The sequence below is a fragment of the Tenrec ecaudatus genome, chromosome X, assembly GCF_050624435.1.
Source record: "Tenrec ecaudatus isolate mTenEca1 chromosome X, mTenEca1.hap1, whole genome shotgun sequence".
NCBI lineage: Eukaryota > Metazoa > Chordata > Mammalia > Afrosoricida > Tenrecidae > Tenrec > Tenrec ecaudatus.
In genome coordinates, this window is record NC_134548.1 from 37,339,535 (window position 1) to 37,411,623 (window position 72,089).

At 39.3% G+C, this 72,089-nt stretch overlaps 1 protein-coding gene across 1 annotated transcript; it reads right to left on the reverse strand.

Moving 5' to 3' along the window:
* Positions 1-22,465: 22,465 nt before the first annotated feature.
* On the reverse strand, positions 22,466-59,297 carry TMEM47 (transmembrane protein 47). Its single transcript, XM_075538755.1, has 3 exons — positions 58,870-59,297; positions 38,134-38,274; positions 22,466-25,887 (listed from the first exon to the last, which is right to left on the reverse strand). Exons 1-3 carry the CDS (start codon positions 59,093-59,095, stop codon positions 25,709-25,711), a joined length of 546 nt encoding a protein of 181 aa, XP_075394870.1. The 5' UTR covers positions 59,096-59,297; the 3' UTR covers positions 22,466-25,708.
* Between the last annotated feature and the right edge of the window lie 12,792 nt (positions 59,298-72,089).

Sequence of the window (72,089 nt, forward strand, 5' to 3'; positions counted from 1 at the left end):
ATCAGTTCCCCTTTTCCAACCCACTCACTCTCCACTCTCCCAGCATTGCCCCTCACACCCCTGGTCCTAAAGGTATCGTCCACCCTGGATTCCCTGTGCCTCCAGCTCCCATATGCACCAGTGTACAAGCTCTGCCCTATCCAGTCCTGCAAGGTAGAATTTGGATCATGGTAGCTGGGGGGAGGAAGCATCCTGGCTCTGGGGGAAACTGTGTTCTTCATCGGTACTACATCGCACCCTGACTGACCCATCTCCTCTCATAAACCCCTCTATGAGGGGATCTCCAGTGGTCGACATTTGGGCCTCGGGTCTCCACTCTGCACTTCCCCCTTCATTCACTACGGTATACACACACACACACACACACACACACACACACACACACACACACACACACACCTGGTCCCTTTGGCTCCTCATGATCGCACCGGCTGGTGTGCTTCTTCCATGTGGGCTTTATTGCTTCTAAGCTAGATGGCCTCTTGTTCACCTTCAAGCCTTTAAGACCCCAGACACTATCTCTTTTGATAGCCGGGCACCATCAGCTTTCTTCGCCACATTTGCTTATGCACCCGTTTGTCTTCGGCGATCGTATCATGGAGGTGTGCAGCCAATGATATGATTTTTTGTTCTTTGATGCCTGATAACTGATCCCTTTGGGACCACGCGATCACACAAGTTGGTGTGTTCTTCCATGTGGGCTTTGTTCCTTCTGAGCTAGATGGCCGCTTGTTTATCTTCAAGTCTTTAAGACCCCAGTCACTATCTCTTTTGATAGCCGGGCACCATCAGCTTTCTTCACCACATTTACTTGCTCACCCACTTTGGCTTCAGCAGTTGTGTCAGGAGAGTGAGCATCATAGAGTGCAATTTTAATAAAAGAAAGTATTCATGCATTGAGGGAATGTTTGAGTAGAGGCCCAAGGTCCTTCCGCCACCTTAATACTAAATCTATAAATATAGACACATAGATCTATTTCCCCATCCTCATATATATATTTGCATGTACATGTCTTTGTCTAGACCTCCATAAATGCCCCTTGACTCCCAGCTCCTTCCTCCATCTCTCTTGACTTTTCTCCTGCCCCACTGCCATGGTCCGTCCCCACCTGGGCTACAGCTGTACCTCTTCTCTACGCAACCTTAGAGAAATCACACTTTCAAAGAAGACAAAAAAAGTGAAATTGAAAAGAAAAAAAAAGAGAAACAATAGGCAGAATACAAAAGAGCATTCAGTACTGCAAAGCAGAAAACTGTAACTTAACAATCTGTCCTAAACCTATTGATTCATAAATGTTGTCCCCAAAGAGTTCTTGCTCTTATTTTAATCATTTTCTTCTGACCCTGGTGAATCTGACTGCTATGCGTTAGAATCCACTGAGTGGCAGTGGTTTTGGTTTTAGAGTTTAATGTGACCTGGGTGTAGCATGCATGGTCAAGCACTCATTACTAAACGAAAGGTTGGTGAGTTGAACTCTCTCAGAGGCATCTTGGAAGACAGGTCTGGCTATCTGATTTTGATAATTGTTGTCTAAGTTGCTCTGTGCTTCTAATTTTTTTAAAAGGAAATTTAGGAGGTAAAAGAGAGAGAGGGTATACAGAAGAATTGGGAAGAAAGAGAGAAAGAGAATGTACAGAAGAGTTTGGCTTCTGTGTGTTTTTAGATTTTTTAGCACTCACTTTTCACATGAACCTATGAACTTTTCAATCAGCCACTCACTCACTGAACACTTATTGAGTGAAATGAGCACTTTTCATTAAGTGTTACTACACAAACTCTGCTTAGGACAAACTGGCTCTACTAGATGTAGATTTGGGTAGCAGCACTGTTTTCGTTTTTTCCATGAGAGCAACGCAATAACATCTATCCCACCATTTTAAAAAAATCATTGTATTGGGAGCTCATACAATTCTTACCACAATTCATACATACATACATACATACATACATTGTGTCAAGCACATTTGTACATTTTTTGTCACCATCATTCTCAAAATATTTGCTTTCTATTTCAGCCCTTGATATGAGCTCCTCATTTTGCCCTCTCCCTCCCTGATTCCCCTTCCCTCATGAACCCTTGATAATTTATAAATTATTATTATTTTGTTATATCTTCTAACACTGTCCAATGTCTCCCTTCACCTGCTTCTCTGTTGTCCATCCCCCAGAGAGGAGGTTATATGTAGATCCTTGTAATCAGTTCCCCCTTTCTACCCCACCTTCCCTCCACCCTCCCGGTACTGCCACTCTCACCACTGGTCCTGAAGGAATCATCCACCCTGGAGTCCCTGCCTTTCCAGTTCCTATCTGTATCGGCGAACATCCTCTGGTCTAGCCAGATTTGTAAGGTAGAATTGGGATCATGATAGTTGAGGGAGGAAGCATTTAAGAACTACAGGAAAGTTGTGTGTTTCAGCCCCACCATCATTTTTATGTGAAGCTTTGTGGCACATAGTCTCTCACTTAATCAGATAATGTTGTCACTTACTGCCAAGGAGTTGATTCTGATTCATAGTGAACCTATAGGGCAGCATGGAACTACTTCTGTAGGTTCCCAACACCGTGCATCTTTTTTGTTGTTGTTTGTATTCATACATGTTCATATACATTCCAAATAAATAAGTTTAAACATGTTTCTATGATCAGTGGATGACTGCAGACATCTTCTCCAAGTCACATTGTCTTACTCTCCTTATTTAGGTACCTTCCAGAAATGAAGGTCCAATCAAAACAGTCATCCAAGAGAAGCTGCTGGGCCAGTGAAATTTAAGTCAAAGAGGTCCTATCAGAATATTATAGTGACTGTTTGGGGGAACTCAAAAGAATAGTCTTGATAGATTTTCTCAAAGAGCACAAGATGATCACAGAGGCCTATTAGGAAGAAGGTTTAAGAAAACTGAAAACTGAATTGGTGAGGAAAAGCCCAGGAAAGTTTCACTGAGGAATTCTTTTTCTATCATGACAACGAACCAGCACATTCTTTGAGGGTAGCAAAGCCTAATTTTCAAGAATATTTTTCTTAATTTTCTATTTGACTTAAGGTATGTAAGATGAAATTACCTGAAACAGTAGTGCAGTAGAATGGATTAGCAGTACTTGTCAGGAAAAAAAGTGTAAATTGGAAACGTGAAAATGGTAACATTGCAATTTCAAGAAAGTAATAATTTGAAACTGTAAAGCTTTAGTGGGATAGAAAGCCTTTTATTCCTCCCATGGTGGATGGTTTCGAACTGCTAAACTTACAGTACGCAGCCCACCTTGTAGTGTACTATGCCATCGGGGATCCCAAGTTGGTGATATAGTTTCATGTAATTCCTGCTGAATTTTTACCTTATTCACCTGGACCCATTGTCTTAGGCTGTGAAGGGTTTTGAATCCTGAGCCCATGATCCCCCAATACTTATGATTCTTAAAATATCATTTTAAAAACTTTTCAATAGGCAAGATGACTAAAGCAAGCAAACAAACAAACACACCAGAATGAAATAAAACAGAAAAAAAAACTCTTCAAAAAGAGTGACACTCTGTTACATGGCTATTGGGCATACAAATTTAGATCATCACTTTTGAAAAAAGCTTGGAAAGATACATTAAGGTGAGCATCTGAGTAACCCTATGACTGATCAAGTACACTCTCAATTATAAATATCCACCAGAATTGTGTGCTGAATTTTGTTTTATTTCAAAAGAATTGTACAAGAATAATCTGTACAAAAATAATCAATTATTGTTTAGTCCAAATTGAAAGCTGTATGCCCAGCCATAGAAGTATGGGTAATAAAATGTGGCATCTTCATATCATGAAATATGAAACAGTGGTGAGAATAAAGACACTACATTTATAGAAATACGTATGAATATATTTCAAGAATATAATATTCGAAAAAATAAGCCAGACAAAAGAAATGTGATATGAGTCCGTCTTCCTAAAGTTCAGAAAACATAAATAAAACTTTTACATATATATAAAATTAAGAAATAGAAACGACTTTATCTCTCCATGTGAGGGTAGAAAAAATGTAGTGGTGAGTCAAGCATAAGAGACAGCAGAGTTTCTAGAAATTTCAATTTCTTGACCTTGGTTATGTTTATATGGATGTTCATCCTGTGATAAATCACAGCTCTATTTATGCATTTGTATACTCCAGACTTCGTGCATGCATTTACCTCATTTTAACTCATGAGATAAAGTGTTTGAAACCAACAAACAAGCAAACAAATAGAATGTGGCTTTGTGCTTCCGTTGTGAGACCAGAAAGTCAAGAGGAATAGAAGGAGAAACTGTCCAGAAATTAAAGCCAAGACCAGGAGAGTGGACCCTCTACATTGTGGAGGAGACACTAATAGTGCTGTTGTTGAGTATGATGGGTGATTGGGGAAAAGGAACCACATAGTGGAAGTGATGCTGAACATTGAGTGCAGGGAACCTAGTGTGGCAGTGAGTAAGACTTTAGGCTTCTGGGTAGACACTACAAATTCATCTCTACCCAACTTTTGGTGAGCCACACCATGAACTAAGCACCATGATGATTATGGAAGTTGACCTTGCAGGCTGCATGGCATAAAACAAGGGCTACAACAGAAGGACTTAACATAGAAGTCCCACTGAATAAACTTAACTCTGCCTCGAAGCTGCCTGCACCTGTGGAATGAGGTCTGAGGTACTTGGATGGTAGAGAAAGCAAAGAGTGGCAACCCCAGGAATGCGGAAGTCGGTGTCCATTGGAAAGAGACCCAGTATCACTGCAATGTCCATCTTGCTGACACAACAGGTTGTGATCCATTGAGTGGGGTTCTACACTTGGAAGAATTGATCCAGGAAGCACCCCCCCCCTACATCAATCCCCATACTTAGGGTCAACAGAGTCCAATTGATTGAGAGATCAAACTGTATAGGACAAAAACTCGTGGGTTGTGGCTCAAGGTGGAATTGTACCTGCATAGACTCCTTATACCGACAGTGTTTGGAGTGCGGGGTTATTGGGAAAATTGATAGTGAAAATAGTGCAATGGACTTATATCCCGGGGAGTGTGATTGACAATGCTGTACTTCTTTACTTATGGGTTTTAGTTTTCCTTCTTATAGCTTGCTTTTTTTTCTTATTCTTTCGTGTATGTGTGTGTGTGTGTGTGTGTGTGTGTGTGTGTGTGTGTCTGTTTATGTGTGCTCTGTTTGTTTGGTTGCTAATTGGCATATGGCTACTATTGATGTACTTGATCTTATAGAGTTGTTATTTTGTCATATTACAACCACCAAAATAAGCCTGAGATGTGCAAACCCCATGACCATGCAGATGGAGTCTGGAGTCCTAGTTAACTGTATCCCCAATTCTAGAACAGTTACTTCTAGTAACTTGGCCCTGCTCGATACTTACCTTCATGAAAGGATCACTGAAGATAAGGGTGATATAGCAAAGTGTGGTGAAGAAAGTAGATGGTGCCTGATTATCAATTGGAATAGTGTCTGGGGCCTTAAAGGCTTGTATTCAAACAAGCAGCCATGTAAGCGAGGAGTGAACTAAGTGCACACAGAAGAAGCACACCAGCTTGTATGATCCAAACATGACAATCACAAAATTTGAATATGGCAAAGGGAAAAGTATCAGAGTTAAAATTATGGACACCAAATTTGTAGACGGATATGGAGGACAGTGTGAGCCTAAAACCCATCTGTAGAGTATCCATTAAGACTGCGCCACTGACAGATATACTCTGGCCACAGGCAAGAGTCTCAAGCAGCAGAGACCAATGTAATTTTGATTATGCTGGATCGAACTTCATACTTAGTCAGTTGACCTCTCCGTAGAGCCAGCCTGAATTGGATCTGGGTGCAAGAGTCTCTTAGTTGTTCCATGACAGGCATTTCTTCCCTGGCTTTTAAAATGTTGAAGGGAGTATTTTCTTTCTTACTCAGTATTTGCATTTTTGTCCTCTTCTTCTTATTATTTTATCCTTACCACCTTATTTTGATTTAGTTTTAATTCTTTTATTGTTTCTGTTGGGTTCCCCAGTTTATAAAGCACAGGAGGAGTAGATGCACAGTGATAATAACTGATACAAGGGTTGATAGGGGATGTAGTGGTTGGGGGCGGGTGATAGGGATGGAAAGGGGATTCAGGAATAAAAAATGAAGGTGGGAGGGGGGAGGGAGCACTAGAACTGATTGTGATTGCACAACTCATCTTAAAGGTGATTTAACCACGGAGGGGATGGGAATGTTCTAAAATTGATGTGGTCATGATTGCACAATTCCCTTTGCTATGATTGAACAATTGAACTATTGAATTGTATGACATGTATACTATGTGCCAATAAATTTTTTAAAATGCCAAAATATGTAATTAGCTCAAGTGTTCATCAACAAATGAGTGGATATATAAATGTTGGCATGCACATACAATGGAATATTATTCATCCACAAAAAGAAATAAAATTTTAGTAAATTGATAAAAAAAAGTCATGTATGGGAGCAGACCCGTGAGATCATGCTCTCATATTCTTCAGGCATGTAGACAACACTGCTATCAAGTATCATAGCCTTTTGGACATCTTATTGTGAATTAGGTAAAGATTTACAGAGCAGATCATCAATCTTACATTCAACAATTTTGTTTCAACTAATCCGTTGCGATCCTCTTAAAGAACCAGCATTTATTCCATGGGCTCCCAGTGTTTTCTGTTACCATTTGCTTTTTTCCTACCCTTCTGAAATTTGATCTAAAATAGTTTATTATTCTATTGCAGAGGTGAGTTCAAATAACAGGCCTGAAGACCAAGGGCCATAGTCTTAGTGACTCCACTTGTCTCTATCCACCTTTAAACATAGTAGCATAATTTTAATGGTTGCTTTTAGGAATATGTAATAGAAATAGTTCAGGAGAATGCCTTAAAATCTTACCTGATACATCTTCACCATTATTAATTCACGAGGATGTAAAATGTTAGTCTGAAAATTGTTAGACTGGAAACATTTCTTTAAAAATTAAAGACACTGACAATTTGTTGGAAAAACATATAAGACAGTTGATTTATCTTAAGCCTCACATACTTAAATCATAACAAAGAGCGAATTGTGAGGTGCAAATCCTTAACAAATATCACAAAACCTTATTTCATTAATCCTAAAATACATTTCCCCTTCAATTCCAGTGAAATCACAAAGGATCTCAGAATCAAATACATCCTCAATCTCTTGTAAGTCTGGATTGAAGGCAGGATTTTCCAGAGTAGATTTTTGTTCGCTTTTTCTGGCTAAGTTCAAGCACTGCCCATCTTGTGACCATTTTAAATCAAATTGTCTGCTTAGTTTTTTGGACCATTCTGGTAGTGTGACTTCATACTTAAACTTGCATGAGCACTGACTTGTTATTCAAAGTCTCTGCCTAGTGACAAGGTTGAGATACTCAGGTTCCCTTGTTATCCCTGATTCCATGACTACTTAGTCATACACGGAGGCATTAGCCTTGGGTGTCCCACGTTTTTTCAGGGGCTTCTGTTAGATCACCGTTCCACTCAGTCTTGGTATGTTTTTGTCTCACATATTGGCATATAATACCTTATAATTGGAGTATTATACATGTATACAAATGACAAGTCACAGGTAATTAAAGCTTTTTTTCCATAAAAGAAAATATTTTTCCTGAAATTGAAATTGAAACCCTAGTTTGAAGGGAAAATCTGTCTTTCATTTAGATTAACCCATATTAAATTTATTCAAAATCTTTCTGCTAGCTCCAGTCTATTCTGACTACAACTCCTGGAAATCCCCAATTCATGGTGACCACCCTGCACAACAGGGATGTCTGCTTGTAGATCAGACCTTGTAATACAGACATCTTTCATTTTTAGAAGTAGCTCCATATCTTTCTTCCCAGTATGTAAAACTTGCTACATACTTGATATTGTTAATAAAGCATCAGATTCAATAAAATAAATGAACATTTGGCGGCTTACAAAGGAAAGTAAGTGAACAGTAATCCAAAGAAAACAACAACAACAGCAAAAACCACCAATCAAACCCACAAGTTTCATATTGATTCAGATTCATAGCAACCTTATAAGAGTTTCTGAGATTGTAAATCTTTATGAGAGCAGGTAGTCTCACCTTTCTCCTCAGGAGAGGAGGGTGGGTTTGAACTGCTGAGTTTGCAGTTAGCAATCAAATGCTTACCCAACTGTGCCACCAAGAAGTAATGTTAAATTCTGCTGGTGATTGTCCTGGGATCAAGGTGAGAAGAGCAAAAGCAAGTCCCATATTCTAGGCTTGCTGTCCTGTCTCATTCTTTTAATTTCTACCTTTATCCAGAGTTAGTTATACATATTTTACCGGTTCTACGGTCCTGTTCCTCAGAAGATCCCCTCTTCCTGTTCTTTCTGTGTCTTAGATGCTGCTATCAGGCAATTCCAGAATAAAACTGTTCAAAACCATGAAATACTGAAGTGCATCTCAGCGTCATCCTGTATATTTGTGTACTAAGAAAAGTGGAGGAAGTAGGACGTGTTTGCATTAAACTCTTTGTGATTCTCTTCTCAGCCTCAGTTTGCTCTTATTGACTTGAATCTAGTAGGAGAAACCACTACCATCCTCTTTAGACATTTTTTTACACTTCCCCTCTAGTTGAAATCAAGGTTCCAGTTGGCATTGAGCTAATTCCAATGTAAACTGATCCCATATGCACCTGAGTTGATTTTTGCTCTATAGGGATTTCAATGGCTAATCTTTGGGAGGTAGATCACTCAGTTTTCTTCTGAGGCATGTCTGGGTGGATTCAACACCCCCATTTAGCAACCAAGTGCCTCGATCATTTGTACAACCCAAGATCTCCATGAAGTAAGGGTCACCGATTACAGTTCTTTGAGGTATCATATGTTGTAGTCCTCTCTCCCTTATCCAAGTGCAAATGTATGAGAATGCCCTATAAACCAAATTCATTTTTAGCCCCTCAACTTCCTACTTTCTAATAAAAAACAAAAACCCTCACACACTAGTGAATGTAGCTATGTATCATTCCACAATATAAAGCAGAATTATTAACTTCAAAAACAATTTCCCAACTTGAATTACAAGGCCTTGGGAATCACAATTAGATTCTTAGAAATGTCTTATTGCCTTGCAGACTAATAGATCGATATTAAAGATGCAATAAAACTTAGTGATGATTGGAGAACTGGAAAACAAACATGAAGCACACTTATTAGTAAGAAAGAAACATCTGTATACGTCTGTGTCTGTGTGTGCACATGTGCACGCATGTGTCAAATGCAAAGGTCAAAATCTGGACACAGGAGCAAGAACAGTTTCTGGGTTGGTCTTCATTATTAAAATGTTCTGGTCCAGCCAGGATTAGATGTTATGGAAGAGTGCTTAGGAGGTGAATGAGAATCCAATCTATAATTCTTGCTCCAAAAGATTCAATTCTCAACCTGGGCAGGTAATAAAAGAAGCCTCTGGACCATGTACGGGATTCTCCAGGCATAGCTAGGTGCATTGGCCATTTTATGTATTAATGCCAATCTCAAATAAATCACTTTTCTGGTCTGCTGGGGAAGGAAAGAGGATATTTCTGTCAATAAGTGAATGGAGGATTACTGACTTGCTGACCTTTCCTGACTGTGATAAAAGATGACTTTTTTCCTTTCAGCAATACTTCAAAAATGGAAATTGCTCTTTTAAACGAACGATGTGAGAATGAAGTAAGGAGCTAGCTATTATTCCATAAATAGATGGTGGCAGAGGGCAGCCCTTGGGAAAGGGAGAAATTCTCATTAGGGCTGTTTTTCTGAGAGCTGTCAGTATGCATACCTTTGCATTTAAAGACAGCAGAGAAAGGAGGAAACAAGTCCTGACCAGATGTATTTTTAAGACTCTATTCTTATTCATGCAGAATTTAAATATAGTGTGTAAAAAGCAGTGCTCTTAAATGCCTCATGCTCTGTTTGTTATGTGGACTTTTCTGTCATTTTTCCTGATGAAGGAGCCAGGAATGCAAACCCACGGTGCCCTGCATTGTTAGATCCAAATAAGTTCAGAAAAGAACAAGTCATGGGCTTTCCCTTGACCCAGGGAATGTGACGGTCGCCTTATATTTCAAAAACAAATGACTTTATAAATTATCAAGGGGGAAGGGGGAGCGGGGAGGGAGGAGAAAAATGAGGAGCTGATACCAAGGGCTCAAGTAGATGCAGGTATTTTGAGAATGATGATGACAGCATATGTATGAATGTGCTGGACACAAATGAGTTGTATGAGCCCCTAATAAAATGATTAAAAAATTTTTAAATAAGAAAAAAAAATGACTTTTGCTGCTCACGTTACAAGAAACAGGATTGCACTAATGGGTTGGGCTTCTTGTTACGTGTGTCCAAGGGTCTTTTCAGGGTCTGAGAAATTTAAAGAAATGAAAAATACATCAAGTGAACTATTCAGAGATAGCACAAAATTGAAGTAACAACAACAAAAAAATGATCCAAAGGATGACCCAGAGGCTAGCCCCTCCCCATTATCTTTGAAATCTTTTATCAACTGAGCCTGGAGGAACCCCTCCTTCAGGGAGACCACTTGTTAGAATCACTCTTTTTCTGATGTCCTGCATTCTCAGAAAGCAGAAATTAATATTAGAGCAATTGATAATGCTGGTCACGAGGCCATTTGTTTGAAGAACGAGAGACATGGTTCTGTCATACAGATTTATAGAAAAATGTCCATCAAAATGGAAATTCATATTAATCAATAAGACTTAGGGTCTTTGGGTTTTTAGGGTTTGTTGTGGAATCCAATAGGAAGAAAAAAACACTCAAAATGGATGGTTTTAGTCTCGGGGGTGAAAGGTGTAGAGACAACAGGGAATTTGCCTACCTATACTTTACACTAAGAAATAAGAAATGTATCCTGGCATATCATTTATATAGCTAAATATTTGGTTTAAATGCAAGAAAGATCGGGCTTTCCTTTCAGAGGGGTTCATGTATGTCTTAGGTACACCTGAAGTTGAAAGATGCCTTGTACTAATGGACTTTCTTGAACAAAGTCCTGTTTTTGTTTTCTCAAAGAAATGAGCAGATTTGCCTTTAGGAGGATACACGTGGTTTGCTTCCTATCTCCTCTTGAGCCCTAGAAATCCGTGGAACTTGAGTTGAGTTGTCTGTGCTTGTGGATAACTGCTTTTTCATGTGTGCAGTCACTAGGTCAGTCAAAGATGATCCAGGAAAAACTGCCCTCATTAGGTTAGGTTGACTTGCTTAATTACTCATGCAGGACATATATTCAGGAGTTTGTTGAGGACTCTTTTCCCCTTTAAATTAAGATGTCCCTTCTCATGTGCTTAATTCTAGTTGAATTTGAGTCACCTGAGTCCAAAGCAGCACCAGAAACCCATTACTATTCAGTCTACTTCAATTCCTGGTGACGCTATGTATTGCAGATCCACCAGACTTTCTCACGTGTACACTTTAGAGATGCCGCTCACCAGTTTTCTTCCATGGTGTCACTGAGTGGGTTTACACCACCCAGCTTTAGATTTGTTGTCAAGCACAAACCATTTGTGCCACTCAGGGACTCAAGTGAAGGCAAAAGAAACTCTAGCTGACAGTGCAATGTAAGTGAAGTATTGCTCTGAACTCCTAAAGAGAAGGCATAATCACAAAGAAGCAGGTGATGCAACAGAGCTAGTGTTCTTGGAGAATGTACATGTATGTAAATGGCTTTCTTTGGGATTATGGAACACCACACTGGCTAACATAGATTGTCAATACATCGGTTATGTTGTGTGAAGAAGGAACTACCATGAACATTTTCAGATATTACAAGACAACTTTCACACCTTCTGAAGTTATTGATCTTTCTCCCTTAGCATATGACTTTGATCCTTAAAATATATACACATATTAAAGAATAACAATCAATCTATGAAACACCTCATAACATAGATGAACCTTGGAGGATATATTGCTGAGTGTAATTAGTCAGTCACAAAAGAACCGATCTTACATGTAAAAAGTCGAGGAAAGGTTTTCACACCAAAAGAAAGATTCTTTGTTGGGTACCAGGGGTGGTAGGACAACAGACGGTAAGTTAGTGGGTGAAAGAGAAAACAATATGGATCAGAGAGGGGGCGGCAGGGGAAGGAACTCTGAGGAGCACAAAAATGAAAGGCAACAGAGGTAAATAGAGTTAATATGCATAATCGTGTGATCACGGTGATCAACCCGGGTGGCAATGTGAGAAGCATTGGGGTGCTAACCTCAAGGTCATTCAAGTCCACCAGCTGCTCCATGGGAGAAAGATGAGGCTGTCTGCTCCCTCCCTCCACATCCAAAGGCTTGGAAACCTTATATAAGGTCACAATGAGTCAGAATTGAATCAATGACAGTGGATTTGACAAAGGATATTTTGCTTCAAATATATCCATGAATGTGTTGGAGAATCCAGGAATCATTTTATATAAAAACTTTTTAGATATAACCAAACATCTTGAGGTGGTTTCTTCCTGTCCAGAGGAAATAAAAATGATGAAAATTGAAAAAGCATGGAAATGATTAGTGAAATTCCAGTGGACTAATGGATCGCATGAACTTCAGTCTCCATAACCCGAGACTAAAAGAACTATGTGGTGTCTTACTATCCCTGCCAATTGCTCTGAAAAGAATCACATTAGAGGGTCCAGAATATAGTAGGAGAAAATCGCAAAATCATAAACAAACCAGGTTTTTGTGGTCCTTAGGTACTCTTTCTGAATCTGGCCTGAACTTCTGGGAGTTCCCTGTCGATGTACTGCTGCAACTGCTCTTGGATGATCTTCAGGTAAATGTTACTTCATGCAATACCAATGATACTATTCTATAATTTGAGCCAACCTCAGATGGATCTGGGTTCAAAGCAAATAATACCAGAAAGTTGTTTACTTGTGTTTCATTGCCTATGAAAGGCATTCGACTATGTGGATGATAATAAACTGTGTATTACCTTGAAAAGAATGAGACTTCCAGAACACTTCATTGTGCTCAGGTGAGGCTTGTACATGGATCAAGAGGCAGTTGTGTGAACTGAAAAGAGGATACTGCATGGTTTAAAATCAGGAAAGGTGTGCAACAGCATTGAACCTCTCACCATACTTGTTGAATCTGTATTCTGAGCAAATAATCATAAAACCTGGCTTATGTGAAGAAGGGTGTGACATCAGAATTGGAAAAAGACATAGGCTTCCTGGGATATGCAGATGACAGAACATTTCTTGCTGAAAGTGAGAAGGCCTTGAAGCACTTGCAGATGAAGATCAAGGATTGTAGCCTTCAGTATGGATTACAACTCAGTGTGAGGAAGACCAGAATCCTCATAACTTGGCCAATAGTAACATCATGATAAATGGACAAATGGTTGAAGTTGTCTCAGATTTTGTCTTGCTTGCTTGCATTCACAATGAATGTTCATGGAAACAGAAGTCATGAGATCAAAAGAAGTATTGCATTATCTAAATAAAATTCACAAGAACTTTTGAGTACCGAAGAACAAGGAAGCTACTTAGAGGACTAAGGTTTCCCTCACCAAAGCCATGGTATTCTCTGTTGCATCATATGCATGTGAAAGTTGGTCAAAGAATAAGGAAGAACAGAGAAAAATCAATACATTTGAATAATGCTGCTGGAGAAGAATATTCAAAGTACCGTGGACTGCTTGCACAGACTGATCTGTATTGGAAGAAGTAAGGTCAGAGTGTTCCTTAAAGGCAAGGGCAACAAGGCTTTGTCTACATAATTTGGACATACTGTCAGGAGATGCCGGTCCCTGGAGAAGGACATCACGTTTGGTAACATGGAAAGGTGTTGACAAAGGAGTAAGCCCTCAATGAGATGGATTGACATAGTGGCTGTATCAATGGGCTTGGGCAAAGGAACAATTGTGAAGATGGTGCAGGACTGGGCAGTGTTTTATTCTGTTGTGCATAGGGTCACTATGAGTTCAACCCAACTCAATGGTACACAATAACAAGTCACTCATTAGCTCTGGAAATGAAACCCCCTCATGGCTCAATTTTCATTAAGAGAATAGTCAGGTTTACAGGTGAATAACAGTGGGGTGGCATGCACCGTTTGGAATCATCAAGCATTTGAGAGCAAAAGGCAAACACTTACCAAAAAGCAAAATTTGGAAGGTTAGGAAAGAAAGAATGTAAATAGGAAACACAGAGAGGGAGGGAGATAATATTTCATTATGGGGACTGCATTCAATAATACTACACAAAATGTCTATGGATTGTTGAATGTAAAACAGGTGCTCTGTACACATTCATCCAATTCAAAGAAAAAATTAAATAGACACATGCAGAGGGGATAGTTAATGTTAAAATGTCTTCACATTTTATTATTTTACTGTGAATGAATGAGACAACCGAGAGTAATTTTCGTAGTCCATGGTTGGCTGGAAAGTGTGGAGAACCATCTTTGTGTACATCCCAATTGTTTTACTTTGTGCGTGTGAGAGATGTAGCACAATCTGAATTTTGAATTGGTCTTGTAAAAGCTCTCTTGGTTCCAACTAAAACTAGCATAATCAAAACAGGAAATTATTAGGACAGAGGGGAAATTCATGGAAAATGAGGCAGTTTGGTCTTAACTAGGAACTGAGACCACCCAATCTCATTTCCCCTGGGTCCTACTTGGTTCCTCTTCACTACTACTCTCTTCGTATCTATTTCACTCTTTTTTTTTTCCTTTCAGTGGCTGACAAGTGGGCTTGGATCTCCACTCTGCACTTTCCCCTTCATTCACTCTGGTAAGATTTTTTTTTTTGTTCTGATGATGCCTTATACCTGATCCCTTCGACAACCTCGTGATCGCACGGGCTGGTGTGCTTCTTCCATGTGGGCTTTTTGCTTCTGAGCTAGATGGCCGCTTGTTTACCTTCAAGCCTTTAAGACCCCAGACGCGATCTCATTTGATAGCTGAGCACCATCAGCTTTCTTTGCCACATTTGCTTATGCACCCATTTGTCTTCAGCGATTGTATCCTGGAGGGGTGCACCCAATTATATGATTTTTTGTTCTTTGATGCTTTAAAACTGATCCCTTCAGAACCATGTGATTACACAGGCTGGTGTGTTCTTCCATGTGGGCTTTGTTGTTTCTGAGCTATATGGCCGCTTGTTTACCTTCAAACCTTTAAGACCCCAGACACTATATCTTTTGATAGCTGGGCAGCATCAGCTTTCTTCACCACATTTTCTTGTTCACTCGCTTTGTCTTCAGGGTTGTGTCGGGACGGTGAGCATCATAGAATGCCAATTTAATAGAAGAAAGTATTCTTGCATTCAGGGAGTACTTGAGTGGAGGCCCAATGTCATTCCGCCACCTTAATACTGAACCTATAAATATAGGCACATAGATCTATTTCCCCAACCTCATATATATTTGCAATGTACATGTCTTTGTCTAGACCTCTATAAATGCCCTTTGCCTCCAACTCTTTCCTCTATTTCCCTTGACTTTCCTCCTGTACCACTATCATGCCCTGAGTTTCAGCTATACCTCTTAGTTACATTACCCTTGATCATGCCCTACCATGCCTGCCACACCCACCTCACCACCAATTTTGATTACTTGTTCCCTTGTCTCTGGGCTTGTTAACACCATTCCCTTTCCCCCCACCTGCCCCTATCCTATGTCCCCCGGAACGGTCAGTCCCATTGTTTTTCCTCCAGATAGTTCATCCAGCCTATCTTATTTAGACAGACCTGCAGAGATAATAACATGCACAAAAACAACACAGAGCAAAACCAAGCAACAATATACAACAAAACAACAACAACAAACCACTGACAAAGAACAAAACAAAACTTAACAAAAAAGAAAAGCTTGTCGTTAGTTTAAGTGTCGTTTGTTGGCCTTTTGGAGTGTTTTCCAGTCCAGTCTGTTGGGGCACAACGCCCTGACCCCAAAGTGAACCTTCAGCATCCCTGGGGACTTTGCCGCTCCATTCCCTTGCTGTTCCACTTCATTCCCCCAGTGCTTTGCCTTGGGGTGGTGGGATCAGGTTGGGCGCAATTCCCACACTGTGTCTCCAGTGCTGTCCCCTGCAGGGCCATGGGTTAGTGAGGGACGTCGTGTCTCATAGTGGGGCTGGCCATGTGGTCCTTTCTGTGGACTGGCTCCTCTAATTGGGGTCATCGACCTCAAGGCCTGGTGGGCCAGGATGTGTTCCACTCTCTCCTACTCCCCCTTCATTTGCTCCCATGTGCTTGGATCAGATATGTCCCTCTCTAGGAGCTGCAGATTCAATGCTGTCCTTTGAAATAAATTCTTCTGCGGGGAGGGACAGGCATCCACTTAGTATTTTCTCTGTTGTTTATTTTCTTTGCATAGCTGCACACACCCCAACGCCCTAAAGTTTCTGTTTTTATTACTACGTACATATAGAGATCAATTCTAAATCAACGTACAGGGGAAACAGAAGGGCCTAGCTTAAGGCGGGCATCATTTCTGCTCACATCACCTCTGACCAGGGATGCAGTGTCATGTGGTACATATATGGCTGTATTCCAACTTCTCTATTGCTCTATTGTTCTTGCTGAAATTACTGTGGGTGGAGCATAAGTCCCCAAACTAATTAATTACATCTATCTGTCAGTTTTCCCCTCTCTTCCCCCCCTAGTGTGAAGCTAGGACTAAATAGCAAAACTGGGAAGAGGTAACTGTTTATTTCCTTTTCCTGTAGATAACTGCCTCTCGATGTTTCTTCTGACTTATACTTTGTATTTCCATGAAATTATAAAGAATACTAAAACTTCTCCAGTTCCAAAGGAGATAATATGCAAAGCACTTCATGTATATAAATGCAGGTCATTTATACTCATAGATCCAAACCAGCCCAACTTTAAGAAAACAGCAGGTCACATCCAAACAGCACAAGAGTCAAAGCAATCTTGAGGCCAACAGCTCTTTGGTGTGGATAACTATATGAAGTCTTAATTATTGCCTAAACACTTGAAGCCTTTCTGATTTAAAGATCTCATGCATCATGAACAGCAGCAGGTTGCTGTTTTTCTCATATCATACGTGAATTTCCTACAGTTCACCTGCCTGGCTAAACATGTACTAATGTTCATAGACTTTCGGAGACTTTTGCGGGTGTGTGTATTTTGGGTGGCGGGGGGCGGGGGGGGGGGCGGAGGCCAGGGATTTTCATTTTATTCAAGCCTGAAAAGATGAGGCAAGCTCAACCCAAAGCAGCTCAGGTTATGAAAATTGGCTGGAAGGAGTTATGTTAAAGATCGTGAAAGATTCTGAGCAATGGATTTTCCACATTCTGACATCATTAAGAAGCATTAAAAATATGGAAGCCTTCAGGAAGATGTATTTTGAAATGATATATGGGACTGTATGCCTTCATAACAGCAGCAGCAGTAAAACAAATGAGTCACTTCCAACTCAGGACCCCCATGTGTCACGGGGCAGAGCATAGGGCTTTCTTGGCTGTGACCTTAACAGAAGCAGACCACGAGGTCATTTGTTTGTAGTGCCACTAGATGGGTCCAAACTGCCAACTTTTAGGTTAGTAGTAAAGTGCAAAATGTTTCTGCCACCCATAGATATTATGCCTTCATAAGAACTTTTCCCCCAAACAATTCTATTGGAAGCTACTCCAGACATTGTACCATTCCACAGTTCAAGCACATCAAGCAGTATTATACAATCGCTATCATGATCAGTTTCAAAACATTTTCTTCCTCCTTATATTCTTTGACATCAGCTCCCTTTTACCCCTCCCAACTCCCCCACTGCACCCTTATTCTAATTGTTGTCTCCACAGGTGCATCAATCCTAGGTTTCATATACTGAAAAACTGAAAAACACCTAACAAAGAACTTCATATGTCAACATGATGCCACATCTGTTCCAATGGTGAACATTTGTAACCTGGAGAATGGGAAACAAGCTTTCTGTTATCTTAAGTGTTAAATGTTTTATGACAACTCTTCATTTTGTTCTCTTCAGACATACCAACACATCTCAAAAAGTTAACACAGCATAAGAGATAACATTTAAGAAGACTCCCTGGAGTGGTACAAATGGTTGGCACACTCTGCGGCTAACTGTAAGGTTGGAGGGACACTTCAGAAGACAGGTCTGGAGATCTGCTTCTAAAAAAACAGGTATTGAAAACCCTACAGAGCAGTTTTCCTTTGACCCACATGGGAATCAAAGGATCACCATGAGCTGGATTGACTTGATAGCAACTTGTCTAGGGAAAATCGCTTGAAAATTAAAAGATGGAAAACTTGCCCTTTTAGGGAATTACCACATTATCACTGACTTACTCTCAAAAAAAATGTTTGCTTGGAAGAAGTTACCAAATATGATAACATTATCCATGTCTTTTAAATTAATATTATGTATCTGAGACCAGCAGAGTTGGGCTTCTTCTCTAGTTAACCCTTAACAACCTGAGAAGTGCTTCCTTCTCAGACTGAAAACAAGTCATTTCTGAATTCTTAGGATTTCTCAAATTCTATTAAAAATTTTAAAGGATATAGATTGATAACTATATACTTACTTTAACTTTATGACACTGCATTTAACTCAGACTGAGGTAGTCTTCAGTACAGTCACCATGAGTACTGTTTGACTCCATGGCTCAGTATCTCTTCATCCATGCTCTGAGAAATGCCTTCAGGTTACCCAAAGACACATCCTCATCCTGGCCAAGTAGCCTGTCAGTTTTTATTTTTAAAGGTATGATTTCTTAATTAATCCTTGTCACATGCAAAGACTGAAATAGTCAAGATTTGGGGTGGCTTGATGACATGATTTTCCAGAACTTGCTCCAAGTTTCTTTTATAATTATTTCTATGAAGTCATTCAACTTGGAAATAATTGCTTTGCCAAAACTGAGGTTCTCTGGTGAACAACTCAAAACAGCTTCAGTTTTACAAAGAATACCATTCTTTGTGTGCTGTTAATCTTGGCTTTAAAACCCACATATTATCCTTCCCACTTGAACAGTTCAGCTCCTGTTCTCTTAGTTATACGTTGGAACCACTTGACTTACTGCTAGAATATAATTGTGTGAGTCATCTAGTCTTTGAAAACAGATTTTCCAACTATAGAGATATAGACCCTCTTTGCCCAGGGCAACGTGTTAGTTGTCAAAAAGAAAAAAGTGAGGACTTCCTAAACAATCTCTAAACTTATCTTCTATATTAATAATAAATAACTAAAAGTTCACATTTTATTATCTGGTTTCGTTTTTCAGGGTGATTTTAGTTTATTGAAATTAAGCATCAGAAATACCAAGTTCCTAAACTTGAGAAGCAGTTAAATTTTTGTTGTGGTAGTGGTTCTTTTAGTAATGTAGACAGATTCATTTCTTGATAAGTAAAATGTCATATGTGAAAATTTGATTTAAAAACAAAAAACCTCCCAAACTTTCAGGTGTTCACTGAATTGGTGTACAAAATACAACATAATTTTGTTATCAATTTTCTGACCCAAATGACTTGAAAGCCCTCAGAATGGGACATTGACATAGCAGGGGGCTGACAAACAAACTGTTAACCATTAGGCAACAGGAAATTGAAAGTGCTTTTTCTATTTCAAAGCAGACTGGTGATGTAGTGAGTTACATGTTGGGCTGCTAACTGCAAAGTACGCAGTTCAAATCTACCAGCCACTCCAGGAGGAGAAATTTGAGGCTTTCTGCTCCCATAAGGACTGTCTCAGAAACCCAAGGGGGGAGTTGTATTCTACCCTATAAGGTTGCTATGAATTGGAATGAACTCGATGGCAGTGAGAGTGAAGTCCTGTTTCATGTTCACAGGGAAACCTTGGAAATCAAAGGATTTTTCCCTTGTCAAATCCTAGAGAAGCTCTATCTTCCAAATCCAGAGAAACTGGGTCAGGAATAATTACTAGGCAGGACATGTTTGTAAGTGATTTGTTCATGAGAATTCTGTATAAAAATCCAAATACTTATAACTGAAAATACACCAAATAAAGAATGCTAACTACCCCCATCAAGTCAGAATATATGTCCTCATTGAAAAAAAATCTAGTCAGAAGAGTTTGAAAATCTATAATTTATTAAGGTTTAATATGCAGAACTTTAAAAGTTTGGTATTAAACAGAAGGGCTTCTAAAAGTTCATGGAAGATATGGAGTTATAAAGACAATGGGATTTTTCCAAGAATGGTTTGAATCCCCCCTGTATTTCATGGGTTTACAGGTGAATTAAGATATTTTCTTTTCAGCAGGGGAAAAGAAAGGCTAACACTGTGACCCGCTTAAGACTGCAAAGTTTCTAGTTGGGTACAAGGAGTCCCAGATATCCACAGGGGCAGTTCAACCCAGCCCTCTTGGTTTTGAGCCCAAATTGACTTGAGGGCAGTGAGGCTCTTGAGTTACATAAACATTGGACTGCTAACCCCATGGTCAGCAGTTCAAATGCACCACAGAAAGATGAGGCTGTCTGCTCCTGTGAAGACTGAATCTTGCCAGCCCTATTTAGGATCACACCGTAAATCAGAATTGAGTTTGATGGAGGTACGCTGTTGGGTATGAAACATAAAAACAAGAATGTCGTACATGAAAAGAATATCTGCAGGAGAAAAATAGATTACATTTGCAAATTGGCTTTATCAACACAAGAAAGCTTACACATGATTTAATTCTGAATGATTGTATTTTGACCTTTTAAGAAATTCTTCTGGGGAACATTCAAGGCTACAAAGGGGCTTCAAATACATTTGTGGGAAAATGGACTTGAAAGATACTTCCATGAACCCTTTTGAGCCCTCTCACACAAGTGAATTGTCTTGTATTTTAAGTTGCTTTTCAAATATGCTCATTATTTATAGACACTAAAGGGTTTCTAATGGGTAATCTTGACCTTACCTTATGTGTTTACACACACACACACACACACACACACACACACACAAAACCACCCCCACTTTCTCTGAAAAAATGTTACATCACTTAAACAAATGGACCAAGTGCAGGAAATTTTGCCTAAAAATTGAAAATGAAACAAACCCCAAAATAACAACACCCAACTCTCTGGCTACTCCTGTTTCAAATTGCATATTTAGAAAGTAGGAAAAATAGTTTGTGCTGAACTCATTTCAGTGGGTTTTAAAACAGGAAAACAGATGGAGCACAGAGCATTTCTAGGGCAGTGAAACTATTCTGTATGATATTTTAATGGTGGACACATGGCATTACTCATTTGGCACAACCTCTAGGGCTATGATGATGCAGAGTGTACAGTGCAGAGTGAAGAATAATGCAAACTGTAGACATTAGTTCAGTTATGCATGGTGTTCAACAGTTGTAACCAATGTGCTAGAGGAATGTCCGATACTAACATCAAGAACAACTGGGCAGGGGAGAGGGGACACATAGGAAATCTATCCTTTTTGTCCAACTAAAACTGTTCTAAAAATAAAGCATAAGAAGACATTTAATATTATTCCTCTATTACTCAATTAAAAAATTCAATTGAATAAGATAAAAAAATCTTTGCAGAGAACTCAAAAGATTGATTCAAAGAAAGCCAAAATAAGCAGGCCATAGCAAACAGTACTCCCTGAAATTCTGGGTCATGCTGACAGTTGAACATTCAGTTATTAACCCAAAGTAAAACCGAAAAAAACCAACTCACTGCCATAAAGTTGCAGCCGACACAGAGACTCATAGGACAGCGAAGAATTGCCCCTGTGAGTTTTGAGACTAACTTATTAAGAGTTTTATTGGAATATCATACAATTTCATCATTCAACCATATTAAGGTATGCAGTCATCACTACAATCAATTTCAGAGCATTTTCTTCTCTTACCCATTGCTGTTAGCGCCCCATTTCCCTCCAAGCCTCCCGCCATGCCCCTAGGTAATTATTTTATTTTTTCTACTTCCACAACTTCTACATGTATAATCCAGTATCACTGATTATATATCCTTCATCTTGTACAGTCACTATTGATATCCTTCCCAAATTATTTTACCACCATTGACATAAACTCAATGGTCCCTACATGCCAACCCATTCCCCTCCACCTATGGTTAAGTCAAGTTTGGTTTCTCAACGCCCCCCCACCCCCGTGGTTTTCTTGATATAGTATCCACACATCATATACTTCCAAGATCAAATCCCTGTTCAAATGAGTTGTATAATCACAATCAGTTCTACTGCTCCCTCCCCTAGAGACTCTGGAGGAGCAGCTGGTTGTTTTAAACTCCGACCATGAGGACTGCATCCAACTGTAACCAATATGCTACCAGGGCTCATTAGGTCGCCCAAATCCACCTAGAGTTACCACAGAAAAAAGGCCTGCTCAACCACTTCTGAAAAATCAACCATGGGGTATAGTATCTTGGAAAACATACACATTTTTAAGGAGACCATGAACTGAAAACATCATTAGAAGCTTGTCTATAGGGTCTATACAGTCAAGAAGATACAAATGCAAGCCAAGACGCTTCAGTGAAACCACTTTTATTTTTAATTTTTCCACATAGATAACTTCATGACAGCTACAAAAATCATAAAGTGAAGAATTGATTGTGAAGCTGCAAACTCAAAACCACTGGAGTGGTAAACCAGGTTTCCCCAGATGACTGTTAAAAAAAGAAAAGAATAACCATGATATCATGAATTCATATTTAAGTAGTAAACAATTCATATACTGTAAAATAATAAATATCGAACAGCAGTAGTGAAACTAATAGCATAAACAGTATGATGTATATTTTATTTAAGACAGATGAAATTTCTAGGCACAGTTTTAGGCATTAAAGAGGACACAAAGGCTTAGGTTAGTGTGTGCTGCTCTGTACAAAAATACAGTCTGAATAAATTACATTGCTAGCCATATGATTAGACGTCACTTACCAGTCAGTTCATTGCATGTTTAATAATATACAGGTACATGCTAATCCATATATATCATTTATATTTCAAACGCATAGGTCTCTCTATATTTATGTCTTTAAAATTTACATGTTGAACTTACAAAAAGCTAAATAGTTGTGCAAGAAATCCCAATGACTAGCCCTGCTGTTCACTTTATGCTGTGTGGATATGTGTATATAACATATATGTACATCACACATGTATGTGACATACATAAATATTATGCAAACATATATGATAAACCATGGGCTTGCGGTTAACAATCTTGCTTATAAGAAAACATCAAATACCCTAAAGCTGCAAAGATATAATATTAATGTAGGTGAATACACTTGTGTTTATTCTGATACACAAACCATATAGGCAACAATTTTCATATTGAACTTAACTTGTTAGCAATGAAATACTTCCAGATATTAGTAGAGACAGAAGCATAGCAGGGAAAAGAGGGGAAGGGGGAGTTATACACAAAATTTGCTCTTCAGTAAACTGCAGATATGTGTGCCTTAATCTAGCACATATTCTGTCACTTCCCAGCATGTCATATTGGCAGAGAATGAACACTTGGTACGTCTCAAGATGTGATATTGTTCTAATAACACATTGCATCCTCTCCTTTGACTACGAAAAGTGCCCCATCAAGCTAGCACCGAAGTACTGTTCTTCCATTATTTAGGAAGAAAGTGATCCTCTCACAACAGAGGGTGTTTCGTAGCCAAAACGCCTATCCAAATATTGTATTTCTCATGCTGCTCTGACAATATGAAATTAACTACAAGGTAGTCTGCCCCAGATTTTATGATCTTGCAAGAAAATTGCTTCAAACAGGTTCTATCATACTAATATCTTTCTGGAAAATTTACACTCATACTTTCTTATGATTATAGTAATCATACACTTCTACAAAGATTTCTCCCTCTGATGCATTTAATCACTTTCACTTACCATTGATAAAATAAAGATAAGCCTGGTACTTCATATTTACTTTGTGATTCTATAGAAAAGTCAAGAGATAAGTTTTTCTTAAGCATTTAAGTAATAAAATAAAGTGTTCTAATTTTTTTATTTGTTTTGGCAACAGTTCTTAAGACAAGCTGAAAGCAGACTCTGCCTTGGGAGGTAAAGCAAATAATTAAAGACTGTTGATGCCATCCTGCTCTTAATGGAGTTTGCAATATAGTAGCACATAGGTGCATTTAAATGATTTCCCCAGTGCTTCTTTCTGCAAAAGGGTCAAAACCAGGACATACTGTTTTAGTGTCTTTGTTAACAAAAATAACTATTTATAACCTTTATATTAGAGCTGTATAGTAGATATAAAAATAGGTTTATAATTAAACTATCCAAATTTTGTAATATGAAACAATTACCACAAGTTTGCAGTGTGACCTTAATTGCAAACGTATTCCCTATTATTGTAACAATTCCTTCCATTTGAATAGTCAACAAAAGATTCCCCTCATCTAAATGCATCGCAATTGTGTGCACAGATCAGTCAGCCCATCAGTTAACTTCAGAGGACTAGGTAATACTCAGACACATTCTATACTTCTACTGAGACATTTGTACAAATCTATTGCTATTCTTTCTCTTTTTTAAAATGACAAAATACTTGAAAAAAATACCTTTCTATTTTAGTGAATTTTAAACAAAATGAGCATCCTAATTTCTAGTCTCTTTTGAACTACAGTGCTTACCAAAGAATCGTTAATGTTCAGACTAACAACATTTCCATTTTTCTTTTTATGATAGTCCATTGAGTAGAGAACACTGATCATAAGCTTTAAGGTACATGTACTTTTCATGGTAAATAAGGGTGAATACCAATCTAAATGTCTTAACAACGCGTACAAGGTTAGTGTTCAAACAACGTCACTATAGCAAACATCAGTTTTATGTGTCAGAGCGGGAAATATGAGTAGGGATAGGGAAGAACTTGTACCATTTATGCTAATGGTTCACCTTCTATAAAAATAGTTAAGCTCATTACATATGCACAAGTGTTTGCTGCAGTGTTGGTAGATGAATGAAAGGGTACTTTGGACAGAAGCAACTCATGCATGTTTCTTTCTTGTTGCCCAGGGAAAGCAGAGTCTCTCAATTTCCTCCCCCCACCATCATTCTAGACATGAATGAGGCACCATTTCTCACAACACCTAATGAAAAGCACATGTCTCCAAGTCTTAACTCTCTTTCGAGGGAGATGCCGATTGTTAAAGCATAAGCTCCCAGTAAAAAGGGTGTTCTTGAAGGTGGGATATGTACCATTAACAGTTACACTCACAACTCCCATTAGATGCTTGAAGGGCGGTTGACATTCCAAGAGCTCACTCAAGCAAATAACCAAAGATCGAAACAGTCACTGGGTAGGATAAGCAGGCGATGAAGACTCTTAACAGTGAAATCGTTGTCAGCACAAGAAACTTGTAAATGTTCCTTATGACAGCTGCTCCCCTGCAGGCAATAGGAGATTCAGGCATTTCTCATTCCACCTAGCTTATCACAAAGGTTGCTGTCATATAGACCCTTTACTTGTCAAGAAAAATGACATGAACATATTGGAAATTTGCAGCATTTGCCTAAGTCTAATCAGCTCTCTTAATTTGTGTAGGTCCCTAAAATGGATGTAAAAGCTGGTTATGATGTTGACAGCCAGAAGGCAAAAGATACTAAATCAAACTGAGCAAACTGCTTGAAGCTCCACAAGTGTTTTAGAAAATATTGAGTTAGAAAAGATGCAGACATAATCCTTTTGTTAGATGGTTGGTTGGGTTTTTTGTTTGTTTGTTTTCAATTCGACACCGTTGGTTCTAGTAGTAGTCTTCGTAGTTCTTAGGGTTGAGACAATAAAGGATGGCACCCCCAAACGAAAATATAGTTGACCCCCAGGCTAGGCCATAACCCCAGTTGAACTCATGGTAAATTTTCAAGCTCACAGTTTCAATGAACTTGATGGGGTAGAGGACCAGGCTGCAAACCTGCAAAACAACTGAAAGAAAAGCAAAAGCAAAATTAGGAATCTGTTATTTATAGAAAATTAAATTGTAAAAATATATAAACATACATATTTATGAAAATGACTTTTTAGTTACACACACACATAAACACACATACACAAAAATGTACAAATTTAAAAGCCCGTTTATTCTAGAAGGTATATAGACTGTCTCCTGATTATAAACATCAGGCTTAGGTACAACTGGTTCGCCATGAACCATAGTTACAAAGCAACTCTGTAAAGAGTCTGTGTTAAAAGTTTGACGTACATACAATGGTTCAAAATAACAAAGATGAGCTTCTTTGGGACCACAGCAAAACACCGTTATTATGGCATTATGTTAATGATATTTTCATTTACCTGGAAATGTTTAATTTTTCATGCATAGAAAGGTACACTCTTAAACTATACTCATATACTAAGAAACATCTGAATGACTGACATTAGATGTGAATCATATCTAACTGTTCTGATTTGACTTAAAGACAGATTTAGGAACAGAGGTTATTCATAATCTGAGGACTACCTTTAAAATATTAGCTTTAAAATGTTAAACTTTTGTTCCAACTGTGTCAAATATAGTAATAAGTATCCTATTAACTATTAGTGAATTGCTACTTTAGTACTTGCTGCAACACTTAGTGCAATATATAATTATTTATATGACGGTATAGTGATTGTCACCTTTTAGCTTTACATTGTTAATTACTTACAGTCAAAAGATACACTTATCTCTAAATACTGCATGAAATGACACAAAGCTTATTGATTAACACTTGCCAAAATAGTGATATATAAAATCATCATGATTTTGGCAAGTAGAACTAGACACATTTAAACGATTTATATATATAATATCTCTCTGACCTTATTGACTCCAATGTTAACTGAAGCCCTGAGTTCTGCTTTTGAGGAATCAGGGAAGTCAAATTAATTCCTATTGATGAACTTCGTTAACTTTTAATTCAGGGGTGTCAAACTGGTGGCCCGTGACCACATGCAGCCACCGAGTTAAATTTTTTGTGGCCCATGATGCTCTGAAACAAAATGTAATGAGGAAATTGTGTGTACGGTATTGCCTCGATCTCCCCTAAATGCTGTTTTCTTCATAACAATTTTTTCTATTTTCATTTTATTTCGGAGCATTGTGGGCCACAAAAACTACCTCGGGGGCCACATGTGGCCCGCAGGCTGCCAGTATGACACTCCTACTTTAATTCAAGACGTTTGCTGTTGTTGTTTCTCAATATCATCTAACTTAGCCCAAGTATTTCAGTAAGCTCTAGCTTCATGCCTTTGCTTATTTCAATTTGATTCCAAATGGCTTTTATACTTTTCCTCTAATCCAGTTCATATCTTTCATAGTTAACATGATGCTCATGTTAACTCTATGAGGAAACCCTTCTCAATTTGCTGTTTCATATAATAGTTATATACGCGTAATATTTCAAAAGAGAATTAAGTCAAGAAGGCATGGCAGAGAATGGTACTAGAAAAGCACGGCTAGCAATGGCTACTGTGTTGTCATTCTAGAGCCCTCATTAACACAATGTTTAAGAGCTCAGGTGCTAGTGGTCTGAACCCACTAGCAGCTCCAATGGAGAAAAGATTGCAAGATCGGCACAGCAAAGATGGTATTTTAGGAAGTTCTATAGACCAGTTCTGCGCTGTCATTTAGAATCATGATGAGTCTGAAGTGAATTGCTGTCATAGCTGTTTGTCCAGTGGCTTCTGACTCCAGAGAGCCTCATGTGTTCTAGTAGAACTGCTCCATGGAGTTTGCAAGGATGTGGCTTTCAGAAGCAGATCACCAGGCCTATCTTCCTTCCAGGCAGGTTCAAACTCCTGACCATTCAGTTAGCAGCTGTGTTTTCAACCATTTGTGCCACCCACACCCAGGGACGCCTTCTAAGAGTCCAAGACATAGGCGTTCGTTCTCAGAGTCAGGGCTAAGGGGAAAATGTGATGAGTTATAGCTGAGATACACAAACTACTTTATCAGGATGAGCAACACATTTCCATGGTTCTCTAAAGGCAAAGGAGTACTTGTTCTGTGGATGTTTTTATATGGGAGGCACTGGGCTACATAACTGCTATTTTCCATTCAAAATTTGTAACTTCCCATCTGATCAACTATTCCATAATTTGCATTTTATGTATAGCATATCGATTTAACTAGAATCTATGGGCTGCATCTTCCACATTCCCTCCTCTATGATAGCTGTCATCCTCAAGAAACAATCTTTTCCCTTAAAAAAACTTGAGGTATAGTTATATATAACAGAGGTTGGCAAACCACCAAATTAGGTTTGCTGCTTGTTTTGGGGAGATGAAAAGTCATATTGGAACACTGCCATGTTCACTCATATATAGGTATTGTCTGTGCTACAAAGGCAGAGCTGGGGAGTTGTGACAGAAAGCATATGGCCCACAAAGCCAAAGACATTTACTATCTGCCATGGACAATAAATGGTTACCCACCTTTGGCATGTAAAGTAAATATGAGGAAGTTTCAACCAGTTCATGGAAACATTCCATTATCTTTTCATTCCATTCCAGCTAAGCTTTTTGAAAGCCCCATATCTGTGGTTCAGGAGTATGGGTGACGCATTTTGAAACCACCAGTTGCTCTGTGGGCTTTCCCCTCCCGTAAAGGGCTACAATCTTGGAAACTCACAGGGACCATTCTCCTCCATTCTATAGGGTCGCTGTGGGTCAGAATTGACTTGATGGCAGTGAGTTTGTTTTTTGTCTGTAGTTAAAATTATCACTGTGTAAATCATCTGCCAAAGACTATAAATTCCAGAAGTACAAGAACAAGGAAAACCTGAACAATGAAGTTAAGAACACATTTAAATATAGTAACATGGTAAGAGTTTATTACACGTTAAAAAAAAGAATGGTGGGGTGAGTGGTGCTGTTAATAAAACTAGAATTCTAAGCTTTAAAATCTCTTCTTGGCAACTGGAAAAAATATTTCCAATACAACCAGTGTTCCTAGAAAGCTTGTATCTGTCTTGTATTTTCTAGCATAAAACTGAGAAACGACTGCAAATTTATCAGAGTATGAAAGCTCACAATCATTACTTTCTCTAAGGCTGTTATGAGAGGTCAAATGGTCCATCTGGTACTGGATAGAAGAAGGCTAAACACCTTTGTCAAGTAGTTCCATACTGCTCGAGGCCAGCATTGCTCACTCAGACTGCCACCGTGGAGCATGGAGAAATGACAGGGCCACTAAAGGAGACTCTCTCTTCATCCAAAACATAAATCATACCTTTTAGTAGTTCTAAATCTCCAAAACACATGTAAGTCATTGTTAGGACTCATATGACAGCATTATAAAACCCACACTGCATCTATTTCCAGCTAGCAAGTGCTAAAATGTCTACTAATTAAAAAGTCAATTGTCTTTGTGCCTTTATGAGAGAAAGGGTGACTTCATATTTTAAATGTCTAAAAATTAACAAGAAGTCAATTACTATCAACCATGAACCACACAAAAAAAGAAAAAACAGAACCAAAGATTCCACGCCACAGTTGCTGACCCCTCTGAAAGCCCAGGGTCATGGAGTCAATTCTGACTCCTGGTGACCCTGTAGGACATAGTGAAATTATCTCTTAGCGTTTTCAAAGCTGTAAATCATTGAAGAAGCAGACTGTTTCATCTTTCTACCTGGGAGAGGCTACCAACCTTTGGGGTGGCAGCCAAGTGCTTTACCCACTGCACCACCAGGACTCCTAACAGTTACTGAGTAGGTTATACAAAAAAGCAGGAGTTCCCCTTATGTTTGGATACTCTGGTCTCTAATCAAATTATGACTGAGCCTGTCAAGATATGATTGAAATATGGAGTGGAATTACATATAGTCATTTCCTCATTCACTAAATGTAGTAAATTTAGTAAACGTAGTCATTTAGTAAATTCAGCAAGCATCTGAACATTTCTAATGTGAGTAGTAACTCAAGAGACAAAAGTTCCTTCCTTCATGGACGGTAGTCCATTAACAACTAAATATAGAGTACAGTGCCAAGCTTTGCCAAATACCATAAGAATACAATACAACAGGAAAACAAGACAGAGGAGGTAGGCTGTTCTTTGAGATATGCAATAGGAGCTAGTCTCTCTGGAATGGTGATATTTTACACATGACCTGAGGGAAAAGTGATGGGAGGGCAGATCATTGCAAACTCCCTGCTCATGTGCCTGCTCATGTGATGGGGCCCATGTCCCGGAGCCTATGCAATGTCTTGGAGTAACAGCCAAAAGATGCTCTGGTGGCAGTAGAAAAGGGCACAACAGAGAGGTAGTGGCATGAGATATGGTTGGGAAAACAGCCAGGGGCCCAGTTATGAAAGTTCTTGTAAACCAGGGTGTTGTAGTTAAGATGATTTTATGTCAGCTTTCAGATGAAAGAAATTGTAGAATTGGAATCCCGCCTGTCAGTCCAGTCACAGCCTGATAATGCTTCTTTGGGGCTGTGGTCTTTTTTAAGTAGAGAACCTGGGAACCTCCCTTTCTCTCTGTCACTTTGCTTTCCTACTTGCTGGAACACTGTAAAATACTACTACCCTGCCATGTTTCTACCAACGTTGGATGCACGCAACTCGGTAACACTGGCCTGTGATCTTCCTGCCACTTGATTCATCACTCTGTATCACCAGCATGTGGTTACAGGAGTCTGAAGAGGCGTTTATAGACTAACATCAGACTTACAGATTTGAGCTGGACTGGGTTGGAAAGCCTTCTTGATATATAACTACTTCATGATTTAAACTTCTTTCTTATGCGTAGATGAATGTCACTGGATTTGTTTCTCTAAAGAACTTGGCCTAACACACAGGGTATGTGGGGTTGGGATTTTATTTCTAAATGTGTTAGATAGCTACTTGGGGATTTTAAACAGACAAGTAATAACTGATATGAACTACATCTAAACTCCTTACACTGCTTTTGTGAGCTGGCCTGTTCCTGAAATGGGGTGTTTATCTGCTGTTGTTTGGTGCCATTGTGTCGGCTCTGACTCATAACTACCCAATGTACACCAGAATAAAGCACTCGCTGGTCCTGTGCCAGCCTCACAATCTTTAATGTTGCAGCCCATTTTTGTTGCAATGAATCCCTGAAATGGGATGTTTACCTAGATAGCTTTTAATATTCATTTTGATGTTTTATTTAGCAAAATATGTGTGAGTATGGGGGAGTGGGACTTCTGGGAAATAATATAATGTAGTACAAATGGGGAAATACTCCTCCATTAGGCTCCTCTGCCAGAGTCACCTGGAAAGCTTAAAGATAAATCTTCATTGTGCTGTGGTCAGATGAAAATTACTCTAAGGTGCTTTTATGCCATGGAATTATTTTAGTCTTCTTGGAATCACAGAGAAAAAGGCAAGTAATAGCAAAACCAAACGGGAAAGATTGCACTGCCTTTGTAAATAGTTTTCCCATTCAATAAAATAGGTAAATCCAGGTAAAAATCCCTTCTCAACTCCCATAGATGTTTCAAAGGGGAAAAAAGTTCAGATCTCAAGAAAATGTCAATATGTGTAACTATTCTTTTTACCACAAATTAAGGAAACATGATACTAATCAGCTGTCATATTAATTTGCTTTGCTTCAGAGACAAATGAGATTGAAATTTGCATGACATTTGACAATTTGAAGGGAATTTGGAGTTCATTTACCCACCTCGACCCCCAGTTTTGGGGAAAAAAGAGGTCACAGAATTATAGACAATGAGATTATGTGGATATTGGTATGCCCCAAACCTAGAAGAGTTATTAATTCCTATGTTGATTCTGGTATTCTGAGCTTTACTCTGAGGGAACCTCCCTCTTCCCCAAACTCCCTCATCACTACCATATTCAATAATTACAATATTGTGGGGTCAATAGTCTATACGGTGTGTGCTGGAAGACTTGGCAGTTCGGACTCATGCTGACCCGATGTGCTACAGAGTAGAACTGGCCATGGGGTTTTCTTGGCTGCAATCTCTTTGGTAGCAAATTTCCAAGCCGTTTTTTCCAAAGTACTACTGCACGTGGGTTCAAATCACTAACTGTTAGACTAGCAATTGACTGCAAACCATTCGATCCATAGTTTCATTAGAACAAGCATAGTTAGTTCTGCAATTGCTGCCATCATCATTTTTAAAACATTTTCTTTCTTCTGGAAATCTCTAATATCAGTTCCCATTTGTCTCCTCCATCTCCCACCCTACCACCCCATGAACCCTTAATATATTATTATTATTTTCCAGATCTTATACCATCCAATGTATCCATTCCGCTACAATTCTATTATTTGTTTCGCATGAATGGGGTTATACATTCATTGCTATCAGTTTCCCCTTCACCCCTCTCTGTCCTCTTCCTGTGCCCTCAGGGAATTGTTACTCCCATTACTGTTTCTGAGGGCTTTAGCTGTCTTGGATTTCTGTCATCTAAATATTTTGAGTCAATTGTTACCATAGACAAGTAAAACACAATAGGGAAAGAAATTTGAGAACTGAAGTACTTGAGGAAGAGGTCTTAACTAATAACCAAACCAAAAGTCAAAGTCACTGTCATCAAGTGGATGCTGACTCATAGTGACCATATGGAACAGGGTAGAACCACCCCTGTAAATTTCTGAGATTGTAATTTTTTATGGACATAGAAAGCCCAGTCTTTCTACAGCAGAGCGGCTGTTGGTTTCGCACTGCTGACCTTGCAGTTAGCAGCCCAATGCATAACCACAATGCCAGTAGTGCTCCAACTTAAATAACAGTATCTGCAAAAAAGTACAGCTTTAGAAGATAGTTTCAAGGTAGAATTGATAGAACTAACTAGTTAAGTCTCCAAATAAATTTTCAGAGAGGAAATAATTTGGAGAACAAAACATTTGCCAATAAAGTACTGATAGAAAGCAATCAATTTCTTTTATTTAATCTAGAATTACTTACTAAAAGGAGAGTTATTGTTGTTAGGTGATGTCCAGTTGATTTTTAACTCACAGCAATTCCATGTGACAGAAAAGAACTACCTGATCGGGTTCCTGTAGGTGTTATCTTTGCTGGAGCAAATCACATGGTCATTCTTCCTCAGATGACTAGGTCAGTGGAACCGCCACTTCTTAGCTAGCCACTTCTCACTTACAGCTAGCTGTGCTTAACTGTATAAAGTTAATTGTTGGGAAGTAATGATATAAATTGTTCAAACCAATTTTGTTAGATGGGAGATAACAAAGACTCTAAAGATAGATGGGAAGAACAACACCATTATAGTTTGGTATTGAAGCTGAACTTTGATTTTCCTGTTGAACTCTAGACTCAAAACATGTTCAGCCATTCCACTGTGACACACACGACGCTAAAGAGAGAAACTACCTTACAGGTACTGGGGAACCAAAGACCTGACAATCTGCTTCAGTCAAAATTACAGCCCAGAAAAAACCTTGCAGAGCAGTTCTAGTCTGCAAAGTATGGGGGTTGCCAGATGTCAGAATGAACTTGATGGCAACGACGAACAAAACCATTACCAAAATTATTAATTATAATCTGAATTATAATAGACTTAATAAACTTTCTGTAGTTTGTATTAAAGTTTTTGGGGGAAGGCAAACACACAACACACACAGACACACACACACACACACATACACACACATGCACGCCAAAACCAAAAATCATTCCAAGGCTCTAGGAGATATAAAAATGATCTGAAGACAGTACAAAACCAGACAACAGACAAAATGGGATTTAGATAGAGGCACTGCCTTAGGATGACCTGGATGCCAGTTATAAGAACTCTGTCATATCTATTATTGCTAGGTACATAATAAGAAATATGATGTGGCCATTGTACTGGAAAAGTGAACAGCTATCGTTAACAAGAGACTAAAAAATTGACCGAGAACCAATCGGACTAATGCCATTTTTTCTATTTTTCCTTTTTGCATTGGGGCTTATGCACGAGAATGAATTACTGCTATTAGTAGAAGCCAGCTGGGTGAAAAGAAATATTTCTGCTGAGAAGTTTCTTCTGGGGGATCCTTTTATAGTTTGAATGAAGTGGGCTACAGAAACCATTTATATCATAATAGTAACCAACCCAAACCTGGAACCTCATGGCTACTCCGATAAGGGAATGAAACAGTACATTCACAATGCCTTCTGGCCTTAAGGTGACACCCTCCCTAGCTATCAGTGAGGGCAAAATTACCCTCCTGGTGGGTCCAAGGACACAGAGGAGAGCCTACCTACCTGCAGCATGGCAATTTTTGGAGAGTTAACTTGTGTCTCTTTACTGATCTTGGGCATAGTTTTGTAGCCATGAAACTTACTCCATATATCTCAGAGAAACATTTAAGAAATATATGGTAAGTCAAAATATACTGCTGTAAAATCATGGGCACGTTTACTAAACAAAAATATTAAAATGTGAAGCTAGCTGTTTCTTGACATATCTTCTCTCTAGATCTACAAAACTCTGAAGGTGGTATTTTCATCTCTATGATGCTCCCCTAAGGAATTTGGCCATATCAAAGTGGCAGTTTGGACATCCCCGAGGGTTTAAAAGTTGCATTCCTTTCAAATGTTCCTAGAGTCTGGAGAACAAAAAGAAGTCCAAGAGGCCAACATCAGGTCTTAAGTGTGAGAGGTAAGGTTTCCCCAAAGAAATTCTCATAGAGCATATCTTGCTACCCTTTAACGATGAGCAGGTGTGCTGTTGTGATGGGAGGGAGGGGTGGAGGGAAATTCCTCAGAACTTTCCTGGCCACCTTCTTCATAATGACGTTTCCATGATGATCCTGTATGCAGCAAGAAAATCTATCAAGAGGACTTCCTTGGAATTCAAAAAATACAGTCACCATAATCCTTCTTAGCTGACCGCTTAGCCTTCAATGGAACTGGCCCAACAGATCCCTTAAGAAGTCAAGGTTTGATGGGCCTTTTTAAAAGGTATCCCACCAAGTCGAAGACAAGTGTATTCCTGAGAGCAGTTGTTTGCAGCTATCCACATGGCATAGACGTGTTTAAACACACTATGTTTGGAATAAGCCCATGCATGCTTGCATGAACTGGAACACTAGTTGCAATGATTTTTTTTACTTACCCTTGTATTGCATTTGTTAGTTGTTTACTAATCTGTTTTACCCCCACCAGATTCTGAGCCACAGACCGTAGTCATCTATCCATGATTCATTCATCATCTATTTATTGAGTTCGTATGAGTGCGAGGCACAGCATATGGTATGGAATTAATTAGCTAAGTGACTCTGTGGCCCTGGGTAGAGAGGTTTTTAGGTGTCTGTTTTGCTTGCATGTACTTCACTTCTCAGGAGAAGAAAGGCTTTTGCCTTGTTGAGCTTCTTATTCTCTCTGTGGACACACCAAGATAGTCCTTGTTGACACAAGCCTTACTAGTATTTGGAGATGGAGACATTCGAGAAGAGGAGATGGGCAGAACATTCTGAGCACCAAGAAGCACTGAACTGAATTATAAGTGAGACAAGCCAACTATTGGAATAAGCATGTCAAAAACAATAAAATAAACTTAGCTAGCGTTATTTCAAGCTGACATATTTTCCACTTGTGATCATCAACAGTCTAAATTAATGAGATTATTATGTCTCCTGACTATATTTTCTAGCCATTAGCTACAAAAGCATCTCTGAAATCATTTTTCTTTTAAAAAACAGCTTTACCTGGCATATGAGCAAAGGTGGCTCTAGAATGATCATTATTTCAGGAAAAGCTTCCATAATCAGTGTGTCAAACAAAAATGGGTAAAATGAAATCCCAGCACACATTTTCAAATGTAGCCCTATAGTGCATATTTGAGCACCCAGTGGGTAGAGTGACTGCATGAATTTTGCTCTAGGAGCTCCTCTCATGATATTAATATTTACTAATATTTGTGGTAATTAAATCAAAATCCTTATTTTAGCCAGACCCATTACCTTTAACTTATATTCATCTACAATATATTTTCTTGTATAACACATACTTATTTCACATTTTCATATATTTTGCTATGTTTGGGAAAAAATAAATTGTTTTAAAGAAAACTAGAAACTTCCAGTTATTATACTAAACATGTTGATAGTGTACATAATGAATTTCTGTATACCTTCTGTATATACCATCTAGCATGATAAAGGCTAGATGAACTTGTAACTATGTATGCTCAAGCACATTGGATATTGATAATCAAATGCCTAGCACATCTCTCTACATTCATATACTGAGAAATATCCACATACTAAAAATTATTCAATGTAATTCCAGATTTTATAGAATGGCATATTATATCAGAATCATTTATCAGAAATGCTTATTATCTATTCACTTGGCTAATCAATCCTAGCTACAAAGACAAACTCATACAATTGCAATGTGTTAGTTATTTTATGTTAGAGATCCAGAGTCATGGTAAATTCATGAGCCCTAAAATAAGTTGGAGAATAATGGTAAACACATTGGGGAAGTTTTATAAATTATGGTAAATCATTCATAATAGAGACTTAAAACAGAGAAAAACAAATAATGTCACTGCCTAGAACTTAAAAATATTTTTATAACACATTTAATTTTACTAAAAATTACATATGGTAATACTAAGGTGCCTGGTTGTCAATTTGCTAACTTCAAGGCCTGGAGTTCAAGCCCACCAGCAAACTCTGCTGGAGAAAGATGAGGTTGTCTGCTCCCATTAAAATTTACAATCTTGGAAACTCTATATGGAGGCTTTGTAAGTCAGAATCAAGTCATGAAACGTGAGTTTGGTTTGGGTTTGGGTGGTCATGCCACAGCCAGTTTTACAATGCTTGGTTCATTGAAGGTCTCCAAAGTGTAGTTGAACACATGAGGAAGGAACTTTGTATTCCCAAAGCTGTGTTAGTAGTAAACGAACTAGGATTCACTATGGGGCCTGAAAGACTTGGTCACCTCCCAACCCTCAGATGATAAAATAACTGCTACGAAATCTTGACCAAGCAGTCCCTGGGCAGCTCAAATAATTAAGCACTTGACTAGGAATCTCAACGTTGGATGTTTGAATCCACCCAGACAACAAACTTCTGGAAGGGCATAGCCATGAAAATCCTATCGTGCGCAGCTCCACTCTGCATCACGTGGACTTACCATAAGTCAGCATCAACTGGATGGCAACTAGTCATTTTGGGCTTGACACTTAGAAGATTGGAATTAAACAATTTGAATGTGATGTATTTTTGGATTCCTTCAGCCCTGTGGACATTCGCTTTCACAGAATCTACATTCTGAGAAGATTGTATTGGTGTTGAAACATGAACAAAAATAGCATGGGGCCTCAGAACATGTCTGATTTAACATTTTTAGTTCAAACTACCCTTCAAATCCAAAAAAATTGCATCTCTTCCCATCTTTAAACAGCTTTAAAAATCCATCAAACAGCCTAGATGGTTCTGTCAGGATCTTCAATATCAAGGGTCACAGAGGCCTAATTTTCCGGGTTTCAAATCAGATACGACTGACAGGGTGAATTGAAGGCACCACAAAATATTTTAGTTTGAGTAAAAAGAACAATATATTCAAAGATATGCATATAAATGAAAATTAATATTCACATCAAATAATTGGCTGGAACTCCTTCCTCTATATACCTCTTTCTAAATGGATCCCTGACTTTTAGTAAAACTGCCAGTTTACTGTGGTTGATATTTCAATCCATACTGTGCTTCACTGAATGATGGTTGTCACCTTAAGTCCCACAGCGGCTTGTCTGGTGGTTCCATTATAAGATACATCATGAGTTTTCAGTATAACCATGTTTATTTTTTGAACAGGTTTATACCTTTAAGGTTCACAGACTGCACTCATTTGGTTTTTTATTTTCTAATTCATGTCAGAAAAAAATGACACTGACTTAAGATAACCAAAGGAGCCATTAAATTGAGTGGGGGGTGGGGAGGGAACCCAGATAAGAAGAAAAACTTGGTAAATACATCTGCTGCAATTCCTAAGGCAACAGATCTTGTAAGGAAGTTATTCTATATTCATGTTTTATTTAAAAGTTTACATGTTGCCATTGCACTCTATAAAATGCTTAACACACTGAAAAATGATATGATAAATCCTTAACCAATTTACCTTAAAACATAAGAGATATCTCTCAATTTGTATGTAACACTACTGCTTCTGTGTGAGAAGGGAGGCTGTAGAAAGGATCATGAAACTTTAATATGGCTTTGAATATAATGAATCTACTTACCTGCTGCAAAAAGCATGACAGCCACAGGTCTGTAGAAGCGCCTTCGAGAGCCCACGCAGATCGAAATCAAACCCACCAGGAATGCAATAAGAATGATGGCAGCACCGCCCAGGAGTAAAGCCAGAGTAGCAATCTGCCAATCTGGAAAGGAAAAAAAAAAAAGAAAATCATTGCTTTCAGGCAGTAAGCCATCCAAAAATCCAATAGAATTGGATCATAGTGCCTATGATCCATCCTTTGGAATTTTAAATGTTTGGTATTGGAAATTAATAGTAATTGTTGTACAATTTTTTAAAAAGAGGGTAAGACAAGGACAGAACTGTTAGGCCCAGGATTTACCATGCTCTTCAACCAAGGACTCTGCTAAGCGTTCATGTTAAACCAAGTGACCATCTCCCCACTCACCCTGTACTGACTTTATTATTTAATTTTTATTACCTTATAAAAAAACAAAATCCCCAACAAACTCAAACTCTGAGCTAACAAGTCAATTCTTACGCACAGCAACTCATATGGGATTTCTGAGTCTATAAATCTTTATGGGATCAAACAGCATCATCTCTCTTCTATGGAGCAGTTGGTGGGTTTGACCCACCAACTTGTGGTTAGCAACCCAATCCTTATCCCACTTGGGACACTGAAGTTCACAAACCTTGAGTACAAAAAGTAGGGTTGTTGATGAATTTTTATACAGAATTATACATCCCTGAAACCACCACCCAGATTAAGATACAGACAATTTCTGGCACCTAAAAGGTTCCCATGTACTCTTTTCCCAGACAATACCACTGTCCCATCCAGGTTCCTGACTGCCCTCTATCATCACGGATTACATATGGTTGTTCTTCAACTTTATATAAATGGAGCCATCCAGTATGCACTCGTTTGTGTCTGGCTTTTAAGTCTGTGATATTTATTTTGTCTGGCTTTGAGGTCTGTCATATTTATCCATGCCATTGTGTGAATCAGTAGTCATGCATTCTTCTTTATTGCTGTCTTTTCTTGGAAACCTTTCCATAAAATCACCAGCATTTCCCCCTTTTTTTCTCCCCCTACTAAATCAGTACCCCACCCCCAGCAAATTAGCATCAGGAGGTTTATTGTCCTAGGTTTTCTTCTTCTTTGATTTCATTTTTATATTAATGCCTTACTACCAGCTTGGGGGAGTGGCCCAAATAGTTAAGGAGTGAGCCTATGAATCAAAAGATATTTGAACCCCCTGAAAGATACCTTGGAAGAATGGGCTGTTGATCTGCTTCTGAAAGGTCATAGTCTGGAAACCCCTATGGAATACAGCTATGCTCTGTGCCATATGGGGTTGCCATGTATCGCAATTGCCTTGACAGCAACTGTTTGTATTTTTAGTGTATTTTTTCTAGTCTGGGTACAGGATCTTGAGATAAGTACCGCAAGAGAGTTAGACTGGCCTCTTACTGGCTGCACAGTCTTCTTCATTTGTATCCAGTAAGCACTTACTGCTATAATTTTTACCAAAAATAGAACAAGCGTTATTCTAGAAGTATCTGAATTAATTTGTCATTTCTATGCATTATATGGTTAGGTGCATTGTTTACATGTGCACCTTATTTGTGGCAAATGTCCTAGGTGTAGACCATCATGTCCAAATATTAAGAGAGCCTCTCTCATACATAATTAATTTTACACCAGATGCACTTGTCATTTTGGATAAAACAAAGACCTAGAAGTGGTACAACAGAAAACTGGTCAATTGTCTATTCCATATGAAATTCAGTTCTCTCAGACACAATAAAGGGAATCTATGGAAACGCTAGGTATTAGGAAGCACCCCATACTGAACAGCCTTCTTTAATGGTGGTTGTCTAGAAGTTCCAGGCTGTCTCTTCTGGTCTTCAGTTTAATGTATGTTCAAGAAATGAGCATACATTTTAATCTCTTGTTGCCTTTTAATAAATCCTATCCAAAGTCAAGAACTCATGACATTGAGATGCTGCAATCAGATATCACCCCTGCTCTCAGTTTTCTGTGTGCACCTTAGCTGCTGCAGGGAAAGGAAAGGGTAGAAGAACTTTTGATGCCCTAGGATTTCTTCTTAGATTTATTCTTGCAGATTACTGTTTCAACCACTCTCATCCATAACATCTCTCCCTGTGCAACTCTGGATATAAAATTGGCACTGAACTAGACCTAGCCCGGCACTCAGTAAGAAAACAAACAAACAAGGGGAAAGGAAAGCAGAACAATTTCATGCTTCTTAAAATACAAAGATGAATCACAACAAAATGGAGACCACTTTTTATGCCATTTATTTGTAACAAAGCCATATAACTTCAAACAAAAGTATATCTGGCTTTCAACTGAAAGTTAAAAGGATAGCCATTCAATGGCTTTTATATTCCATAACAGTGTGTAGCTTTGAATTAAAAAGGCAAAAGAAAAATCCTTACATTTGGAAGTCTCTAAATGTCTTTGAAAAAGCTTATATATAGGACCATTATGTTGCACTTTAGCATAATAGAAAGCCTTCTCAAAATTGGTGTGTAAATTGAAATCCCTTAAGAATAAATCAAAATTTTATTACATCAAAGTATTTGGGGAACAAAGAGAAAAATAAAATCAAGCCATACACTGATCAATCAAAGTCCTGGAGTGCTTAAGATAGCCTGTATGGACTACTTTTTGGTTCGACTATTACATATTTTATAAAATGACTATCATTTTGAACAATTTCCCTAGAATAATCTTATTAAAATTAAGAATTTTTAAAGTACTGGCTTTGTTTAAGGCAAGGTGTGTACTCCTTAAAAAAATCTTAAAACAAAAAGGTGGGGGAAAAAAAGGTGAATACAGAGTGCTACTCTTTCCTGTGAAGCTTTTTCACACAACTCGATATGAATCAAATATCACACATTTGACTGCTTTCATTTGCTATCTAAAATAACTAGAAATTAATTTTGATCACTTATATCTCTCCTAAATAGCTTAAAATAATAGCCCAAATACATGTGCTTATTTGTGTCTTATCAAAATGACTAAGATACAAAATATAAGTGAACTTTTCCTGTAAAAGGCTAGATAGATATTTTTCAGTTTTGTAGGCCATGATTTCTGCTGCAATTACTACTTTCTGCCAAGCTAACAAGAAAATAGCTACAGACAATATGTAAATGATGTTGTGCAGCTATGTTCCAATAAGACTTCATTTAAAATAAATTTTTATTTACAAAATAGGCAGATGATTGATTTTGAATCATTAGCTGCAGTTTGTGGACCTGAGCCTATTGTACAGTCCTCTGCATCCTGCAGGCTCAATATCTTCAGATTCAACCAACAGAGATAGAAAGCATGAAAAAAGGGGGCCGTGTAATTAACCAGTCAAAGCCATTCTTCAAGCACGGAGGGAGCACAAAGTGCTATCTATATAGCAGTTACATTTTATTCACTTTTGTAAGTAATCCAAGGATTATTTAAAGTATAATGGAGAATAATGCATAGGTCATATGCAAATGCTATACCACTTTATATAAGGGCCTTGAGCAGCTGCAAGTATCCCCGGTGGATACTGAGCTACTACTATATATCATTTCCATATGTTGAACTTTTTTCAAGGTAAAGATCTTTCAAACAATGATCATTTAATAATGAACTCAATTTGGTAAATAAGTGATAAGGGAGTACAAATAAGGCTGATTCAACTTAGCAACACTAGACAGCAAAAAAACGTAACCTTATGTGGGGATGAATTTTCTTAAAATAGTAAAATTGTACTGTACATCAAACACTAATAAAATCCAATACTACAAGCCACCAAGAGAATCAAAATAATTAAAAGGAACTAAAATCTTATTAGGAAGGAAACCTTTTATAGCACAGGAAATGATTTTAAAAAGCAGATACTCACAACTGATTCTGGATTTCTTTTAAGTGCCCTGTATTTATTTTTCAAACTGATGTGTCACCAATGAGAAAGTCACTCTGGATATAAAGTCAAAAATAAGGGTCAGCAGCAACTGTTGTACTATTGTTGCACTATTACTACCCTCTTATCAATGTACTCAAATAGAAAACTCATTTCTCCATGAGAAACTAGAAGAGGCCATGTGTGCCAGTGCCCTGGCCAGAATCTGAGGCCAAAGTCTTAAGACTATGTCCCTGATACACAGCGACAAGTTTTGGAATTTTTGCCCTCATGCCCATTTAGAATAATTCACTCAGGCAAAGTAGGTTGCTCAGGACCAATGCTTTGAATTGCTGACCAGTTGCACACCAATCAATAAGCTGCGAAAGTTGTGATATATGGCAAGGAAGTACAGGCCAGGAGACCATGTACATTTTTTAAGGTTTCGTCTGGGAATTTTAGAGCTGAGAACAGTGCATATGGTATCATGTCTCTTTCCATCAACAACTAGGATCCCTTATCTAAACATCAGGGCCTGCCTTACTGGTGACATACTGTTAGGGACCCTGAAAGACTTACTATGCCCAAGGCCATTGGCCAGTTACTATTCCCATCTGTTATCCTAAGTAAGATGACAGCATGGGGAATTAACAAAGACTGAAAAACACTTCTGTGGATGATTATTTATAGCCATGAAGACCCTGAGTGGAATCAACAGTTTAGGCACTTGGATACTAATCAAATATTAGAGATTTGAGCCCAAACGGCAATTCAGAAAAAGAACTGGCGATCTACTTTCAAACACTGAGCAATGAAAACCTCATGGAACCAGTTCTATTTGCTAGAAATAGAGTTGCTCTGAGTTGGAACTAAGTCCAAGGCAATTACTATCCAAAGCATTTAAAACAAAGCATTGGCTTCATGATCATAAAGATAAAGAGACAGAGTCTAATTTGCCAACCACAGTCCAATATGAAATATCATAAGTATATACATACCAGGACATATGAAACTAGTCAACATTCCACCATTTCCAGAAGTAGCATAAGAGGAAGAACCAATGGTGCTGAAGAAGTCCAAGCTGCACTGAAAGCAGTAGCAGCTAAAAACATGGCTCCAGGAATTGATAGAATATCAACTGAACAACTTCAACAGCTGATGAAGTACTCATTCATTTATGCCAAAATATCTGAGTGACAGCTACTTGGCCAACTGACTGAAAGAGATCCATATGTGTGCCCCTTCCAAAGAAAAGTGACTCCATTGAATATTCACATTATAGAATATCACTGATATCACATGGAAGTAAAATTGTGCTGAAGATTATACAACAGCAGTTGCAGTAGTACACTGACAGGGTTTCAAGTTGCCAGAGTTTTGGGCTGGATTCAGAAGAGGACATGGAACAAGGGACAGCTTTGCTTGATGTCAGTTGTATTTTGGCTCAAAGCAGAGGATATCAGGAAGGTGTTCACTTGTGCGTGTGTGCGCATGCGCGTTTTCCCTTACTATACTAAGGCATTTGATTGTGTGGATAACAAATTATAGATAGCCTTGAGGAGAATGGTAATTCCAAAATACTTGATTGTGCTCCTGCAGACCTTATGTGGGTCAAGAGGCAGTTGTGTGGATGGAAAAATGGAACATTGCATGGGTTAAATCCAGGAATGGGGTACAACAAAATTGTATCCTCTTGCCATAATTATGCTATCTGTATGTGGAGAAAATAATCAGAGAAACTGGCTTATATAAAGAAGAATGTGACATCAGGATTAAAGAAGTCATATTAACAACCTGGGATATGCAGATGATACAACGTTGCTGAATGTGAGGACCTGAAGTGCTTACTAATAAAGATCAAAGATTGAAGCCTTCAGTATGGATTACAATTCAATGTAAAGAACACAAAAATCCTCACAGCTGGACCAATCATTATAAATGGAGACAAGGTTTGTCAAGAATTTTGTATTTCTTGGATCTACAATCAATGCTCATGCAAACAACAGTCAAGAAATCGAGGGATGCGTTGCATTGGATAAATCTGTTTCACAAGACCTCTTTAGGGTGCTGAAAATCAAGGATGTTATTTTGAGGCCTAAGGTGCTCCTGACCCAATCGATTATATTTTCTGTTGTTTCATATTCATGTGAAAGTTGGCTATTGAATAAAGAAGACCGAAAAAGAGTCAATGCATTTGAATTGTGGTGCTAGAGAATATTGAAAGTACCATGGACTGTTATGGACAGAGTGCAAAGATTGTGAGACTTCATCTTACCTACTTTGGACATGTTGTCAGGAGAGACTAGTACTTTGAGAAGGACATTATGTTTGGTATAGTAGATGGTCAGAGAAAAAGGCCCTCCAGGAGATGGATTGACAGTGTGGCTGCAACAATGGGCCCAGGCATAGGAACGAATATGAGGATAGTGCAGGATCAGGCAGTGCTTTGTTCTGTTGTGCATAATGTCGCTATGAGTCACAACCATCTTAATGGCGCCTAATAAGAACAACAAGGACATATATGTGAAGGTTGTTGTTAGGTTCCATTACAAAGGTTCCTGCCCATAGGAACTTTATGCACAACACAATCAAACGCTTCTAGACCCTGCATCATCCTTACAACTGCAACTATGTTTGAGTCCTTTGTTGCAGCCACTCTGTCAATCCATCTCATTAAGGGTTTCCTCTCTTTGGGTTACTATCTATTTACTAAGGATAATGTCCTTCTTAAGGGACTGGTCCCTCTTGATAACATGTCTGTGGTAGTTACAAAATATCATGTCAACTTGAAGATAGATAAAAGTGTAGGGTTGATATTCAACTTGTTAATCAGATCACAACCTGATGGGGCCTCCTTGTGGGCGTGCCCTTCTCATAAGGAGGACCCTGAGAACCTCGCTGCTCTCCTTCTGTCTTTACCTTCCTGTTGGCTGATTCTGGTTGCTGCCAAAGCCTTGTGATGTTACCACCGCCATTACATCCACAGGACTTTGGACATACTAATCTGTGACCTTCCTGCATTCTGCATTATTGCTTGTGACTACATGAATCTGAAGAGGGACTTATGGACAAGTATCAGGGTTATGGACATGAGCTGGACTGGGTTAGGATTTTTTTGATATAAAATTACTTCTTGATATAAAGCTCTTTAACACATATATAAGTGTCACTGGTTTTGTTTCTCTAGTCAACCCCGCCTAACACAATGTCCAAAGAACATAAGATTAAATAGCTGCAGCCTCACTTCTAAGGAATATTCTGGCTAAAAATCTTCTAAGATAGGTTTATTCTTCTAACAGTCCATGGTAGATTTACTATTCTTCATCAACAACATAATTCAAAGGCATCAATTCTTCTCTCTTCCTTATTCATGGTCCAGCAGTCCCATGTATGAGATAATTGAAAATAGCACTGTTTGGGTCAGGTGACCTTAGTCCTCAGTGACATCTTGGTTTTTTAAACACTTGAAAGAGGTCTTTTGAAGCAGATTTTCTCGTGTCCTTTGACTCCTAGACAGCTAGTTCCATAGGTATTGTGGCTCCATGTAAAGTGTAATCCTTTCACAACTGAAATATTTTCTTCTTTTATAATGGGGTTGCTTATTGGTCTGGCTGAGAGGATTTTTGTTTTCTTTAGGTTGAAGTGTAATCCACATTGAAGGCTGTCATCGTCTTTGAGCTGCATCCATAAGTGCTTCAAATCATGTTTGCTTTCAGCAAGCATGGATGTATTATCTTTGATAATTATACAATAATATCACAGCAAATGACTAGAAAACTTGTTTCGATACTAATGGTTTTTCCATTAAAGGTTTCATATGTCACAAGTGGTTGCGATCCCATACTCAGTGCTTGCCAAACCAATTTAAATGTCATGAAACTCTCAATTTTCAGCACCATTTCTTGAAAAAAATGTGTATTTTAAGTTCTCAGAATTGGTCAATTTCTCTATCAATCTTAGTTCCCTAATTACAGACCTCGCAGTATTTAGCCAGCTGAAGTGGTAAGAGTCCTTAGAGATTTATTGCGCGGCATTAGTTTCGCTCATTTCTACGAATGATGTACTGATGCTATAGGAGGGCAGTGTACACAAACCGGCTTTGCAGAATATCAACAGCCCTGGTGCTGCTTCATGAATTGCAGTGCTCTGCACTATTTAAACAGGTCATTGTGAAATGTCAAATCAGTGTAGAGATTTGGAATCTGAGTGTGGTTCTTCTAACCAGAGAAAACAGATTGACAATCAGTTCAGGGGAAATAATGCTCAACCTCAAGCGATGCACTGGGGAGAGCCAGAGTGGGCTGAGAGGAATATGTGGGTTTTGCACACCAAACCCGAAATGAAACGGCCATCTTATGTGTCAGGTTCCATTTAAATGGATTTTGGCAAAATTGACAGCGACACACATCGGAGAAATTGGAACTCAACCTGGAGAAGCTAAAAACATCTGTGTGCTCCCTAGTAGTGCTTTTGCCAACAGACAAAAAATAACAGAGGGGATATATATATATATATATATATTTTTCATACTAGCAGATACAGAATAAAAATGTGACAATCCCTGTTATAAAACTAAGTGCGACATTAACATGCAACTCAGAAACTGAACTCAAGTCCTCTTTCAAGGTGTTTTTTATTGGCTGGCACCATAATTTCCAGTGACTATAGATGCGTCAGTATTCTGCGAAATATAGAAGTCACATCTCTCTAAGGAATTCCTGGTCAAAATTTACTTCCAATTTTCAGAAATGGCAAATGCTGACTGACACTTGTAAGACTTCTCCACATTGGTAAGCCAAGATCAGGGCACACACCTAAAGCTTCCCTCAATCTATCTCAATTCAAAAACGGGTTATTTGTCAAACATGAGAGAATGTATTCACCTCTGGAGGTGCTGTTTATACACTGAGATTAATTTCTACTGTATGGAATTGCCTGAACACACAATTGCCAATCCTCTGAGGAAATCAGATCTAAGTATAAAGTGATGAAGAAATGGATTTTTAACCTTATAAATATAGTTTTCCACTGTTTGGTTGGGAAACTGAGATCCAGAAACCCTTCCTACTCATGGGCATTCTATGTATTACAGAGTAGAGCTGCTCCATAGGCTTTTCTTAGCTGTAATTTTTGTCTTAATGAAAACCGATTGCCAGGCCTTTCTTCTGCAGGACTACTGTGGAATAAGAACCACCAACCATTAAGATAGTCACGGAGCATACCAATTGTGCTGCCCTTGGATCTATTTAAGACTAATAAGTATCCCGAAATTTATTGTAGCAGTTGAATGCAAAATCCTGATATCTTTCTTTAATCATCATACATTAAAATACTAATTTTAATAACATCTATAATCATTTTCAAAATTATTAGATAGGCGCTTTCCATCCATGAGCCACTCACTACAAGAAAAGGGGGAAAAATAACAAGTTATTTATGAAAAGTATATCCATAATTATAATCAAAATCATTCTTTAGACAAGTCTTTAGTGTTGGAACCCACCACACCTCCTAAATTATCGATAAATGTTCTTTAATTCACCCAAACAAATTGAAACATGTTCACTCAGCTGAAGTAGATACTAAGTTCTTCGAAATATCTGTATTCACCTGCAGGACATCTTTATAGCAAAGCATTTTAAATTCTTTTCATCACCTTGGCCAGAATTCAGATCGTTAGCTCTATGTTGCCAGTTTCATCAGGTATGGAACATACTGGGATGGCTTGTATTTAAGGGAAAAAGGAAAGCAACTCAGTTGCAAAATATGATTTCGCACCCACATTTCCAAAGTTACTCATCTTTTAACAGAAAACCAGCTCTTTTCCCCAATGAGCTAACTTACGGGACTTAATCATTTTTCAACCAAAGTAACTTAAGATTTCTTTTTAAGAAGCATAATGGTGCATACTTTTGAATTTGGATGGTAAGGCCACATACTCATAGGTGAAAAATGAATCAAAACAATGCTGTTATTTTAAGTAAAAGGAAGGTATTTATAAGATTCAACAGCCTAAACACTTCTGGAAGTATCAAATAATATACTTAAACTTTTTAAAATGTTAGTCTGCATGTGATAAATGAAGTGAAAAACTGGAACCATACTGAAGTAGTTTAAACTGTGTTCTTGGCTAACTTGCATGCTGACCTAAATCCGTCAGGGGTGCATTAAATTTCCACTACACCAAGGCAGACACACAAACAAAGGAAGCCAAGAGAACCACTCTGATCCTAAGTTCAAAAATTTAAATGACCAGCTCTTTTTGAAGAAAATGGCATGAAAACTAGCATGTTTTAAAATGTGAAAACAAATATTTGAGGCAAGCAAATTTTTGTTTCTTTTATAGAATGATGAGGTAAGCATTTTATAAATGCTGCCCAAGTTCAAGGGGATTACTGGAGAAGTCATTACTTTTGTTAACCCTATCAATCAAGTTAGCAACGTTTAAGATTTAGAACTCTATTCTTTAGGCTCAATCACAGGTAAAGACTGCATTAAAATAATTTAAAAAATAATAAAAGTATTGCACCTAACACATTTTCAACTATAAAAATGACCCTAGGTAATCATTCAGATAGGTTATAGCACAACTGTAAGGACCAAATTGCAAATCCGTCTTGTGAACATTTTGGCAAGTTCTGATTATCTTAGCATCCCCAGACAAAAAAACAAGAACCCACTGCCATCGAATTGAGCCCAGCTCCTAGTCGCCTTATATAACAGACTAGAACTGCTCCCTAGGGAAAGCCTTCATGAGCATTTTAATGGTAAAGTGATGGTGTAGTGCTTACACCTTGAGCTGCTAACCAACAGGTCATCAGTTCAAAACCATAAGCCACTCCCAGGGAGAAAATTGAGGCCTTCTATTCCCATAAAGAGTTAGTCTCAGAAAACCACAAGGTCAAGTTTACCCTCTTCTATTTGGGTTGCTGTGCGTCGTAATCAACTCAATGGCAATGAGAGCTTGAGTCATGCTGTCCCACATTGTTGCTGTTGTTAGCTGCCATCTAACTGGCCTTTATGGTGACTCCTGGAGACCTTACCCTGCCCGGACCTGCCCCATCCCCATAAAGTTTCCAAACTTTCCATTGTGATCCACAGGGTTTTCACTGGCTAATTTTCAGATATACGTAGATTGTCACATCTCTCTTCCTAAATATTATCCAGTACGTATTTCTCAATAGGGATTTCTAATCCTGATTTCTATAAGGTTGGTATGACTCTGTTACCTTGAGTACTGTTCCTTTTCTATTATTAGGGGGAAAACTCTAGGAAAATGTTGTTTAGGAAAACAGGAAAGAGAAAACCACACCGGGACTAGCAGAGGGTGGCTTTCTTCTGGCTAACTAGCTAGCTTTTGTGGTGGCTGTCAAGCAGCTAACACTGATCAGAAATGTAGAAGAGACTCACCCCTGATGAGTATTAAGACACCCCCTAAGTAAATATGTGAGCAAGCTTCTCATGCATCTTAGTGTAGAAGTAGATCTGTTAGTTCTTTCTAGAAAGCACTTAATTGTTCTATTTAATTGTTCTTGTTGTATGTCAAGTTGATTTGGCTCATAGCAACTCCAAATGGCACAACAGAACTTCTCCAAGGTTGTGATCATCAGGTCTTTCTGCTGTGGATTTTCTGTGTAGGTTTGAACCACCGACCTTCCAGTGAGCGGCTGAGTGCTAAAGAACTGCCCTGCCAGGATTCCCTATCACTTCATTATTTTAAAATATTTTCTCCATTAGTACATTACAGAAGAGTTCAAAAATAGTATAAGAAAATTCCATATCACTTAATCCCATTTGCCCACAAACTTTCTGAAGTCACAGGAAACCACTGGATTCATCCATCACCCTACGCTCAGGATGTAGCACAGTGCTTAAACAGAGGCTGGCTAGCTGACTTCCTACCAGGATAATGTTAACTGCAGTAGGAAATTCATGAGTTATTTTTTCAAAGAAGTTAACTCCTTGAGTACAGAGAATAAGAAGGTGGAGGGGAGAAATCATTTATCCTGTTAAGTTACATGGCAGTGATCAAAAAGACTTCAGGTTTCATTCATTGATGAAAATTTGGTTTCATGAACCGTAAACATGACAATAAAAGTATATTACAAGTAAATCCAAGTTCTTTGGTGGTTGGGACTTTTCATACATTTTCTTTGGCGGGTGAAATTTTTTTAGAGAGAGAATATGACTCAGAGCTCCCAACTTGGTTTTTTTTTATTTTAAAAAAACCTTTTTGCTGTAAAAACATGCATACTGAACAGTCAATAGCAAAACTTGTAACATTGTCTTCAAACGTGGCTCATAAAAATATCGTTGAGACTCTTGGAAGTTTGAAAGCTGGTAGGTAAGATAATTCCGTTTGTGTCCCCGATTCTCTGGGAAACTGTGGAAGGCTCATCGTTGCAGGTTTTTGTGGCTGCTTTTTGTTTCATTTTGTTTTTCGATAGGAGTTGATTAAGTGGAAAGCAAGATTCATTACTGTTATGTTGGTAGGTGCCATCGAGTTAGTTCTGACTTATGGTGACCCTATGTATAACTGAATAGAGCACTGCCTTGTCCTGTGCCATCTTCACAACTGTGTTGCTGTCTGAGCCCATAGTTTTAGCCAGTGAGGGTCTTCCTCAGTTTTTGCTGAACCTCCACTTTTCCAAGCAGGATGGATGGACGTAGACCAAAAATCCAATTAACATCTCGAAAGGAGTCCTGGTGACATAGTAGGTTAAGCACCAGGTTAACTGGTAAAGTCAGCGATTAGAATCCACCAGCTATTCTGCACAAGAAATGAGGATGCCTGCTCCCATGAAGAATTTTAGTCTCGGTCTTGGAATTCATAATAGAGCAATTCTCTTCTGTCCTCCAGGGTCATTATGAATCAGAATTGGCTCGACAGCAATGGGATAAATAGTGCCCAGTTGGAAAAGGAGACCTATCCCTTTGGGTGTCTGAAACTGCAAATCTTTATAGGACCAGATAATCTCATCTTTTTCCCTCAAGGTAGCTGGTGGGCTTAAACTCTGACCTTGTGGACAACAGCCCAACATGTAACCCACTGTGCCACCAGAGCTCCAATGGAGCAGTTCTACTCCACCATATAGGGTCACTATGAGTCATAATCAAAGTACATTAGTATTTCAAAATCCCACATGAATCTAGAATCAATAAAATGTAAGGCATCCATGTATAATTCTCAAGGGAGATAACCAAATATTTTGGCAAGATTGTTCCATTTTTATTGCTGATGCCTTTGACATGTAAGTGAAGTTGAAATCTGCTTAAAGAAAAATCAACCCTTCATTATAAAGATATTATTAAATATTCAAACCCACTATATCAATTTAAGAGTCTCACAGAGTGAGCTTCCACATAGTTTTAGAATTTTTTTCAACTTAAAATTAAGCTGTTGTTTTAAATTATCCTAAAATGGAGGAAACTTGTTTGTTAATTTTTAAAGATTACTCAGGTAACTACAAATTTGATGGTAATATATAACCAAAATCTAACAGACTTAATAACAAAAGCAGGGGTCTCCCAAAAAGTTACTGAACAAATAGAATGAAAATATAGTGGATATTTTATACAAATATTTAAAATCCCCTTCTATATGGTTTTACTTAAATATTTTTGAAGACTCTTTAAACTATATTAGATTAAATCACAGATAACCTTATAAAATTAGGCATCTTATATGACATATAATCTTTAACTTTTTAATGCAAAATTCCACACAATACTATTCACCAATCCTTTGAATAGTCACCAGATAGCTATCATGCAGCATTATAGGAAGTTCTAAAAAATCCCATAAACTACTATTTTTAGCAGTTATTTTATCTTGAGGAGAAAGATGAGACTTTCTACTCTGATAAAGAGCCTCAGAAATCTTGTCCTTAAAGGGTGGTTATGAGTCAGAATTAGTTTAACGGCAGTGAGTGATCTTGCCTCACTGTTTGTACCTTTGCAATAGATATAATTGGACTAGATTATTTAAAAGCCATTTATACTCCAAATATCCTATGATTGTCTAATCCAGTAGATGGGCACTTTTCAAATGAAGCATTGTGCTATTAAAACTAACAAAGTAAAAAGAAAACAAACGAATGAACAACAACAACAAACATTGCAACTACAACACCTCTCTAGCGCTATACAAATTGGCTCCTATCTGACATTGTAATCTTTTAATTTTTATATACAAAACATTATCCAATCATATGTACTCAAGATTTCTTTTATCTTTTTAAATATTAAATTTTATCATGCCACAGGAGCTAACTGATTGCAGTTTGAATAGATTATTAGGAATTTCTTAGGTCATTTAAAATTGTGAGCCCCAAATTTTCTAAGTTACATACATACAAACTTTCTGAAGTTTTCATGAGCATAAAAGTGTGTGTATACATCGCCTATATTTGTGGAAATTTTAGGTCTTAAATTCTTTTTCACACCAAAATCAAAGCGATGCCACACAGGGAACCCTCGGCCATGTGTTGGCTAAGGGTAACTTTTGCCCTAGCTAGACATTATTTATAAGATGAATTGAAAGTTCTTAAGAAGCCTATGTGTTTCGGGCAGCTGCAATGTCAGAATGTGGATTTGTAGTTAGACTTCAAATGTTAGATTGGATGGCTCCTCTGTAAACAAGAATTTGGTGGAAGAGATGTGGTTACCTGGGCTAGTTCTGAGAAAGCCTGGTTCGTTTAGGACCTTTACTCTGAGGGAAAGCAGTCATCCTGTAGGAACTCCACCTATTCTGAAACCACCAGGCTGGCTTCGGCCAGCCCAACATCCCAGGCGAATGTGCCAAGGTGCCAAACCCAGACTAAAAATCATATGCAAGAGGATCCTATAGTTCCAGATGTTCCAGTACCTAACATTCAGCTTAAATCCCAGATGTATTAGAGCACCCACGTTATCCTTGTTATTACTGATCTGAATTCTTGAGCAACAATCAATGAGCACAATAAAATGATTATACCATTAACTTTTAGCACAGTTTGTCTCCCGACATCAGTAACCGGAACACTCGTGGTAAAAATGAAATAAACCCTCCCTACTCATTTATTAAAATGTGACCTTGCTAAACTTACATAAAATCCAGTCTCCTCAATTATTTATAAAACAAAACAAAACCCCACTCACTGTCTTCAAGTCAATGCTAACTCAGAGCAACCCTATAGAGCAGGGTAGAACTGCCCCTGAGAGTTTCCAAGACTGTTGCCCTTTATGGGAATAGAAAGCCTATCTTTCTCCCAAAAGAGGAGGTTCTCAGATTAGATGCAAAATAAAAAAGAAAATTCCAGAGTACGGGGTATTAACATCCCCTTACATCATTTATAATGTTAATATTAATTTCCTTGTAAATTTATTGCAATTTTGAGGGATGACTGATGTGCCTGGACTGTAGACGTCCACAGTAAAATTTATAAAAAGACTATTCACATAGTGGGTTAAGTATTGGGCTGCTAAATGAAAGGTCAGTGATTTAAACCAAGTAGGCTGCCCAGCTAGGGAAAAAGAGCATGTCTCCTCTCTTCAAAGATGAACAGTTTTGAAACCTTTAAGGAGCATTCTAATCTACCAACGGCAGTTCGTTAGATGTGGGTTTTTGGGGGGGCGGAGAGGAGAGGGGTGGTGGTGGTGGTGAGCACTGTAACAAAGTAGGCTATGAATATCAAATTTAATTTTAAAATTAACGAGTACTACATTATGTAATGCAAAGGGAACTGTATTATGGGGTGGGTGGAAGGTCTCAATTGGTGACCAAAAAATGGTCACTTTGAGTTTGTTTTTGTGATGATATAGTAAGAAACAAACCTCATGAAGAGATTAAATCGTAGGTGGTCATATGGTTGATAGGTCTTGTTAGAATACAAAGTTCACATGGAAGAAGCATACCAGCTGGTGTGAGTGAGGTATTGAGACTGGGCAACGGGCATCAGAAGATTCACAACAAAGAGTAAACAAACAAACAAAATTGTATTGCTGAGAATGGAGGGGGATTGGAGTAGAGACCCAAAGCCCATCTATGGACAAGGACCATCACCCCACAGAGGGGTTTCAGGGAGGGGTCACGCAATATACCTCTGTTTCCTGGAGGCCTCCTCACTCCCCTCTACCCCGACCTCAGTGCCACTTCCCAATCTAGACTAAGCAATTAAGACTTAATTTTGAGGGATGACTGGTGGGCCTGGCCTGTAGAAGTCCACAGTAAAATTTATAAAAAGATGTAGCAATTAAGACTTAGCATCCCTCAAAATTTATTCATAGCATTATTCTGCTCCTTAGTAGTATTACATTATAATTTACGATGCTTCCCAGAGTACATCCACAGATGATATATATATGCAAAAAAAATTGATCATGTCCAAATGATCAACAACCCTATTCACAAGTATATCTAGGTATACCGGATGCATCTCTGGTCTATGTAGACTTACTAATAAACAAAAGCTTGAAGGCAATTCTTAAAATGTTTTCCTGATAGTAGGTAAAAAAAATGGACTGAGATAAACTTTTGTTGCTTTAAATTTTGTTTTCTTTTTAAATGTTTCACAAAACTTAAGACTTTTCACACCCGCATCAAAACCAGGACTGATCTAAATGGCTCCCTGGAGATCACACTCCTACAATAAATTTGAGCCAGCTAGGTCCCATAAATCATAGTAACACTTGTAAAACATCAATCTGCATGAGCTGGAAAATCCAAGAGATTTGAAAAGAAAACCACCGTGTAAATTGCACGTTTAAGTTACACTTAGTTTTTGCTCAGGTTTATTAATGGAGAAAGTTTGGGGGTTAATAGATTGTCTTTGTTAATGTTCCACCCATTTGTCTATGCTGTGTAGGTTCAACAAAACTGCATTTGTTCTACTTTTGTTGTTTTCCAGGAAGCCAGAGGAGGGTACAATTTTAGTGACTTCCAGGCTGATGGAGCCATTTGTAAACATGCATCGGTACCAATCCATTTCAAGCAACAAGCAGAACCTTCTATGGAGGGAAATGCCATCATGAGTTTTCCTGTGTTCTTCTGCTTCTCAGGTTAATAATATTGAGGGGGAAACGTACACCGACAATGCATACCTGCAGTAAGAATCACTGCATCTCAGATTTTCTAAGACATATAGCTATTCAGGCAGTTCGATTGACCTTAAACTGTCACGTAAGATAGGTCTGCTTCTTGTGTCTTTTAAAGTAGGTTTTTATACTAAAGTTACAAAGATAAATAGAGCTACATATAAAGAACTGCTTGTCAATGGAAAATAATAACATTCACCTGTTATTAGCATAGAGTGCACTGCCATTTCAAACCTACCAGTGACTCATGTTACAAATGCAGCTATTTTTAGGACAGAGGTGAATGGTAACAATATTCCTTTTTTAAAGGGGGGAGGTGAGGTGGGAAATCAACTCTTGGATCAGTATTTTGTTGACAGAACCATAGATAAATGCACACTAAAATGACCCTCAGGAAAACATGTTTACTTGGCCATCTCCTTGTCCTTGCTTTTTGCTTGCTCAAGAAATCATATTGATAGCGTACATCAACTTGCCTTTGAGACAATATCTCCACAGTCACAAAATTTAAACAAAAAGTGTCAAATCACCCTAGAGCATACACAGTAAAGTCCGTTTTGACGTAGGGTTTACGACCACGGCATTCTGTATACACTTGGAACATATCCTATTTGCACTCAGAATTCTCTTGTGAGTGTTTAGACTGTGAAATTCTAACCACAATGCTTTAGGGGAAAGGAGTTATCAACACTAAATGTGACTAAGCGGACGTCTAAAATCCTCATCTTTTTTTGTTCTTTTTTAAAGATTTATTTAGAGGTTACCAAGAACCAGTAATGGGGATAGAAATCCTTTGGGGAAAAAACATTGGGGGGTAGGGGCATTGGTGGTCAGCTACGCAAGTGTGCACCTAATCTGAACTTCCTCACAAGGATACTTCTATACAGTTTTCTCTCTCCTTTCTCTGTAGCACCACAAATTTAATAATCTTTGTCTTTTTTGGCGGAACTGCGCCGCATAAAAATGAATGCCTGGAAGGTGCCCAATACAATGAATCGGGACATCACAGAAAAAGCTGACTGATGCCCGCCTGGATTACTGGTTTATACTAAAAGTGCTGACGCAACCTTCGGCGCACCACGGCGCACCCAGAAGCATGGTTCCACTACCACCTAAAACCAGCAAACGGGACAGAAATGGCAAACAGTGCATATTTGGCCACCTCGTGCAACACTACTTTACAAGGAAATGGGTGAGGGGAAAGTTTCCATGGAAGCTGGGCCTAAGGAGGGCATTCTGTTGTCAGCAGGCAAGAGTCTCGAAATTTTCCTTCTGTAAATACAAGCTGACCTCTTCAAGGTAGCTTTCATTCTGATTAAGACAAAGGGTTTTAATTATGCCTTGAAGATCCTGCCTGAAGAGCCTTCAGTAAAACTGTCCTTGGTGGTGCCTCCGGAGGCAATTCATATCCACAAACAATTAAGTAGATCTCTTAAAATCATCAGCTAAGACGTTTCCCTCCCTGCTTCCTGCAGCTCCACACAGCAAACTGACGGGAAAAGCTGCCTACCCTTTGGAATGGGCAAGAAAGGCATAGCTGGTTTCGATTCAGCACCCCCCTCACTCCTTTCATTTTCCTGAAAGCTGATGGAGAGAAACTTCTCAGCCATGTACCATCATAAGAAAGCATATTTTGTAAGAAAATAGCGGGGTGGGGGACACAGTCATTCTCCATATTGTGTTTCCATGCCTGTTCCCAATCGCCTGCACCCTACCAACCCCATCTGGAAAAACCTTAACTTATTTTCTATTTTGCTTGTGGACTCTTTACTTACCTAGGGCTGAAAAGTAATTTTTCAGGAAAATAAAAACTAAAGTAGATTTCCAGGAGCCCAGATAGAAATGCTGGGTGTGGGGAGTAGTGGCTGAGTTTCAACAACAGGGATAGAAGAGAGGGGCTAGGGGTAAATTAGAGATTGTGCCCACCTTTGAATTTTACCTTGCAGAAACACCACTATGTCTGCATTTAGCTTCTCACTCCCAATTTCCGTGTCTAGAAAGAGTGGGGTGGGGGGGGCACTAGCTGAGAGAAATGACTATGGAGGCAATTAAGGAAAGATTAGCAAACATTGCATGCAGCTCTTCAAACTGGAGCTGGCTTCCCTTCATTCCCCACATTCCTGGCCAAGAGAAAAGGATAAGGGCCTGAAAAGAAAGCAGGGGTTGAAGCCTATTTCTCTAACCTATCTGAAAAGTCTTTATGCAATCAGGGGGCTATTATTTCAAGAGACAGTGAGAAAGGGGCAAAAGATTCATGTTGCTAAGGAGACCTGCAGAAGCTGGCATTCCTACATAAATTTCCATTTCTATTGGAGAGGGAGAAGAAAAGATATTCTCTCCAAAGTTTATTTGGCGCCCCTGGTAACTGAAGAAAGGCATTTTCCAGATTTATTTTATCTTCAGTTGTAAACAACCAACCCTGAAAGAACTGGGAGACCTAAATGTTGACCTCCTGCTGCCAACCAGTCCCCTCCACAGTGAATTAAACCACAAAGACAAAAAAACGCCTCAAGGGGAATATTGAGGTGAGGGTGGAAAAAAGCCTTTTGTACACTGAAAATGAAATTTACGGAAGAAACTTAACCAAGTGAACTAATCTCTCTTAAAAGCAGAAACCCAAGGCTAAAGCAGATCAGATTCTGTGTGGCTTTTTTTGTGTGATTTCAACTTTGCTGGAACTTGAAAAGGTTCCAGTAAAGCTTTATAAATAGTGCTAGAAAAGACATGAAACTGTCACGAAGGAATTTAATGAGTTTCTTGGGGTGTGCGTGTGCACACACATGCGCACGGTTCTATGTGATGTGCATGTGTGTGCGTGTGTGTGCATGTGTGCGTGTGTGTGCATGTGTCTGTCATGGGGCACGTTCTCTCCATTTACTCTCCCTTTCTCTATCCCAACACTGCAGTTAAAGAACCAAGATGAGAAAGGAAAGGGTTTGCAGCAAGAAATAAGTTAGCAGGTTTCTTCTAAAGGTGTAAGAGGGGTGCTGGGAAGGCAAATGTGGGAGTTCCACAAGGGAGAAAGGAATAAATCTCCAGCTCCCCAGGAACAGGCATCTCAGAGGGCTCAATTTCCAGCTCCCAGTGCTAACTGAATAGGGAACAACTTTCTGAGCATCTCTGAGAAGAAAAGATCTGGCAGGAGAGGGCATCTATGGAGGGTGGGAAGAGAAAGGGCAACTCACAACCAACTACCATGTCACCAAAAATGGCAATGTCGCTAGTCCGTTTCCCACCTCTCCATATTCCTCAAAAAAGATAAGGAAATTAAAATCCAAACCAAAACGCAGTGGGGGAACCCAGATCAGGTGGAAGGAAACAGGCAGAAACGTGGGCACAGAGAGGTAAACTCAGGCAAATTCCTCCCTGAGAGGGCAGAAAAGAGTGGGGGAGCCTGAGCCAAGAACCCACATCGTCTAGGCGGAGTTGGGGCGGTTTTTCGCTTATTGCTTTTTTAATGAGGGCGTGGAAGGCGTTACATTTTTAACCAAACCACATGGTTCTCGCCCTAAATGATAACAATTACCCAGAATAGCATAGGTGTTACTCCAGAGCTTGAAGAATGGCCCTGGAAGGAGGGTGAGGGCGTGGGACATCTCTTTAGGGTTGGCGACCTGGATTGGGATAGGGGAGAGGAGGGCAAGTCAGGGAGGCAGCTGGTATGGCCTGAATGGGGTGGGAAGGACACAGTGGGGGTGGGGCGGGGGGACCTAAGCGGCAGGGAGTGGGAAGTGGCAGGTCAGGGCAGCCGGGCAGGGACAGGGGTGGCGGCGCTGGGCCCTCACCGCTGCTGAGCGTGGACTCGCAGTGCCAGATGTCCAGGCTGGCAGGCTTCCGGCAGGACTCCCACAGGGACAGGTAGTACTGGTGGTCAGCTGTGACCCAGGCCGGGCTCAGCACAGCGCCCAGGTCCAGACACAGCGCCAGGAAGATGCACACCAGCCCGACCAGCTTCAGCGGGGTCAACACCGACACGCGCACCTCCTCCATGCCGCTGCTCGCTGAAGCCATGCCCGTCGCCGCGGCCACCTAGCCCCGCGGACCAAGGACGCAGGCGGGAGGGAGCGCGGGGGGCTCTGCCGCTGAGGAGGGAAGTGGCCGCCGCTGGGACGCGCGCTCTGAAGCGGGTCTGCTAGCGGCCGTCGGGAGCCGCTATCAGCGCCGCTGCTGCTCCCGCGCGGACCTTCGCCGCCCGCCTGCGCCGCCGCGCTCTGCCCGCGCCCGCTCTGTCCGCGCCCGCGCTCGCGCCCGCTCGCTCCGCCCCAGCCCCGCCCGGCCGCGGGAGGGGCGCCGGGCGGGCGGAGCGCAGGGTCCCCATGGGGCGAGGGCGGCGCCCTCTCCGGCCCCGCCCTCCGCCCACCACCGGGGGACCTGGGGTTCCAGGCGTCCAGGCCTGGCCTGGCGCGAGGGCATGGTCCCTTGAGATGCTCACACCCCGACCCGGGTCCCTGGCGCGCTTCTCTCGGGTCGCAGGGCTCCCCCTCGCCAGGTCAAAGGGGGGGGGGGGGGTGGTGCTTTCCTAGCGGGCGGGAGGGGACATTTTCTAAATGGCCACGGGGAGGGAGTCCGAGGCTTCCTGCTCTGTGGCCTCTGGAGCGGGAGCTGTCTTTTCTTTCTGTCCCTGTGACAACTCCAGCGGCAACTCAGCAGATATTTGAAGGGAAAAGAAGAGTGACCAAAGACATGTCGTCCTGCTTTTCCAAACCCGAGACGGACCCTTATGGGGCCCTGGAGCCCTCCCAGCCCCGCCCTCAGTTTTCAGTACTTCTCCCCCCAAATCTGCCTCTGCTTCTGTTCTCTGGACTCGCCTCTTCTGCGCCCTCTAGGAGCAGCGTTGGCTCGTCCAGGACCATAGGCGCTAAAACGGGACTGAGCTCAGACAAAATGGGAAGTAAACCCTTATTTGCATCACCACTGCTCTGCGCTTTGGTTAGCTGCTTGCTAAAGCTTTCACTCATTAGAACTTTATTGCATTACAGCAATCTGGATCTGAATCTCTCCCCAGGCATTAAGCTGGTTTGTCCTCCACAGGACCTAGTCCAGGGCTCCGCATCTGAAAAGTGACGCATCTTTTCTGGATGGAAAAGTAATCCATTTCCAAATATTCCTTGAGCACCTACTGTGCTCCTTGAGCTCAGGATCCAGCACCATACTTTGTCCGTGGTCTTAAAGGAACACGATATTTATTTCAGTTTGTTTTTCTATCCATAATGACTTTTTACACCTCTTGAAAATGTAATTGGAATTCTGTAATTGACTAATTTAGGATACACTGGTTATTTGTCTCATGGGTTTGTGTGTGTGTGTGTGTGTGTGTGTGTGTTTACTACTTTCCATTGAAATAAGTGTACTAGAGTAGATAATTTGTGGGGAAATGATCTGAGATCTTTCACCATCTGGAAAACTTGGTGAAAACCCCAAATAGTACTTAAGACCTAAAAATGACAAACATGCCCTCTTCCTTTAAATGGAACACCACCCTCAAGGATTTCATACTCTTTGTTCATAACAATTCCTTCCCTTCTAGCCATATCTTCAGACAGGACTGACTACATTGGACTGAATCATTCTTTTGAGTGTAAAAAATAATTGAGTCAGTGCCAAGAGACATGAGAATAAGAGCCAACTCAATGTGAAAATAAAAGCCTGTGGTTTTCTTGTGGTAACTTTCTTTTACCTTTCAAGCATTATCTCACGAATAAGTGCAAGACCCTTTACAAATAGCTAGAACACTGGGCTCTCAACTAAACTTCCAACACATTTCTCAGTCTGCCACTTAGAAGAAGCTTGAGTTCTTCTCACTAAAAACAGTCCCTAATGGAACACTGAAATATTAGAAACCAGGGGAAATGATGGTGACCCTTCTTGTGATATTTTAATTTGCTGGAGTTTATATTTGTATGGTGTACACACAAAATAATAAACCCATACCAACCTCCCTGCTGTCCAATTCTGACCCATAGGAACCCAGAGGACCAAGTAGAACTGTTTCTGAGGTTGTCAATCTTTATGGAAGCATAGAGCCTCAACATATTCCCCCCTGGAGTGGTCAATGGACACCAACCACTACCTTTTTGTAAGTGACCCAACACTGAATCCACTGACCCACCAGACCACCTTTCAAACTAATAGCTTGCCTGTATCTCTGTGGTGTGAAGAACATAATTTTATCCTAAGGAAGGTGCATTTCCCTGGCTTCAGGGAAATTATGCTTGGAGTAATTAGAGTGCCTTGCTCTGAGATGTCCATTTCACACTTGAAGATTTGTCCTGACATACAGAGAGCTAGCCAGACAAGCAAATATCTCCTGAAAGGCTGATATCAATTAGCCTCATTAGCATGATTTAGTCTATCAGGCCGTTCATATGGATAAAAGTGCTGGATACTAAGGCTGGAAGAGGCTTCCTGGTTGATGAGAACAACCAGGGAGAGTAGCAGACCCTTATGAAATGGAAGTTCACAACCAACTACTTTGAGGAAAGTTCATAGCTGCAAGAAATTGCATGGGGGTGGGGTTGAGTGGGGGCATGGTAATCTGACCTCCTCTGGTTTCCCTATTGCCACAAAGTTGTGGTCAAACATGCTTTCACATCCCATCCTTCTTTACCCTATTATTTTTAAAATAATTTTTTGGCATATGATTCACATATCATATGCTTCAATAGTTCAATCATATGGAGCTGTGTAATCATCACCACAATCAATTTTAGCACATTTTTCTTCTTATTTGTACTCATTGTTGTTAGTTCATTTCCCCCACCCCCAATCTTCCCCCTCATGATTAATCTGGTTACAGTCTTCAGAGATTTACATATTTTGAATTATGTATACAGAAAAGCATACAAAACAAAGACAGACAAAATCTCCAACAACGATGACAAAATAAAACAAAATAATAGAAAGCAAAGCAGAAAGTATTAAAAACTGGCACAAATTTAAGATGGGTTAAATGGGATTCACCGGAGGGTTAATCCACATTAAGCACTGCAAATGGCTGGTGTCTGCCTGTTTGGTAGTTTGGAATATGGTGTCCTGAGCTGTGGTCTATATCCTAGTGATTAGAGTCAGGGAGTGAGAGAGTCCCCCGAGTCGTGAGTAACTAGGATGGAGAAATGTGAGGATGGATTTTATAAGGTGGCTCCATGCTGACCCTTACTGTGTACTCTCAAAATAATAAAGAAATATTTTCTTCAGGTTCTATAACCTTTCCTTTATAAGTTTCTTTGGCAGTTTTTTTTCTTTATCTTTGTAAATGGCAATGTAATTTGTCAATGTTTTTTCTTTACCTTTGTACTGTCTAGTATAGACATTCCCCTTGTCCCTGCTAAGTTTACTTCATTTTTCTGGCTTAGCCTCAACTACTTACTTGATTTACTTGATCCTTCTGGTTTGTTGTTGTCAGATGCTGTTGAGTTGACTTTGACACACAGTAACCCTACGTATAACAGCATTACACAGGGGCTGGTCCTGCGCATCCTCACGGTAGCATGGATGTCACTTTGAGGACTAAGGTGCTCCTGAGTCAAAGGGAAATCCTTGCTCTTAAATCCTTTAAAGAGGTCTTATATACAGATTTGTATAGTGCAATACACTGATCTCTTGACTGTTTTGTCCATGAACATTGATTGTAGATCCTAGCAAGATGAAATCCTTGGTAACTTCAATCTTTTCTCCATTTATCACGACGTCATTTGTTGGTCCAGTTATGAGGATTTGGGTTTTCTTTGCACAATCTGTACTTAAAATGGCATATAATGGAAGGTAGACCTGCATTTACACTATAAATGGAAAAAAGTAGAGCAAGGTATTCCAACAGTTGGCAAACATTAAATGAAAAGCACACAAAGCTATCTCTCTTGAAGTGGGGTGGGAGGTGGCAATTAATATAATACATATATATCTAGCTAAAAGAATGATTGATATAGATCCCCTAATGTAAAATTTAATAGGCCTTAATTTAACTATGATTAAAATTAGAGTCTCTAGCTCAGGAGAATTAACTCAAGATCATGTAAAAGGATTTTGCGGCCCTGCACTATAATATCAAACAAAGGTTACAGGCACCCTTCTTTCAGGGAAGCCTAACTTGGTTTGTTAACTCACTATGTCTCCTAATCCTGGATCTCAGGAAGAAAAAGCCTATCATTGATGGCTTTAACTCTACCATGTAGTATAGAACGTCTATGAAAATTGGAGTCCCAGAATTCACATGTGTGACTAGCCCTTAAAAAAGGGAGTCAATCTTCCATTTGAATCAGTAAGCCCAGACGAATATGGATGGACATTTAAGAGTTGAGGTCAGATTAATGAGATAAGGAGGTATGACACTTAAGATTTTCTGTCAGCTTGCTGGGTCAGGATTCTCAGTGATTTGGCAGTTAAGACCGAGGAATCCCCATGATGCAATCTACTTGAGGTTGTGGCCTACTTCCAATATAGGAGTATTTGGCTTGCTTGGTTCCACTGTGTAAGAGCTTGCTTGGTTTTTGCTGGGTTTAGGTCCTGCATCTGGCTCCTCATCCTTTGGTTCTTTGAACTTGAGGCAGCAGCATATTTTACTGCATGCTAATCCTGGGAGTCATTCACCGCCTGCTATTTTACCATGGATTCATTGCCCAGGCAACAAAAGCTTACCATCTGACCTATCAATCTTATGTTTGTCATGCACTGCAGCTAAGCAATTCAGGAGAAGCCTCCAGCCTGACATCTGACCCATGGACTTGGAACTTGTCTATCTTTAACAACTACGTGAGCCATTTCCTTTATATAAATCTTCCTAGGTATGCACATATAAGCTTGACAGCTTTTGCTTCTCTAGAGAATTCAGCTTAATACAGGAGGTACATACAGAAAGTGGGAGTCATTGAAGGAGGTAGAGTGTTCACACTGTCACCTCACAGTCTGTCACCAAGGACACCATCTTTATGCTTTCTTAACAGAATCTCCACTACTAAGATTTAGTTATTTGAGTAAGCAAGAAGTGACTTAATAAATTATAAACCAAATTAACGGCTACGGAGTCGATTTAGATACATAGTGACCCGATAGGACAGGGTAGATGTGTCTTGTGGTTTTCGGAGACTATAACGCTTTATGAGAGTTGAAAGCTTCCTCTTTCTCCTGCAGAGAAGATGGTGGCCTCAAACTGCTGACTTTGCTGTTAGTGGTCCAGTGCATGATCCACTGCACTATTAGCACATTTCCTAAATTGTTCATAGCACCACTTTTATCATTGCCACAACCACCACTGGTCATTGTAAACCCCATGCCCCTTCTTATGTGGTAGGTGGGGAGTTATCCTCTAGTGTTTCTGAATCCAAATGATCATCCCTATATTGTACACTCTCTCTGTCAGCCAGGGGGCCACTAGACTACACTTTTTTTTTTTTGGCATCCTCGTGACTCCTGTAAAAGTCTTCCTCCATCTTGGATTTTCATCATTGGGATCGCGTCCAGCAACATGCATTGGGTAAGCCTGTTTGCTCTAGAGAAGAAGAAATAGAATGGAAGAAAAAAACAAACTGCCTAGAAGGTTAAACAATGAAGCAGTCATTAAATACTTAGAAATACCTACTAACTGCTTTTCCAGTGTAACAGATAATTACTTCAGCAAAACAGTTTCAGAATAAGAAAGAAAGAAGAGTACTTTGTGGGTTTATTCTGTTTGGTAGAATTCCATGCCTGTGGTCCATGCCAAATGGATTCTGATGTGAGTGAAAACATGATGTAATGAGGTGTGTGTGCTTGCAATTTAGGATGACTAGAGGTTCAAGCAAGTTCTAGGTCGTGATGCATTTGGTATTGCCTTACTGATAATTCTTGCTGTGTTATGGCAAAGTTCTCAGGTTATAGGTCTCACAAATAGTTCCAACTAATAATTATTCTTGATTGTTGTTGTAGTTAATGAATGGTGCCCTTTCAGCAGTTTTAATGTGTTTCTTAGCATCTTTTAATTTGTTGTGAATATCTCATATCATATTAGTAGCAAGCTTTGTGGCATTTAAAAATGTATTTTATTTTGGTGGAAGTGTTCACAATGAAAGATGCACCATTTCTAAAAGTAGGGTACTGTGAAATTGATTACATTTTTCAAGTGGTGCTACCATTCCTGCTGTCATTTTCTAAATCATTCCACTGCCATTAACATAAGCTTTCTACCCCCTAAGCTTCTCCTGTAATCTTTCAGTAAATTTGATCCCACACTGATAAGTCTTTCAAAGAGCATAATGCAATTGCCAACATATTACTAATTAAGCTAAACTATTGTTTGATTCAAAGATGACTTTAGGGCATAGTTTTCAGTTAAGGTTTAAAGATTATCTCAAGGCAATAGTTTCAGGAACTCTGGATTCCCTTAGAAATTTGAAATTCAGCTCCTTTCTCCTACTCCGCACTCTTCTTTTTTGATCAGGATGCTTCCATAGAATTTTTAAATCAAAACATTCAGTCTCTTTGATCAAAATATTTGGTAATGGTAGGCAGGCACCATTCCATTCTTCTAGTTTCACAGTAAAACAGGCAGTCCATGGAGGTAAAAGCCAGACCTTCTATTTCCTCCTGCAATTCTGACTCTCCTTCTTCTGTTGTTCCAGGTGAATGGAGACCAGTTGTATCTCGGATAGCCACCTGCAAGCTTTTAAGAGCCTAGACACTACTCAATAGACTGGGAGGTAGAATATAATATAATATTGTTTCTGCCATTTATAAAGAGCAATTTAATATTTAATGATTCCAGATTAAAAAACTGAAATTCATCGTTTTATGTTCATTTCTGATTTTAAAATGTTATACTCAAGTCAATAATAGCACATTTCCTATTCACATTATGTGCTATGGTTAACATCCTAATGTGTAATTAATCTCCTGAGCCACCTTACATTATGTGTTGAAGTTTAGATTTTAAGTTATTTGCTGTTTCCTAGTAGTACCTATTATCATAATAATTCACTCACCCACAAAGAAGGGGAATACGTCATGGAAGTGAAAAATCTAGAGGACACAGGAGGCAAAGGGTGATTAGATATCAAGCTCATATGTTTATTGTGATGATAGAAGTCAAGCCAGGTATTCAGGTGATAGAAATATGGGTAAATTAGAAGATTCCAAGAATATTCCCAATGGTACTAAAACAAAATATCGTCCCCCAGCATTTTCTTCTTAAAGTAATCAGTGCACAAAGCTACCATTGCATATATATTTTTTGTGCAGTCATTTACAACTAACTTGAGAAAAGACCAGTTGTATGGGGTTCAAGTACCTCATAACTGCATTTCTCATTTTGTTTCTTTGTTTCTACAACCACAGGTTGAAATTGTTGTTTACCAGTAGGCATGTGCATGCCTAATTACAAATTTCTCATCCTGGTGGCATTTCAGTTATCCTTGGACACCACCAGAGTGATATATCCTTTCTATATCTCTCATGGAAAGCTCCATGCTTGAGACTAGAGACCATAGAAATGATTACCAAGAATAACTGAACACACTGGTAGGCTGAGCTGGTTTATTTTATACTCAGTAGAGTTTGAAGGGGGGAAGGACATAAGCAAGCATTTGTTAGACTTTTTCCATTTAATCAAAAGCATGGTGGCTACCCATTGTGCTGCTAACTACAAGATAAGCAGTTTGAAACCATCTGCCACTCTTAGGGAGAAAGAAAGGGCTTTCTATTCCCAATATAGAGTCACAGTCTTGGAAACCCACAGGGGCATTTCAACCCTGTCCTATAGAATCGCTATGAGATGGCATTGACTCTATGGGAGTGAGTTTGCTTTGGTGTGGTTTGGTTTGTATTCAAATGTCCAAAGGTAAAAAGTGTCTATGAAAAATGGTGTGTCTATATTTATAGGTTAAGTATTAAGGTGGCAGAAGGACCTTGGGCCTCTACTCAAACACTCCCTCAATGCATGAATACTTTCTTTTATTAAATTGGAACTCTATGATGCTCACTCTCCCGACACAACTGCTGAAGCCAAAGTGGGTGAACAAGTAAATGTGGTGAAGAAAGCTGATGGTGCCCGGCTATCAAAAGAGATAGTGACTGGGGTCTTAAAGGCTTGAAGATAAACAAGCGGCCATCTAGCTCAGAAGCAACAAAGTCCACATGGAAGAACACACCAGCCTGTGTGATCGAGTGGTCCCAAAGAGATCAGTTATCAGGCATCAAAGAACAAAAACTCATATCATTGGCTGCACACCTCCATGATAGGATCACTGAAGACAAATGGGTGCATAAGCAAATGTGGCGAAGAAAGCTGATGGTGCCCGGCTATCAAAAGAGATAGTGTCTGGGGTCTAAAAGGCTTGAAGGTGAACAAGCGGCCATCTAACTCAGAAGCAAAAAAGCCCACACGGAAGAAGCACACCAGCCAATGCGATCATGAGGTGCCAAAGGGACCAGGTATAAGGCATCATGCAAAATAAAAAATAAAATATATATATATGTGTGTGTGTGTGTGTGTGTGTGTGTGTGTGTGTGTGTGTGTGGTATGTATATACCATATTGAATGAAGGGGGGAAGTGCAGAGTGGAGAGCCAAGGCCCAAGTGTCGGCCACTGGAGATGCCCTCATAGAGGGGTTTATGAGAGGAGATAGGTCAGTCAGGGTGCGATGTAGTACCGATGAAGAACACAGCTCTCCCCCAGATCCTGGATCCCTCCTCCCCCCAACTACCATGATCCGAATTCTACCTTGCAGGGCTGGATAGGGCAGAGGTTGTACACTGGTACATATGAGGGATGGAGGCACAGGGAATCCAGGGTGGATGATACCTTCAGGACCAAGGGCGTGAGGGGCGATGCTGGGAGAGTGGAGGGTAAGTGGGTTGGAAAGGGGGAACTGATTACAAGGATCCACATGTGACCTCCTCCCTGGGAGATGGACGGCAGAGAAGGGGGGAAAGGGAGACTCTGGATAGGGCAAGATATGACAAAATAACAATGTATAAATTACCAAGGGCTCATGAGGGAGGGGGGAGCGGGGAGGGAGGGGAAAAAAAAAGAGGACCTGATGCAAAGGGCTTAAGTGGAGAGCAAATGCTTTGAGAATGATTGGGGCAGGGAATGTGCAGATGTGCTTTATACAATTGATGTATGTATATGTATGGATTGTGATAAGAGTTGTATGAGCCCCTATTAAAATGTTTAAAAAAAAGAAAACTGGTCTCTATGAAAACTCACAAAGTGTACAACGTGGTTCTAGATTAAAACTTAAAGTCACAGAGGAAGTTTTAAGGATCCACAGGGAAAGAATATACTAATTTTCAAAAAGTATTTATAAACACTTTCATTAATGTGTTTGGATTAAAAAGAATAATAATATAGGTCTTTAAGTAATAACCAGGAGCCCTGGTGTAGTAATGGATTCACGCAAGGCTGCTAACCACAAGGGTAGCAGTTTGGAACCACCAGACGCTTCGTGGGAGAAAGATGAGGCTTTCTACTCTTTTAAAGAATTATAGTCACCAAAACCCACAGGGCAGTTCTACCCTGTCCTGTAGGGTTACTGGAAAGGAGTGAGTGAGATGCTGACTTGGACCTGGAACACAAGAAGGTAGCATTGTAAGAGAGCATGGAAAAACCTGTTGGGAATTGTTTACCAGCCTCACTACTCTTTTTGGAGTTGGAAAACTAAATGTGTGTGGCTCTAAGTTTAGCTTAAAACCATCTTGTATACTTTGAGAATTTTCATAGAGACCTCCACCCTTGGACACTTGAATAAAAACACCCCCACCTAGATGGTAAACATTTGTAAATGCCTGCTTAGACTGTATCACCTCTTTCCAAATTGTAGTCTGTTTTCTATCTGAAAAAACAGGTTCATCTATGACAAAGTGCACTTCAGATTCTCTCCCACTCATTTTAACTTAAAAAAATATGGACACAATCATAAAATTGTTGTAGCTGAGTACCCTTCCCAGTGTTCTTTTGAAATATGTAAGGCCTGCTGTGACGCCTGGATGTGTGGATTAGTGTCCTTAGAACGTGTGGATCCCTTCTCTTGTGTCCTGAAGGACTCATGTGTGCAATTGGAGAAAAATAAGCCCTAAAGTCATACATCTCAATCATAAGGATGTTTCAAAGTTAATTGAAGGACAGGCTGAAATGAAAATGAATTAAGTGGAAAGGGTACCTGGAGCAATTTATCCTCACACTTCCAATTAGAAGAATGTTGCTAAGTTATCTCTCTCTGGGGTTTCCAAAAGGCGGTCTTAAATGTCAACAGTGCAAGGGGATTGAGGATACTGGGGGAAAAAAAGAAAAAAAAAAAGATCCTCTTAGGAATTTGATTTCAGCATAGCTCTCACCTCCAGATTTCACCTTTTAAAATTCATCTGTAAGGTGAGTGGGTAGCACTGCATGGTACATTCACAGTCTGGCACAATTCAAAATGTCAGCTCAATCAGGTCCAAACAAATATAGGTGGGAAAATATCAGAATATAAATATCTGTGTTTTAGCTCATTCCTGAATCTTTTTTAATTCTCAACTTTTCCTTAGCACATTTCACCTTTTATCTGCTCTTTTTTCAGGCTTGTCTGGTCTTTGGCAAACAAAGGTAGGATCTCTTCTACAAGAATTAAATTGCCTTTGTCTCAACCAGAATAAAGTTAAACTACTCACTGTAATCTTTAGATCTTTGGGCAGGTCAGTAATTTCAGGACCCTTCTTTTTAAAATGGGGTGGTATCTACATCATTGTTCTGCTGTGAGGATTAAAGAGGTAATTTGCATAAGGCATAATGTCTAGCATATGGGAAACACCAATCTTAATTATTACATTATTATAACCCTGATGTTAGGTAGTGTCTCATAGGCACTGGGAGATTTAAGTAAAGTTTACTTGAACCTTAAATTTTAATGATCGTTCAGAGGTCAATTGCTCTTTCCCCAAATCTTCCTTTTGTTTCTAGATCTGCATTTTCAAAATGCTCAAATATACTTGTAGCCAATTTAGGTCAAATGGTAGCCCCTCCCCCACCACCCCAAACCTGGATGACTCCTCAATGGTAGGGATAGGTTGTCAAACATGCTGAACGCACCCAATAGATAGTAAGGGAAGTGGATATGGTGGTGGTAGGGGACAAGGTGCAACCCCCTGAATCTCACATAGCGAAGTTTTCCCATAATGATCTGGTCCTGGAACCTAGCCAGGTTGATAAGTGAGGAGTGGTTGTATATAGTATTCAATTTATGAAATTTCTTTTACTACTGGTAGAGTCCTGATGAAAGGCTCTACACAATGAGTAGTAAATCCCCTTTATCTTATTTGCCTCATCAGAATATGTTTCTCTCTGATTTCTCTCATTTCCATCCCTCCCTTCATTTCCCCATCTGCTCAGAGAATAGAGTCCATCCTTCGTGCTCTGAATCTCTGCTTTCACCTCTGGAATTGTGGTCCATGGAAGCCAGCAATACGGTCATCACTTGGGGTTTTGGAAAAATGCTCATCTCTAGCCCCCCTCCAGGCCGACTGAATTAGAATTTGTAAGTTAAAGATTGTAAAGTTAAAGATTGAAAAATCACTAATTTTACAGCACTCTTTGGACCCTAAGTAAACCCTGAAAGACTGCAAACTCCATATCATGAGGTGCTTCTTGGCTTTGTTAGCAATTCATGGTATTTCGTTGTGTATATATACCAAAGCTCTCTATCCATTCCTCTGCTGATGGGCATCTGGGGTGTTTCCATCTTCTTCCTATTGTGCATAGGACTGTCATACTGCAATGATGATGGGTGTTCATTATATGTGTTAGTGTGAAGATTGTAATCCACACAAGGTAAAACAGAAACCAAGCAGTAGCAAAAGGCTAACTTATTGGGACTTCATTCATACTTTTAAACTGCTGAATGCAAAATTGATCATCTGAAATGTAAGCCCCCACATAATTCACAATTAAAATTTATTTTTAATAAGGAATGGAAAAAACTCATGATTTGGTTCCTTACACCTCAACACATTACCTGGTGATCAGCAGAACAATTTTTCTGTCATGTGCACATCTCACTTGGCTCTATTACTCATTGAGTTTTGTGCCATTGGCCCTGGTAAGTTTGTTCTATCTTTTTTAAGTGACATCATTATATTTTTGACTCCAGAAACATAAACAAACATGTTTGTCTCTTCACCTTTCTAAGACTAAGGATTATCCATGTGACTTTGTGATCCTGATAATGTGTTAATTGACTGGGGAAGATAATCTAGGCTGCCTCTACTAGTGCACTTTAAAAATCAACTTTTAAGACCAGAAAGCATGAACCGTGACCCCTTGCTTCTTATGAATGCACTTTGTGACATTCATGAGATGTCAAAAAAAACCTGCTAGGGATTTAGAAGTGAAAGGAAGAAGTTCAATTTTCTGAGTTATCTGAAAGAGCATCATAGAATCAAGTACAAAAGGGCAGCTAATCCTCACCGATAAGGACCATCAAACGGGTAGAGGCATAAGCAAGAAAATGATATCTCCAGGAAAATAAGAGGATGAAGCTACATTGTGACATTTGCTCTCTGGGTTCCTTTGAAATTCCTTATCTTTAGCCAACCTAGCTATCAGATTTTGGAATCTCATATAGTCTTCTTAATTGACAAACAAGATGGCTGTGCTGTGTTGAAGAGAAACCACCTATGGAAGCAAACACAAAGAAAGTGGGAAAGGAATTTTCAGGATAATGAAGAGAAAATTAAAGTGGAAGACAAGTAAGTTTACTTTAAGTACAAATAAGAAAAGTTTGATTATGTGTGAGTAGTTGATAAATCAGTAGGAAAGAAGAGAAATAAAATTTATTGGTTAGCAACAGCTCACAATTAAGATTTAAAGACTTCTAGTAATGTTGGATGGGAACACGGTGGTATAGCGGTTACACATTGGGCTGTGATCCACATGAGCAGCAGTTGAAAACCACCAGCCACTCTGAGGGAGACAAACTGGGCTTTCTACTCCCGTAAATAGTTAGTCTCAGAAACCCAGGGAAGTGGGGAGGGAACTATGGGTCAGCAACAACTAGATGG

What these genes read in the sequence shown, in the direction of transcription:
- TMEM47 (XM_075538755.1), bottom strand. Translation starts at nt 59,095, where the DNA reads ATGGCTTCAGCGAGCAGCGGCATGGAGGAGGTGCGCGTGTCGGTGTTG. An exon ending in CGAGTCCACGCTCAGCAGCG is followed by an intron (nt 38,275 to 58,869) that starts GTGAGGGCCCAG and finishes TTTCCTTTCCAG; the next exon opens with ATTGGCAGATTGCTACTCTG. An exon ending in TGTCATGCTTTTTGCAGCAG is followed by an intron (nt 25,888 to 38,133) that starts GTAAGTAGATTC and finishes CTTTTCTTTCAG; the next exon opens with TTGTTTTGCAGGTTTGCAGC.